This window comes from Lepisma saccharinum, chromosome 7 (assembly GCF_977018435.1).
Source record: "Lepisma saccharinum chromosome 7, izLepSacc3.1, whole genome shotgun sequence".
Lineage (NCBI taxonomy): Eukaryota > Metazoa > Arthropoda > Insecta > Zygentoma > Lepismatidae > Lepisma > Lepisma saccharinum.
Window position 1 is genome coordinate 29,517,549 of NC_139235.1, and position 72,089 is coordinate 29,589,637.

The 72,089-nt window shown below is 38.1% G+C and overlaps 1 protein-coding gene across 4 annotated transcripts; it reads right to left on the reverse strand.

The window, feature by feature from the left end:
- Positions 1-5,733: 5,733 nt before the first annotated feature.
- On the reverse strand, positions 5,734-55,244 carry LOC145989792 (splicing factor U2af 38 kDa subunit-like). 4 transcript variants are annotated; one of them, XM_083125128.1, is made up of 10 exons: positions 55,055-55,244; positions 46,599-46,686; positions 40,676-40,742; positions 35,931-36,013; positions 29,902-29,973; positions 27,770-27,903; positions 27,381-27,431; positions 15,640-15,738; positions 8,910-8,975; positions 5,734-7,109 (listed from the first exon to the last, which is right to left on the reverse strand). In XM_083125128.1, the coding sequence occupies exons 1-10, from the start codon at positions 55,096-55,098 to the stop codon at positions 6,902-6,904; spliced, it is 912 nt and encodes a 303-aa protein (XP_082981254.1). In that variant the 5' UTR covers positions 55,099-55,244; the 3' UTR covers positions 5,734-6,901. The 4 variants fall into 4 exon arrangements, with proteins under 4 accessions (XP_082981254.1, XP_082981256.1, XP_082981257.1 ...); XM_083125130.1 differs by lacking the exon at positions 27,381-27,431; XM_083125131.1 differs by lacking the exon at positions 8,910-8,975 and having other exon boundaries at positions 55,055-55,243.
- Between the last annotated feature and the right edge of the window lie 16,845 nt (positions 55,245-72,089).

A 72,089-nucleotide genomic window follows, 5' to 3' on the forward strand; every position in this document is an offset into this window, starting at 1 on the left:
GACTTTCGGAAAACAACTTCATTGTTTACGGAATTAGCTGCCTTGATCCTCTAATGAAACGCTGTGCGATTGAAATTACCACCTCAACTTTCTAAGAGGTATAAACTAATGAAACTCCATTTTTGGAAGAGTAAGTTCTGGTTGATTTGTTTTATTGTAAGTCATTTTTCTGCTAATTTTAATAATGACGACGTTATAAGCTTCAATGGTGATTAGATGGAAGTAACGAAGGGGCGATAACAAACACACGCTGACAGTCAAAATACAAACCGTCATAAATTATTACTTTGAAAGTGGTTCCAGGCGCCAGGGACTTGTTGCCCTGAAAGAATAAAGTTTCCAGGGTATGCTGCACAGGATGGAGGTTGACATTCTAGTGTGTTCGAAATGGTCACGCCATACAACCCAATGAAAAATAGATGAAGTATTACTTATACGATGATCAACTTCGATGAATTCCTTGTGTCCTAAATAATTTTGTTATCTAAAAAAATATGTTCATGTAACCATACGTGTATTGCTTCTCCCGCATTAGCAATATGACAGTTCTTCAGAAAACGAAGAGCAACTTAGCTAATAATCTCTTATATTCTGAACAGATTTCTCAGTCTTACTTGTCTATTACTTATGACGAGCGATATTTTGTCAAAATAACCTTTCACTAGCCTAGGGATACTTAATGGACAATGATCAAAGAATTGGTTTTCCGTGTGTGTTTTAAATCATTCCTAATAAGACGTTCATTTTAATCCAAACATTCAGTGGCGGCAATTAGGAGGAGCAGGAAGTGGGGGATGCAGTTCTCCAGCCACATTTTGCCACTTTTTGCCCCCGCACTATGGCCTCTTTATGCTAAGCCTTTTCTACCAAGAAAACGCATATCCAGGGGTGCACACAGGGGGGATTATAGAACAGGCTGCGCCATCGAGATTCTTTGGGGGATTTTTCCCTTCAAATAAGGTAAAATTGAACATTTATATATTTTTTTCCAAAATACAGGTAAAAATTTTACACCTTAAATTCACCATATTTAATCCATTAGATGAAGAAAATAAAGCGTTTAAGGTCATTATTGAAGGTGCGAGGGTGGGGGACAAATATCCAACTCTTATATATTAGGCCTTAATTGACGTGTGGGTTCTGGGGGGAATTCTGAATTAAACGTTGGCGGGGACAGTATTCAACTCTAAGTCTTAGATTATGGCGGGTATTTTAGTTAGAGGGGCATTGAACATTAAGGTATCCAATTCTTGTGTATTACTATTGTCTTAGAATGTTGCAGAAATTCTGGCGTGGAGACTGAGAATTAATTTTTTGGAGGAGGCAATATCCAGTCTTCAATATCAACAGTAAGTCTAAAATTGGCATGGACATTTTTGTGGTAGGATTGAGTATTAAATTTAAAGGGGGAGATAGGAAGCTCTTGATAAAGTGTTAAATCTTAGTTTGTCAAGGGGTTTCTGTAGTGAAGAGAGAGTTTGAACTTTAAATTTTGGAGACTGTATTTAGCGATATAGTATCCACACGTTTTCGACCCCGAACGTGCCAAAACAGAAGTTGGAAAATATTAAATATCCCGGGATCCTAAGAAAGTATCGACACCCCGTTAAATTAATATTCTTGAAATCCTGCAAAGAAATGGATGTAAAAATGTTCTTGCTTGCTTCGCTCGCAATAATGTGTTTGTTACAACAATGCGTGTTTGGCACTTTACTGAGGTGGATGTGAATTTTTATGCTATAGCTGCATTACAAGACATGAGCGATATTCTCCATATTCATGAGTAACATCACTTCTTAAAATATAATGCTTAGTGTTGGTATACTGCTTATTTTAAAGCAGGTGCATCATTTGTAACAAAAAGCTAAGAAAAAGTTACTTTCGGTGTAGGGATTACGATTTCAGGGCGCAAATGATGAGATTTGGGGGGGGGGGGGGCGGATGACATGGACATGTTTTTTGTAGGGATGCGCCATTGGCCTTGAGGGAGGGGGGCAGCCCTGCGTATATTGTCCTTGCCCCTCAAATATTGGCACCCAATTGCTGCTACTATAAACATTCAGATAGATTTGTCAGTTCAAATCTTGTAAGCTAAGAAAAGTAACCCCCAAGGAGTAAGAAAACTCTTTCAGTCAAAAACTTATAAGATGAAAATACTATGCTCAGGAACATGCATTTAAATTACGAGAAACTTAACGATTGTCTACCATCGCACTTTCTATCATTGTCGCCGAATACATAAAATCAAGTATGTTCCTTGTATTTGCAATACAAGCTTAAACCTAATTCACATTTATTTCACTGTATTAACATGCATGAAAGAATTGGATTAGAATGTATGGCTGCGCATGTGTAAACACTTCCTTGAAATAATTGTGTCCATCAGAGACAAAACGAAAGGAAATGGAAGAAGATGTGAGAATAGATTAGAAAAGAATAAAGAGGAAAACAAGGAAAGGGAAAAAGGAAAATCGGGAGTATAAGAGAGAGAGAGGGGGATACATACGTCTTACATACACATACATGGTCTTACATTTATACTGCACACCCTAATCTATCACTATGGAGCTTCCGCCCACCCGGTCGAAAATTTCTGGCGCCGCCCCTGCTTACAGGTCTGATAGAGGGTGTTAAGTCAATATAAAACAAACACTGATTTGCTCAAGTTAGATCTCTTTGTAATAAGAAGTTTTAGTATGCAGATTATAATAGTAATGCAGACAGATTGTGACTGAAAACAAACTACACATACAAGATTATCTTATATGCAATACAGTATCAAATAGAAATAACGACCTACGTTGACCAAAGTACTGGCAAGTGCATATGGTTCTGTGGTGTGGAAACTATTTGTGTGTGCCACATATTACAGACTATAATGTGAATTGACAATTTTGCTTTGCCAATAATATATGGACAAAGCTGCTTCCACAGCAAACTATTCACCGTTATTGGCAATACACTGAACTATGTACTTGTCAAATTGATTTCCTTGGATCACAACTGACTTATGTAGCTTGTAAATATCACTTTTGATACTAAACATTGCCTTATTTCCATAGGTTTCTTTCCAAAGTACAAGTGTAGCTTCAGTCAGAAAGGTCTCCTACAGACAGCATAAATAACGTGTGTCAATACTTTTTCCCATACCATGTGACCGACCACTTACATGTACAATATGCATCTGTGTGTGCATGAGGGAGGGACAGCTTACTTGCCAACTTGGACTTCCTTATGACATCTTGAAAACTGTGCAGACACGTGCACACACACAAAATATTTCTTTCAAGGTAAAGTTTATGTAAGCTGTTATGCAATGCTAGTTAGGACATTCATGTTCAATACTTTAAAAAAGTGATTAAAAGCACCCACTACACTATGTGAATTAATTCACACAATTCAGGGTTCAATCAGCAGTAAACACTACTTGGTAATCCAATAACGAAAACTAAAGGAAGAATAAAATTGAAATTTTACACAAAAATTCATATTCAGTGCACTTCCGTGGCCTGCACAATAAACCAAAGTGAATGATGGTAGATTCCTATAACCATGCAAAGTTGCAATGAAAACACACTGTTATTGTTGTGTGGGTGGGGGGGGGGGGATAATGTATAAGAAAAGAAGTGTTGCCAGCTTACAAAAAAAATAGAAAATTGCTTTCTGTGGATGTTGGATAAACCAAATTTGCAGGGAAACATTACAAAAACCACTTTGAGAAGATTTAATGCTTAACCCTGTTTTTCTTAATGGAAATTTTAGAAAACTAATTTTTGGGTAATTTGAAAAGTGGACGTTTCCTGCTTGACCTCCAATTGTCATACATCGTGAACAAGTTCTCGTGTTTTCATTATTACATGTAAAAATAAAATATAACAGCAAAAAGCTGATTAAAACTAATAACCCCATGTGTAAGTTATATCCCATAACGTTGGAACAGAAAAAATACACATTTTCAAATTGCATTTATTAAAATAGAAATAACTATCATGTTTTGTGATTCAAGTATGTCATAAAACTATCATGTTTTGTGATTCAAGCATGTCATACCCTCATTATGTATTCAAGTGAAAGACTGAACTGAAATACCAACCCGACGGGAATTATCGGCATTTGAGTGCAGGATGATAGTTGGTGCTAGACGAATGGGTCATGCGACACAACTTTTCTCGCCCCACAGTGTCAAGGGTGGACTGTGAGTACCGCATTGGAGGCATTACGACACATCAGGGACAAGGCAGTGGCTGCCCATGAGTGATGAATGACTGCGACCGGCGACGTCTGGGCAGACTCGTCCAGGCAACAGACAAGCAACGGTGCGTGATCTGACAGCAGGAATCAATGCAGGACGTCCCAGGAACGTGTCTCAGAGGTCAGTGCAACGCAATTTGATCTCCATGGGGTATCGCAGCCGAAGACCGACACGTGGGCCGCTACTAACCGATGTCCATCGACGACGGAGATGCACATTTGATCTGGAACAGGTACATTGGTCTTAGAGGACTGGCAACGTGTAGCGTGGTCAGATGAGTCGAGTTTCCAATTGGTACGTGTGGATGGTAGGGTCCGGGTGTGGCACAGACCCCATGGACCCTCAAGTTGTCAACATGGTGGCTCCGTCATGGTGTGGGGCCATGTTTACTTGGCATGGTTTGGGTCCTCTGGTCCTTGTGAACCAGACAATGAACGCTCATCACTATGTTCAGCTGCTTGGTGACAATCTCCAACTCTTTATGGACTTCATGTACCCTGCCAACAATGGGATTTTCAGGATGATAATGCACCATGTCACCGGGCCACAATGGTGTGCGACTGGTTTGAGGAACATTCTAGAAATTTCCAACACATGAATTGGCCTCCTAGATCGCCGGACATGAACCCTATTGAGCACATGTGGCATGTCATCGAACACACTATTCGTGCCCAGGATCCTCCACCTGCAACAATGACCGAATTGTGGACGGCAATCAAGACTGTATGGCTGCACATCCCTCCAGCGGAATACCAGCAACTTGTTGCATCCTTGCCATGTCGAATTGCTCCACTTTGCCGTTCTTCAGGGTTCCACTTGTTATTAGGTAGGTACCCATGACTTTTGGCACTTCAGTGTATATATATATCCTGCTCATTTGTAGCACAATACAATGGGGTGGGATAAAGGTTAATGTACAGGGTGGTCACAAAGTAGGCATACCCCCCCCCCCTTTGTTTCCGATACTACAGTGGTGGTTGTTGTTATGGCGATGTAAATCACGTACCTGATAGTTCACTTGTCCAGGACATTGGTATGGAGTCCATCATGATCGTAGCACAGCTGAATTCTACGCCTTGTCATGGCAGATGCTTTGTGGAGATATTCCGGCGTCATGTCCTATCAGCATCAGAGTGTTCATTAACGTGACAAGGACAGTATGACTTGCACTTTAAATCAAGTTTCATGTATTTCATCATGGTCAAACGATTGCAAATCAACAATTAAACATACTTTCCGACGAAAAACCACGGGTATGCCCACTTTGTGGCCACCTTGTACTTGGCCATAGATGCAGCTACTTCTAACAATTAAAAACAAATACTGCAGCTTCAATTATCACAAATGAACATAATTTTTGTTCCTTCCACTCAAGTATGCAGTGTAAGAAAAAAATAAAAAATATATACCAGTTAAATAACCTAGAATGACAAAGGGTAATTTTAAACATGAATATATTAACAATAGTTAAAGACATTCCATCTGAAAAAAAAATTATATTTATTGATGGATAATTCATTTTTACAGCTGTATGTATGATGATCATGTGTCTACACCATCACAACATATCTGATAATATTATCAGTGTTTACAAGTCAAAAAATATATAATGAAGAAATTATATAAACTTCTAACAATTACAAATTAATACTGTGCAGTCAATTATCTCAAGTGTTATTCTTTACATGCACAGTTAGCCATAAACATATGTGCCAAGAAAAGGTATGGATACGTGGATATTTGAAACACAAAGAATCTGTCACATTTATATTTGTTACCAATTCTATAGCACATCAAAATTAAGATTCTGACAAGATGTAGACATACACTACCATATTCAGTAGACACTTCAGCCCCAAAAAGTGATTTATCATGTCACTTAAAACATTATTGGTGTGGAAAAATGTCCAGAACATGCAACAGAAAGAAAAGGATGAACACGTGAGTCTTGACAGTTCATAACTTGCACACGTATTAACATAATTAAAACATTTTTACACATATTTAACTTGGCTCGATGCTACGAATATTACGTAGATATAAATTTTAAGTTCAAAGTTGTAAATACAATGTCAATACGGCATGTGAACAAAGAAAGCATCAGTTGGGTAACAAATAAAATTTTTGTGCATGAAACGCCATTGAATCTTTTGATATTTGAAAAGTACAGGAAAAAAAAACTAATTACAAAACAAAGTAAATGTAGCTGTCCACTGTGGTCGTTGTATACTTCGGACCACATGTCATCATTATCATTTTACATACGAGCCTACTTACAACAAACCATACTTCATGTTCCTGGAAATTAATATTTGTTATAGCCAATAGATTCTCACAAAGCATCAACTTCTGTCTAAAGACCTCAATACAATTAAAATGATGATTAATTGGTGTAACTATATGGCAGCTCACAAAAGTAAACAAAAGTGGAGAAGTTTGACAAGTTTCACAGAAATGTACAATCATACATAACATGAACAGCATTCACTGTGCACTGAAGAGTAAAAATGCAGTCCAAAATTATCTCTGATATGAAACTACCAGTCAAGTTATGTAAAATCTGAATCAGCAGACACCTTCTCAGGAATTTTGAGTGCACAGATTAGAATGCTTCTGAATTCCCGTTCCAAAAGATCCCAAAATCGTCTCCTAGTAACGGCCAGACCTTCCTTCACGTTCTCTGTCTTTGTCACGGGATCGTGATCGTTCCCTGCTGTTTCTCGCCTTGCGGCGCTCCCTCGAGCGAGACCTTGCATTACGCTGCTCTCTGGAACGAGATCTCCTCTCTCTTGATCTTGAGCGCCGTTCCTTTGAACGGGAGCGGAATCTGGTTCTGCTCTTACTGCGAGATCGTGACCTGTAAAGAAAATGGCAAATGATTGTGAAATCATGCAAACATAATGTTTGTGCGTGAGTGTGTGTGTGTACATATATGCACAAAACATTAGTTTTGACAGTCAGTCACATGGTTATTGCAAAAAAAAAAAAAACAAATCTTGCACATTCACAATTTCAGCCCTTTGTGGAGGCAATGTGATCAGCATGGATCCTCCAACCACCTTTGCCTCCTTCAAGTTTTGATCCCAGATACCCACGCATTCATTAGTGGCTGGGTGAACCCCAGAGCACCTTCAAATAAGGACACTGCCAGAAACATTAAGTGAGTGAACCCTTAAAATTGTCCAGAAGGAAGTGAATCAACCTTTGTAGATCTGTGCTGCTATAACCGATCACAGATATTTAGACAGCTTTAAAGGTTAACTACATGGAGATTCACTTGAATATTCTAGTAATTTTGAGCAGAACCAAGTCGTAGAATTTGGGATATCAAAGTGTTTTTTTATGAAACGAGACATTTTCAATAAAAGGCAAGGTGCCGAAGAACTAATGTCACTCATTACAAATCACCCACATGCAAATTCTTTAAACTCAGAACACTAACCCTTTCTGGGAGGGAGGAATGTGTCCAGTACTTTATATTTCTTGTATCTACAAAACATTTTTTTCTCATTCGTACATAGTATTATTGTAAGTCTATAATTTTGTTAGTTTCTCATTTACTTTTATATTTTTATTTTCAACTGTTCCTACACAACATAGTCTCAGAAATGCAAAATTTAGAGTCCAAAATATTGCATCAGAAAGTTGATTTTAACAAAAATATTTTGTAAATATAACTTTTTCTTTGTAATAATAAAAGTGCAAGAAATGCTCCCTAATATACAAAATGTAAAATGTTTTTTATAATTATCAATTAGATTTTAAATTCAAATTACAATTAAAAGAAATTATGCCTTACTGTAATTTTTTTATAAGCACTCATTTCCCATTTATTGGCACTCTGACCTTCCCAACCACGACTGACTGATTTTGTTTATTTAATGTCCCTTTTCTTCCACATGTGACTAATAGAGGTGATGGGAATGAATGAAATGACAAAAACAAACACAAATGGATTCTACACACAACAAACTACTACAGAGGATTACATTGGCTGTGAGTCCACGCACCAGAGCATTGTTAGTGTGGTGCCTGAACTGACAGCACTTACATCATTAACAAAACCCCACAGATGGCATAAGTAATATATTTACGACCCCCCCCCCCCCTCCCGACTAAATGCCATAAATTCAATGCCAAAAGTTGCAAATTTCCCTTAAATTCAGAAATTTGGGATCATACCGGGAGCGCTCATGTTAGTATTTATGACTAATGCAATTTTTTAAAAATAGATTTTAACTTTGTCAGACTTCTTGTCTTCATTTATCTTGCTGAATGAAATTTTACAAGTAGATGACCACTTTGTTCCGTTCAAATGTGACCAGCAGATATGGTGATACTGTTTCGAATACTCAAGTCCTGAGATACCTCTTGTAGAGGATTTAATTTTCTTTTTTATCATTAATCATTCCATCATTTGTTTTGGAACGTTAATACCATCGAAAATAAGCAGGCATCTACTGAAACTTCCAGACCAAAGTGACAAACGACAAGGGCAATGTTTGTCATGTCACGTCAGAACCAAAAAGTTTCAATTTACTTAGGGTCCAAAACTGTGGCCGAACATGTTCCGCTTGTAGCTTGTTACTTGGGTCTGCATGCTCTGAAAGGATTCCAGGATAAATGGGAAGTCTAGGAAAAGGCTGCAAGGACTTACCACTTACGAAAACCAGGAACGTCAGTTGAATGACCCTTATTTGCATACACAATACATGGAGTACTTCTTCATCGCCGGTTAAGATATTTGGGAAGAATTCATGCAAGAAACAAAGGAAGGATACTTGGGTGAGGGAACAAATAGGAAAAACATGGTTATGCAGGTGAATGAGGTTTACCATTACACACTCTACATATTACAAATATTTAACAATTACTTCAATCATCAGGGTGTCTACAATTTCACAAAAACAAGATTCCATGGCTTTTCCAAGTTTACCAAACCAAGACCCAAATTTTCCAGACCAAGTCATTAAGGCAATTCATGTATTTAAACATGCTTGTAAGAAGGTCACTACATTTTAGCTAAACACCAAACTTACAATTTAACTTAATTAAGTTAAAAGTAATAACAAGAAAGGAAACTGAACAGAAATTGACTGTCAGATGAAGGAATCAGTAGTGAGCTTTTTACGTAATACTTGTCACGTATTGGACAATGGTTCACAATTTTTTCATTTATATATAAAAAAAACTAGCTGATTACCTGGCATTGCCCAGGTATTTATTTATCCCAATCTTGTATTAGTCAGGAAAATAATGAATTCTAACTATAGTGTAAAATGTAACTAATTTTAAATGTGATCGTGAATGTCACCAATTAACTTAGCGACTCCGAAAACTATGGATTCGACACTAATCTAGGTCACTTGTGGCATTTTATTTTTCACTCCCTCTCACCCCCAATGCCGATAGGTGATGAACTTGGAGTTGAACCGCTTTGGGAGTGTCACGAAAACTATGGATTACATTCGCAACACAGCCTGAATGTTAGACAACTCTGTGCATATTGCATAGAGTCATGGATGTCTGTTTGTGCAGAATTTAATATCAGTGGTTCTGGATTATTTATACATGTCACCCCATTCCTCCCCAACCCTATGGGTGCCAGGGGTGTCTTACCCAAAAATATTATTTCCAGATTGCAAGTGATACGTGTACCAAGTTTGGTTGAAATTGCTCCAGGCATTCGAGAGTTATGCCGGAACAAACAAACACACACACATACATCCATTTTTATATACAGTAGTGGCATTAATTCTGGACACTTTTAGTAAAATGTTATTTTCTTAAAAATCTCTAATGTAAAAACTATATTCTGTATAGAAATATTAAACAAGTTTAAATTACATCGTTCAGTAACTTCAATAATTGCATCTGAGTGCAGCATTATACTGAACGATGTCATTTAAACTTGTTTAATATTTCTATACAGAATATAGTTTCTACATTCAAGATTTTTAAAAAAATAACATTTTACTAAGTGTCCAGAATTAATGCCACTACTGTATATAGATGATTTAGTAACACGTGTATTAATCCCTATATCAACAGACACAACCAAAAAATTGCAACAAGAAAGTGGTAAGTGTCAATAGGAACTTACTGTAGTAGTGGCTACTCTAAGAACATGATAAAATTCAAGTATAATTCCCGGTTTTCAAGGTAAACGTTGCAAAAATTGAAGAATTTCAACCTTACGTACTCTGCTCTCACCCCCCCCCCCCCCCCCCCACACACACACGATATATTAACAATATAAAGGGTCCTTGTGGTTCCAATATATTAAAAAATTCAAATTCAATTGAACGGTAAGATGTTGAGTTTATATTTGCAACTTCACATACTCAAACTAGAAATACATCTACAAATACAAATCACAAATGTTACGTGATATAGTACTCTACGAGAAATTGCTAATTGCATAAGAATTTCAAATTTACCTAACCAACTTCAAGATATCTTGCAATAATCTTCCTGTATGTCAGATAGATTGTTCTGCAAAGGACACTAACAAACCAAATGGATTGAGAAAATGCCGTTTTATTTTCCATGCAGCTATTTCTTTTTCCTTCCTCGATAAAAATGAAAGCTGAACTGTGGAAAGCTTGCATCAGGGCATTAATAAATATGTATTAATTCAATGGGATTTGGACGAATAAAAATTGTCATTTTTCACGTCTACAAAGAAAAATTCAAGCAGAATTCACACAATTCCCGGTAGGGGTCACCCTAAAATAGTTCAAAGCATGACCTCTTTTCCTAGAGTATTCAATGTACAATTTCTACCGAAACTACTGGTAATACTCAGTACTATATCAAACTTAAGTGTAGTTTGACCGTAACAAATTAAAAATGTATTGCTTGTTCTTTTCTTTTTTGTTCAAAAGCCTATTTTTAGTGCACTACTACAAAAATGTGGATTTTTCCAGATTTTTGCCATTTTCAGAAAAAATAAATTCCCCGAATTTTCCAGGTTTTCCAGACTGGTAGACACATTGATCATATATTTTTATTCACTAGTTATTATAACAGCATATTCTATATCGTTGCAAATAGTGTTTCTTTTTATCAACAGATTCAATAGAGTTCTAACGAGAAACACACACAAATTCACAGAAATTTCTAGTTTTAAATGTGAGAATACCAAAAAGAAGCAATAAATACACCCTCTCACCCTCCCTGAGGTAGCTAACGGTATTGAATTCCCAAATAACACTGTGTATAAAGTGTTGCTCATTTTCTGAATGCTACTCTAAATTTCATTATTCAATACCAATAGAAACAACAATTGCACAGAAGACGTTACAGTGTCATTGTATTAGGATAACATTCATAGATATGTAAAGTGGAACACTGATTTTGAGTTTTTGGGGAACTGTGCCCAAAGAACTTATAATGCAGGAAACATGCATAATTCAGAAAAAAATGAATAAGATTTTGCATCATTGACACTAAATAGTAAAACGTAAAAATCCACTGTAATTGTAAAAAGGTTGGTAGATCACACATGTACACAACATCATGATAAACAAAGATAAACCTTTAGTGGACGGCTGGGACTTCTCAGTAATTAACGTGCCATTTCTTCAAAACTACAGCTGATATTTTAGTTCTGTCCTTTTTGTTCATTTGTATACATATGAACAAATGACATACTTGAATCACAAAATAATATATCTGTTGCTACAATTACTAACAAACGGAGTTTGAAAATGTCTCTTTTCCCTCACAGTATTATGGGATAGATATTAATAAATGAGCTATAACTCCTTAACCACCACTTCTTGGCTGATATATTTCACTTTTATGTGTAATAACGAGAACAAAAGAACATGTAAATGTTCACAATGTGCAACAATTAGGGGTCCAGTAGACAAGTTCTATTTTCAAAATTGTTGCATAATTTCAGCTTGTTTGTTTTCTAATTTTGAGATGGGCATTACATGTCCTCAAAGGGTGGTATTTTGTCATGCTTCCCTGCAAATTTGGTGCATCCAGCATCCATAGGGCTGAAGCTAGAAGCAAATTTCCAGATTTTTATTTTTTTACCCCTAAGTTGCCAACACTGGCACACTTATATATGGTTATTACTTTTCCCCAAGAAATATCTGCTCATTTTCAATGAAACTTTGCGTAATTGTAGGAATGTACTACTGCTATATACTACATTTTTACCATTCACTTTGGAGCATTGTGTTCATTTTAGAGACATTCTGAATACTTATTTCTTTGTAAAAGTTCAATTTTCTTCTTCTTCTCCCTTGAACTTTCATTCTTGCAAGGTACAAGGACAATTTCACATTCACTAAAAGCCTTAACATGCCAGAAAAGAAATCATCTCTCTATTTCTTGAGTTACGATTTTTTTATTCATTTAATTTGCAGCACCTGGTCCACAAGGGGCTAACATGCAGGAGAGAGACTTATCCAGTATGCATTACAAGCAGGAGAGAGACTTATCCAGTAAGCGTTAAAGCAAAATTGGCATTCCTATGGTAAAGTTTCACTGGGAAGCTAACTAACTCTCTGGCCTTCTTAAACCCAAAGGTTTATGGTTGCAGCAATACAAGCATTCCATTTGTCTCTATCCTGAGCAAGATCTATCCACTCTTTTCCATCCCTACCAATTTCCTTTAAGTCAATCTCAACGTTCTCTCTCTCCATCTTAGTTTGGTCTCTTACTATCAGGTTTCCCAACAAGAATCACGTAAACTCTGCTTCCCTCTCCCATTCATGCCACATGGCCTGCCTTGATTTAATCACACTGGGAAGCTTATTTTTTTAAAATTTATATATATTCTGAACCACTTAGATTTGTTACAATTTTCAAGTATTGGTTTCAGTAAGCGTATTGGCCCTGCCTCAATTCTTACACATTAATAGAAAAGTATACACAAGCATTAAGATTAAAAAAAATTATAAAAATACAGATTAAGATTCATGTCCAGTAGAAACTGACTGATCAGCCATGTCTTCACCATATGACTTGTGTGAGATACATTTTAACTTTTTCAACAAGTTTTTAACCCATCTTTAACCTTTAGCTATCAGACATCTCCAGTGCCTGACTATCAAACAGAGCCAGTGCCATTTCAAGTGCGTGCTTTTTCAAACTTGCAGCAAAATACAAAAAAATTGTAACCCAAGAACTAACTGTCGTAGACAGATGAAATTGGTTTTGTTTTCTATCTTAAAGACAGAGCTTTTAAAAGGTAAAATTTACAAATTGTGCCTCCCAATTATTAGGTTAAAGGAAGAAGTGAATGAAAAATGTAGTATGTAGCGATGATGCATTCCTACAATTGTGCAAAGTTTCATTAAAATCATACTGATAATTCTTGAGTAAAAAATTACATTATATAAAGCAGCAGTGTTGCCAGGTTCGGGACAATGTCCAGAATTTCACTTTTAGGGTTGGTCCTATGAACACTGGATGGACCAAATTTGGAGGGAAGCATGACAAAAGACTACTCTATGAGGATATGTATGTAATGCACATGCGGCAACTTTGCGAAAAGGAAAAAATGAAAATTTGGGGTTCGGAAATTATATTTAGAATTTAAATTGTTCAAAAAGATGCAGTGGTTTAAGAGTTACAGCCTTTTATCTTACATGTATCCCTTAGAAACAAAACGGAAACAAAGAGCTTTTTCAAACTGCACTTGTTAATAATAGTAACAATGGATATATTTCATGATGGTTGCGGTAAACATGGTTTAAAATTACTTACGTGAAATTTAGTAGATTTCACACTTCCGCATTGCACAATTTAATAGTTCAATCCTATTAATTTCGAAGATCCACTGTCTTCATTCACAAAAGGGTACGGCGTTTGAAGCAGAGATGACGTCAGTGACACGGTACCATTTCTGCTTCAAACGCCGTACCCTTTTGTGAATGAAGACAGTGGATCTTCGAAATTAATAGGATTGAACTATTAAATTGTGCAATGCGGAAGTGTGAAATCTTCTAAATTTCACGTAAGTAATGGATATATTGTTTTGTAATATGACTAATTAATACCTTTAGACGTGAACTAATGAACAAAAAAGACAGAACTGAAATATAGTGTATAGTTTAAGAAATAGCATGCTAATTGCTGCTGTGTAGTAACATGTGGTTGGGGCAAATTTGGACAATCTGGCCTTTGCTCTTGCGTCCCCTCTGAATCCTTGTCAGATATTGCTGAAAATGTTGCTTTTTACTCATTCTTGCTTGTAGAATTTAAATTTTTCCAAAAGATGCAGTGGTTTAATAGTTATAGCCACTTTAGAAATCTCTCCCATAATATGGCGGTAATGAAGGCGAACAGTGGACTTTTTCAAACTTGGCTTGTTAATAGTACTAACAATGGATATATTGTTTTGTAATCTAGTATGTCATACCTTCATACGTATTCTAAAGATAAAGAAAAAAGAATGGAATATCATGTACAGTTTTCAACAAATGGCAAGTTAATTGAAATATCAACCATCCACCCTCAAAGGGTATACATGTGGCGGTCGAAATTTTGACCATCCGGACGTTCAAGGTTAAGTGTGAATAATGTTCTGTCCATGATAAAGGACCTAGCCAGGTCTGAAAATTTGGACATTATCAAGATTTAACACAGTGATTTAAGTAGATATTGGAGTGTGTGATGACACTAAACTTTGAAGCAAAACACAATCCTACATACAACAGCCGACTAGATCTAATTGTGTTAGATCAGATTGCACCCACAGAGAAAATGCTAGAAGTGAAAATGTTAATGGGAGGTCATGAACAGTAGTGTATATTTTTAATCTAAATACAATGGAATTTTCACATTTTTTAATATAAACGCTACACAATTTTTTTATGTTTATGTAGTTATAAATATCCTCAACTTTTTTTCTGGTAAAGAAGCAGAAAATGTGAGAGATCCATTAAACACGTTAAGTGTCAGGGTGGTTTAACCAATCTTGCCTCCTGCACCAAAGTGGTTATTGGACTTGTATTTCGCAAATTTGAAAATTTCACTTTGTGTAAAAAATAGAACAGCCAAAACACTTTTGATTTATACTCATCCCCATGCCTTGTTGGTCATACCTTATGCCCATTATTGTTATATATTGCCTGACGGTGCTCTAGGAACAACACAAGCCACATGTTTCAGTCATTATGACTGACATGGCAGAGCACTTGTTAATGCTTTACACAAAAACACAGCATTATTATGAACAATACAACCTCTTTTATTAAGATTTCAAAGAAAAGGAATTCAATTTTTGGAATCTGTTTAAAGACTGCATTATTGCCAATTTCAGTGTCAATTTGAATACACCAAATTCAGCCAATACACACACATTGAAAATAACACTTTGTCATGTCCCTAAATAAAAATATATATTATTACTCAATACTCACTTTCTTCCTCTGCGACGACGGCTGTACAAGTATCTTCTCAGCTCTCGCGATATGGGTTTCAAGTGCATGAAGTTACAGAAGCCACTACGTGTACATTCTCTGAAATAGGAACAATGAGTATCATGAATTACATTTCCTGTTTGAAACAACTAACGCTATAAATACTAAAAAAAGTTTTATTTTCTAATAAGAACATCCATTCAATTGACATATACTAATGATCCCACTTTTTGGGATCACGAACAGTTAGCAAATTCCAAATGATCATGTTTAAAAGAGGTTAACTCTCGATGTTAGAATTATTTATTCCAGAAATGCAGAAACATTCCCCATCCCAAAAATTTCCAGACTTAGAAAATTGTGAATTTTTCCCATCGCGATCCTATTCCGATCAAAAATTTTCCTGCACACTCCTTTGAATAGTGTTGCAACATTAAAAATAATTTATTCCATACAATGACATGCATGGAACAGTAAATGGACAGTTTTGTTTCAGTGACAAAACTAAAATTTGATGGACAGATAATTTCATATTTATGTCAGAGTTTTCTAGTATAAAATTCCTAAATTTTAAGGCTACTTTTTGTGATGCACAAAATTACTGTTAGTATAATTTCAGAAATAAGTTGCATATGCTACAATACCATATCAAACATAATGAAAATTATGTATGTGTTTAATGAGATAATATCTGTTGCATGTGATGCCCCTTCCTTGTTAGATGCATGTCTGGTTTGTTGTGGAACTAAAAATGTCTTGCAATGAAATATATTATTTTCTGTACAATATTTTTAACTGACTTTGTACGCAAACATGAAATAAACTGAACAAAATTCAGGTAGGATTTACGTTTAAATTCTGGTGTCAATAATTCCACACTTAATTCCAGGAATTTGATGGTCCTAGACACCCTGAAATATAAAACAGATGAATGGAAAATTTGTGCGTCTTTGTGTAAAAAGTTAATAAAACCAGATTTTTACTGCAGTCACGCAGAGGTAAGAATAAAAATTAAAACATAAATTACTGTCTTATAAGTATCTTTTCCAATAATGAATTCATCAGTATTTTCGTGAATGTAACATTTCAGTATGAAGGAAACAAACAAATGCTGCAGTGTTTGCACTTGTTTACAACAGATCAATTGCAGTAGAAACTATTTTAGCAATAAAACTACAACAAAAAATTCATATATGACACAAACCAAGTATGATTAATTGCACACCTTTAACATAATAACATCTTGCTTTAGAATATTCTATATTCATATTTACAAAAAAGACCACCATAATGTGAACATAACTTGACTTTTGATGACCACAAAATCACGACAGATGTTCAGGTTTGAAATTAACTGAAAATCTGGATATTTGCATAATAATCTGTATCACAGATTACCTGTAGATGTTCTTCCATGCTGTATATATTCTCAACAAACCAAACTGTCATTCATCTATGCAGATCATATTTGTGCTGTACATTTCTTATTGAATCTGCTCGTGAAAGGTTTTCAATGGAGGCCATTTTATTAGAGGTGCGCAAGGTGGAGTAAGAAAACTGTTAATGCATATAGATAACAATTACATCCACAACCATCTAGTATCTGGTGCAGGGGCTGCCTTTATGGCAGTGACCCTCTGTTGTCACAATTACTGAGGAAATTGGGGACAAACAATCAATTAGGCCTACAGCTTGGGCAAGAAGCAGCAACTTTAAAATCAGTCCTACCCGAAGCAGCCAGCAGAAAAACAGGATTCTGTCAAAATAACCATTCTGAGTTGTGAATGGACCACGGTTGGTATGGCGGACAGAGAATAGATCTGAGAAACAACATTGAGCCAATGTCTCTTCTGTCATGACGTCACCGCTCTGTCTAGATTTCTGATGGTTCTCTAAACTGAACTCTGTGTGGCACAACAGCCCTTTGAGAGTCAAGGCCTGCAAGTGACTTTCTGTTGCACAATGCAGTCAGCATATCAAGAACAATTGCTGCTGTTTTTCAGCTTTCAAGACTTGAGCCTGCTGTTTCTTTTCAAGTAGCTCACCGATTGACCTCATGATGATTTTATTGAGCCCAATGGGGAAAAAACCAATAGTACTATGTAGAATATGTGTTCCACAGATAAATGGTTAGGATGTGAACTTTTTGGAGAATCAATGGTAAAAATAAAGGCACCACGGATGAATGATATGCAGGAAATTTGTACTATGACGAAGTAGACAATCCCAATGTCAGATTTCATGAGATTCTGTAAAGGAGTAATACGACAACACAGAGTAATGTACAAAAATAATTCCGATGGACAAATGAAGACATCAGATAACAGGTGTATTGAGAATTCATACAGCAAAAATGTTTGGATGCAAGATATTGATTTGAATTATATGCACTTCATAAATTTGAATAAACGATTATTCAATACCCAGTTACACGTTTACCTGGACATTTTGGTACCCGGTCTACGCAGTAATTTTCTTGCATGGGTGCAAGAATATGTGATAATTGCAAGATGCAGCATTTTGCATTGCTTTAAATTACTGAAATTTTTGTAAAAATAAATAAATAACAATTGATCATGTGCTTGTGCGCAAACACTAAACAATTTTTACATGCAGGTAAGTTATGTTCCCAGTTTAAAAACATATGTTGTTCATTTCTTATGAAATCCAAGTGTCCAAAACTGGTACAGTTGGAATTAGAAACTCAAAACGTTTATGTTTGTCTACTTGTTGGCTACGTAGCATGAAATTAGAGGAGAAAAAGGAATTTGCGCACTCTTTGATATTGCAGCAACTGGCCGACATCAAAGAGGAGGGCTTGTAAACTTGGTACACATCCAGCCTTAAGTGATTTCCTACAAGGCGCATTGCATGTCAAAGTGCATAATGATAGACTGTTACAATGGTTGCCATGACACACACAAACACAGATCAAACATGTGCCATGGTAAAATTAATTTTTGCAGGCTGTGCGCGTAAAGCTTGCATGGAGCCTCTACTGGCGGAAAGTCTGTTGACTTTTTCCTTACATTCAGAGTACCACTTACCAATGCACACCTATTGGGTGGATATTCAGCAATATTTTTTGTTGTTGCACATGAATAACAGACTTGGGACAATGGGGAGAAGTACTTCCTTCTGAAGCAGACATTTTCCCAAATGTCACACCTAGCGACAAGTATTGCATGTATGCGATTCAGGGATAGGACAAAACGTTTTGAGTTCCTATTTCCATCCATACCTACTCTGGACACCTGGTTTCCATTCAACGTAACACACGTGTCTCAAATCAGGAACATGTTTAAATGTAACAGACTGTGCCGAAGAAAATTGTATCCCTATTATTCTCGGTTTTAAGAATTATGGAATAAAAACGAAATGGATATTTCAAAACTGCTCTATAAAAAAGATAATTTAAATTGTCTAGTAAACGTAATGAGAGTATTCCAAAGCAAGATAATAAATGGCATACAGGTTAACAAAAATATATACAAGCATCAATGGATTTTCCTTGTTTTCCTTTAATGAAACCTCTCTTAATGACTTCAGATTATATATTTTTCCCAATTCTTAAGCAAACACATTGGAGTTGCATACCCATCACAGGCTTCACAGGGACTAATCTAAACTGGAAAATAGACATTCCATTCGTTCCAAATTTTTTGAACAAACAGACAGACCTACTACCTTGTTAATTTACATTGCAATAAACTTGTATCTGATAATGTGACAGCACTGTGTGGACAAAGGCATGCCGAAGAAACACACCCTAAGTCACAAAAAACACATTTGACCAAATGCGCATTCTGAACATTTCTTCAATCTAAAAGTGGACTTATGGCATTTTAAAACTCTCAGTGATGATGGTCATTTTTTAACTTTGCATTTGAAAAAATGTGTCCTGCACAGTGCGGTCTAAGGCATCAGGCTTTGAGCTTGGGCTAGGGGATGCATGCTGGTTCAAGTCTCCTGGGGAAAGCGTAATAACTTTTCTCCCGATAATTCAGCCAGTGTATGGGACCGGTAGCCACGCACTATTGTGAGGAAATTTGGGGGTTACGAATGAGTAGTTTTGAACCATGGTGGTCTAGTCATTACGGTATTTGACTGCCATGCAGGAGACCTAGGTTCAATTCCCAGGGTGTTTCTAAAGTTGAAATTTTTCCAGCCTTATCCCTGCATAAAGTGACCCTCGGGCTCACCCAGCCTCAAATCAATGGGTACCTGGTAGCAACCCTGAGGTAGGGGGTAAAAGCAGCTGGAACACGGTGCTGATCACATCAGCTACAAAATTACCAAGATCGATTATGTGTGGGCCCCTACCCACCAACATCCCCTAAATGTACCTCCATGACACAGTGTATGGGGAACTTTACCTTTTATGAATGAGTAGCGTAACTCATGGAAACCTACAACAATGACAGGGGGTTCAATATATTGAGCACACGCGACTCTATAACTGGTTCGATGATCGATCGTCCACCTCTGCTGAGGCATGTGGGAGCAAGGCTGGCCGTGGATATGCAGGCCCTGGCCCTCGCAGGCGGTTGCTGCCGTGTATTATTTGGAACAATGTCCCTCTGTTACGAGCCCACTCAGTACAAAAATACGTACAGTTTCAGGGCAGGTAATTAACATTTTGGTAAAAATGCACATTGCAATTATAATTGTCACTGCATAATTTTTGTTCAATGTTTACTTCCCAGGACAAAGGGAGGGTGAAGGATAGATATCCACATGTCATAGTCTTCTTAGTTTCAAAACACAGCCCAAGTTGTACTACGTGGAGGAGAAGTTAACATTTGGGTGTTTTCCAAAAAGAACACCTCTCTCACCATATGAGAGAGCGAATAATGTCCATAATTCCAATCTGGAATGCACACTATGGTCCTTCAGCAAATGCAAGAAGATGAATGAGAGGAGATCTACATGGTCTGGCAGCTGGATTTTTTATGTTGTATAGAAACATGTAGTCTGAACTATGGTCGTGCAGTCTACGGTGCATGCTTTGGGCTCCGGCTACAGAATACACAGAGCTTAAATCTCCTGGAGGAGAAGTGTAACATATTTCTCCTGAGATTTTCTCTCGAGTGTAGGACCGGTGGTCACCCACCATCGTGAGGAAATTGGGGAGCTACGAATAAGTAGGTAACTGGTCATACGACCGCACGTCACCCCATAACTGGTTGGATGATCTTGATTCTCTGGTGGAGCGAGACTGGCAGTCGGTAGGCAGGCACTGGCCCTCACGTTACAGGTTATTATTATTATTATTACTATTATAGAAAAATGTTAATTAATAATTAATTAACAAGCAAGAGGAAATTCACAATGTAGATCCTGAGAATTTCATTTTTACAATATCTGCATGCATTTTCACAGAATTGATGTAAACGTGCACCCTGAGCAAAACTGTGACTCTTCACTTTAATGTTGAATATTAATATTCACTCTGCTGTCACAAAACATGTGCAATACTTATCCGCAACAGTCAACCCAATGCTTTACAATGGTGCTACGAAGCTACCTCCTCGTTCAGTGATGTTGCCCTACCTTGAAGATTGCATATGTATTTTCTCGATTGTACATTACTTTTCTGATTATTCAGGCTACATGAAAAGACAAAGATGAGTGATGATTAGATAGAATTGATGAATGCACACCCAGGTATCAGGCAAATACTGGTTTGTAAATGAATCTTGGAAGTAATTAACCTTTGAATATGCTATTTAAAATGACTACTGAAGTCACATGAATGCAAAGAAAACAGATTCAATAAGAAAACTTCTGATCAAAAATGTCAGTTTGAATGGCAACATTTTCTGCTTAAAATTACTGTTTTGTGCAAAATAATTAATTTAAAATCGGTCAGATATTTTGAGAAAAGGGTACAAGTTATTGATGTTCTGTAGTTCTGTATTTGCAGAAACATAACTACCTGATTGGGAACACAAGATAAAACATATACTAACTTGTCACATGACCAATGATGTTGCATCTTGGAACAATATTTTCAAATATTTCAATACATAATTTACTTAGAAATAAAAGGCCTTCTCACAATCACTGAAATATCAATCATCATTCAACTAGAGCAAGGTAACAATTTAGGTTTGTTTCGAGGTACATTTTGATCCATTCAGTATCACCATTGTTATTCAATGTAGTCACCTGTACTTAATATTGTGTAATACCTCAATGAGCCTGGATAACAGCTACAATTCGCTGTGGCATGGGATTGGAGAAAGTTGTGGATCAAAGAACTGCACAGGTTGGTCAGATTGCACCATGCTGTCCATGACGATTGATGCATTGTGCAAGATTTTCAATTGGCGATTTTTTTTTTTTTTTTTGCTCAGTTCAGATGTGTCACTGTTCCTGAATATTCATCACGCCAGTCACAGTTGCAGCCCGGTGAACGTGGCAACCGTCATCCTGGAAGACGAGGATGGCAATATTCCATTCCTCATTAAGATGAAAGGCAAACGGCAAAACCTGGTTCCTTGGCAGCATGATGTAGGCATGCTGGTTGAAATTGGCTGTCACCTCAACCAAAGGATCCATTTCCACGTAATTAAAACACCCCAGAGCCTCCCCCAGCTTGAAGGCTTCCTGAAGTCCACGACGAACATGACACAAGAGTATCTTGATTTTGCATCTTTGCATCCACAAGTGTGATCTTAGGATGTGCAATGATAAATATCAACTTACATTAGCCTTGAAAACAAGCCCTGACATTCCAATAACACAAAATGCCCAAATTATGAACATGATAGACAAGTGGTCCTTAACCTTTCATTTAACTTGGGACCCCCTTCAAATAGCATTTGTTCTTGGATACCACACCCTTAATGCTTAAACAAGAATGTTGAGTGCATCAAATACTTTATAAAGTTGCTCATCAAGGGTCTTCTCTTACAATACTCATATTTTTATTGCAACAATAATAATTTCAGCGAATACACTGCAGACCAAACAGACAACAGCGGTGGCACAGAGAGTTACAACGTCATGGGAGGAGGTGCTGTGTGCACCTCCTTCCACAGGCTACTGTGTTTCTTATCATGCTGGAGTGGTCACTTCGCCACTCCCCACTTCCTTTGCCAACATGTAGGCTGCCACCGTAAGGCTGGACAACAGCAATAAGAATACCTGAATGTACACATGTTTTATTTGGATTTTCTGTTAACATTATGTCTTTAACACTAGACGTTTCCATATTACTGTTCACATTTTTATAACTTTCTTGTCCTTAGCCAACCATTTTCGTATTTTATTCTTATGTTCATTTTCTTCTATTGATGCCATTTGATTGATTGATTGATTTGGAGTTTCAAGTCCACTTTATGCACAGAAAGGCCCATCAGGACTGGACCTACAGTTTGAAGTGGAATCTGAACCACTATGTGCCAAGACCGGGAATGGAACCTGGGACCCCTTGATTACAAGACGACGACACTACCTATGCGCCATCGATTACGCCATTTGATTACGAGTGTGGGTAAAAATGCTGTACTTAGGAATTTTCTGTGCACCACACTATAAATATGGCTTCAAATAAATAATAATGAACATTTCGTTAACCTGTGTGATGGGTATGAGAAATATATTAACCATGTCCCCATGCTACGTGCAGCGAGTTCGATGGATATATCCATTCTCGGCATTTTCTGGCTCATATCTCCTGCAAATGACAAGCTACAAACCAGCTTCTTTCACAATTCAGATAGTTTGCATTTCCACCACAAGATGGAGACACTGCTTCGACACTGGCACTCTGCCAGCTATGTTTATCTTGTATTTTACCATAATGGCTCAAAGCAGCAAAAGAAGGCACCTACTTTCATAAACATAGAAGAGAGACTTTTCGAGAGTGACAAGTACTTGCAATTTATTAACTTACCCTCTACGGAAGAAATTTGGCATGTGCAAATTACCAATTTAAGGGGTTAATGAGAATGGTGGTGCTATATTTAACTTACAAGTCTTGTAAATTGTGTTCTAATCAAGTTCTGATTTTACATTTACTGAATGGTTTCTATGCCCATGTTTAAGATAAAGGAGGGAATAAAATGATTTTTCATACATAATTGGGCAGGAGCAGACTCAGTGCGGATTTCCATTATGCAACCCCTATTATCGGAAATCAATCTTCATTCTGCCTATTGATCATATTCTGACTGACACTCAAGAGCATATTCTGCAGACAGCTTGAACTTGCTAATCCCCACTATAGTAGTTCAAGGTGGTGATGATGGATTCTTAAGGAAAGTGGAGAGACTTTCTGAATGTCGATGGTGCTTCGTTGGATACAAGACTGACAGTGAGAATCTAGTGGGTGTGAGTAAACTGTGGTAAGAGACGTGGTTGCTGAAAATGAATATCTCCCTGCCCAGGACAGCTCTGAAAGCATTGGAAGACTGTTGGCTACACAACCTGTGGGTGTTGCCAGATGAAAGGATCTTTCCACTCTCTGAAATGTCAATATTTTGTTAAGATCCTGTATGGGAAAAGAGCAGTTCACTGGACTGGCTATTATGGACATTCATGTTGATATAATTTCAAGTGCTGACACAAAAATGCAGAGGTTTTCAAAGGACAAGGGGAGATTAAGATGATGTTCTCTCTGTTTCTTGTCAAGGTCCTGAAATTTTATCTTTGACTTGTACATTTCTTTTTGTGAGACATAATATGTAATTTGTCTATTCTTGTTTTAAGGTAATTAAAAATATGACTTCACTTTGTTATTAACCACGGTAACCAAATTGGTTACAAAAAATAAAATATCTTTCAGACCTCAATTACTCCCGAAGAAATTCTGACCTGGGTTCACCCTGCATATATAACATTTCCATTAATTTAATAATGTACAGACTATAATTGCCCTAAACCTTTGTGACAAATATAAAAAGTTGTAATATTTCTTTTCAACCTTCACAGACACCTAGGGTCTATGGACAACAGGTGAAGAATTGTTTTCCTGAAACTATTCCAAATTTTATTGCAAGTTATACAAGGCATATGTTACAGCCTCTTCCAATGGGGGGTAAATATATCATTATCCAAGAAAAAAAATCCTACCTCACTCATATTCATCACAGTTTTTCTGAGGAAGCATGAAATTTAAATTTGTGATATAAGTTTACAGATTTTTTTTTTTACTTACTGTTGGAAAATAGGCAGACTGACTGTCATCTTCACTAACACAACGTTCTTTGTATTTTCCACAGCAGGTCATTTACACATTCTACAAGGAACTAATGGACCACACTGTTCCATTTCTGCTGACTCAGCGTCAAGAGGACAATAGGTATAAATAGCCCAGAAAGGCTAATCAGGACTGAACCTACCGTTTAAAGATTGATCCAAACCACTAAGTGCCTCCACCAGGTATTGAACCCGGTACCCCTTGATTACAAGGCCACGATGCTACCACTGCGCCATCAGGGAGGCCAAAGAGGACAATAGGGAAGCTACTGCTGCACTCGCCACAGGCTGGGGTCGAGTCTACTAGGGCTAAAAGTACCTATTGGAATTTATTTAACGATACCGGCTGCTGATAATTTTTTGGTATTTTGCAAGTTCGACAAACAATGTTTTCGTGGAGTCTAATTATGAAAATTATAAAAAATTCAAAGTTTTACTTTATTCTTGCAGCATTGCTGCATGAAAACTGCTTTTGTGATTACATATTCTGATGTAATTCTTGAATATTTTAAAGCTAAACACACAGTAAATTAATGCATATAATTGTGGTGCAATCAATATTTTTGGTAGGGATGGGCTGATACCAATAAAGTACCAATATAAAATTTACCAATAGCGATATTCTACCGATCCACTATAAAATTAGATATGGTCCTATAAGAACCTGAAAGCTTCATGTTTCGAGGTGACTACAGTGCAAAAGAAGTTACATATTTAGACATTTCATTTTTTATCTATAAAAATTACAACAAAATGGCAGAATTTTGCACTAAATTATCAGATATTTATCGATATATCAGATCGGTAAAATAAGCGGTAATTTTACCGATAACCCGATGCTCTGGCCAGCTTTACCTCCCAGGGCTGCTTTATGCATGGACAAGGTTGGTACATTTCTGATCTTAGATCATTCACACAGGACAATTTTCAGGCATCTCTATCAGTACCAGTGAGAATCTACAAGAAAGATATGGGCAGAGTTATCCAGAATTTTCCACCAAGGGGTAAAGTTCATATTTAGGGTGTGTACGAGTATATTTAGAGCCTTTGGGCCTTTCTGGAAAAAAATTAAGGTTGTGTGTGTGTGTGGATAAATTACTGGGTATGGGCATTGGTTCAAAGTGATATCAGCTCTTACCCTTAGCACGTTTGCACGTACACCGATAACATCGGGAGCCTAATTCCCTCGATATCGTCCGCACCAAAAAACCAAAAACCAATGGAAGTCAATGGGACAGTTGCACATATAGTCCTACACTACAAATTTCCTAGAAGGGTCACCGAAGGGTCGGTTTGCAGCCACATCTCCCCTCGACAAGTTGACAGTACGACATCACCCCTGCACCCCAGGAAATGAAAAAAGAGGACAGACCAAGCCATAAAAGTTAGTTCGAAGTTGTTTTGAAGCAGGGCAGTGATTCCAACCCTAGAATAATGATGCTAAACCTAACACAATTTGAGTTTCGTTGGCACCTAGCACAGTGTGTTTGCATAATGGTAAATTTAATATAATTTGTTTTTCTGGGAAGAAGAAATTCATTTCAAAGAACAATATCTTGAGTAATTAAAAATAAAATAAAATAAAATTATATTCAGATCTTATTTCCAGTTCAGGGACATGCTTTCCCAACCGCACCCTCTCCTCATCTTTTCTTTATTCTCCCCAGTTTACTTCACAAGAAATTGGTAGGAAGTTGTGGGCACAAATAGAAACTAATATTTTGCTTTGTAGTAGATGAATCATCTCAAACTATCTCTAGATCAATGTTGAACTCGTCTCAAAAAGTAAATGCATATGTTAAAATTACAATCTGAAAAATAATTATAATAATAAATTACTGTTATTAATTATCAATAATGGTAATAATTCATTGTGATTATTTTCAAGATCCTAGCACAATTTATCAGCATTTACTATAATTTCACAGATTAAACAGCACTTTCTCTAATCAGGAGGTTGGCAACGCAGGGCAGGAGCCATCTGTGCTTTCAGGCTTTGTCCATCACTTTGTGCGCCCCCTCCAAGGTTCTGGTTAAAAATCCCTGATTTTGTTGGTGTGTGTGCAAAACTTCCTGCCAGTGTAAGTGTTGTTGGAAAACTACCCGGCCCAACGCATGTGTGCTTAGTCAAGACTGGCAAAAAAAAACAGTTGCGACAAGGCTCAATGTGCTGGCATGGGTCACCTCATGAAAAGCAGGCCCTGCCACTCCAATGGCAATTGTGACAAGATTTGAAGTTTTCTTAGAAACCACCCAACTTTCGGATGGTGGCCATTAAAAGAGGTTCCAATGTATGTGTAGAAGTACAGGCTACTCAAGAAAGACTCAGCTGAAGTAACACTGCATTTTCAAAGAGGTCCATTATGAGTACATTTCTTAACGAAACAGGCTTTTGACATTTTTAGAGAAAGCTAAAAATATTTTGAGAAAAACCACAATGAACCTGAACTTGCATTGTCACTCCCAGAAAAAAAAATGAGGCCTTTCTCGTGTGCATAAACTCACGCGTTTATAATAAATCTATTGTAAATTACCTTGGTCTTGAAGTTGGCTTCCCTGAACCCCTCTCCATTTCTGCAAGAACACTGTAAAAACATTGTTTATTCTGCAAAATTCACATCAAGAGCACAAGATAATGATTTGACTCAATGAACTGACCACCAATTAACTAAACGACTTAGTCCCTAGGTTAAATGAAATCTAAACCTGCTTCTTTTTCTTCTTTTCACAGAAATGGTGAGAATCGTTAACATTCATGAAAGCCAAACTTCTATTCAATACCTTAATTTTTTCTTAATTGTTACAGTGGCCAGTTCCTGTAGGAAAAGCCATCGCACTGTTATGAAGCAAATATCCTTCACATACAAGAGCAAATCCTGGCAACTATTGTCAATGGTATCTAATTGTGTCATATATATCTTACCCCATTTCATATTGTCTGCAGCATGCTTCACGAAAGTCTGTAACTGGACTTAGCTCAGCATAGATTGGTCGTCCTCCGAACCAACGGTTGTTAAGATCAGCAACTGCTTTCTCTGCATCCTCCTCACGGCGAAACTATGCATAAACATAAAATTAATGAAATGATTTCTTAAAATTCAAGAATAATTCAAATTCACTTCTTACATAATCATACAATTATACAAAAGCATAACTGAATCTGGAACACTTAATAGCAAGATGAGTCAAAAACTCAACATGATAGATGACAGGGCTGAGGGTGTGAAACACATGTTCTGGGTATTTTATAAGGCTTTCACATACTAATTATCAATTGATCAAAATAGGGCATTCCACGAAAAGTGGAATAACAAAATGACTCAATCTGGAAATTATTGTTTAACCATATTAAGGTATACATTTTTGTGAATCCGTATATATCAGTTGCATATTTCACCAACAAAATTTATTAGCTTTTGTAGCCTGTATACCTCAGAGACAAATGAAGTCAAACTTTGCTACATTTTTAAAGCATCACACATGAATATGACTACACAGGCTAAATACAAGTATTTTTCAATTTGTTAGCAGACACCACAAAGCAGTTCATAATTCTATGAAATCAGTTCATTATGAATATTTTAATCCAATTGCTTGTTCAGAACCTTGTGTGAATGTCACACATGTAACGCTGGATTTGTTCATATGGTTTGTTTCTTTTTTATAAGTTAACTTCATGCACAGATGGGCTAATAGAGACTGGGGTTAAAAGGGGTAGCTCAACTGGGTATCGAACCTGGTAGCCCTTGATTATAAGGTAATGACGTTGTCAATGCACCATCAGGGAGGTCAAATTAACGTAGGATTGCATCCTTATGACATGCCAAAGTGAGAATCTAAAATTATGATACTAGTAAGCAGTGTGAGACAACATTTAAATTATCAAAGTTTATTCAACATTGGCGAAAGTAACTAAACAAATTTAAAATATAAAAATATTTTTACATTAAATATCTACAATAGAGAAGATTTTCCAGGAAAATGTGAATTTTTCTTTTGGTTTCTAATCCTGGCAAGCACAAAAATCATAAAATTTACTTTTTCTACATTTTTTTATTACTATTATTATTATTTTACTATGACCAGGTTACGCTACTCGTTCGTAGCTCCCAGTTTCCTCAGGAGAAAGGTTGTTATGCTTGTCCCGGGAAACTCGAACCTTCAGGCATCCCACAGTCAAAGACCAAAGCTTGCACATGAAGACAGTATGGCCATGGTACAGGCCATATTATGCAAAATACATAATGTTATTTAATTTGCCAGGCAAAAGAGAATTTGATAATTAAATTACAGTATTTAAATGTCTCAATTACATATAAAGCAATTTTTCAAAACAGAATTCTGGTAAACTGAAGTAGTAAAACGACAAATCAGTACTAGGACTGGGAAGAGTATCAGGTTCATATAGTACCAGCTAAGTCCTACTATAATTAATCTAATGTTCAATGGATAAACATTAGTAAGATTCAATGAAATTACAATAAAGAATAGCAAAAACTATTGGTTTTACTGGCAATACTTCATGTTTACTCAGAAATGTGTTATTGAACCAAAAAATGAAAAATATACACATCCTAAAAAGTTCGGTGAATGATCTGATTAATCAACAGCAACCTTAGCCAGGTGCCTGCGCACGGACATCCATGTCGAGAAGTGCCAGTACACGTGGCAGTCGAACGTAGTCGGTGTGAGAGGTAGTGTCACAGTGCAATGGAGTTAACAAGTGAACATCAAGTTCTGCTACAAATTGGGGAAAAATGTGACAGAAATGCATGAAATGCTGGTGCAAGTGCATGGGATGGAGGCCGTGACCAAAAATGTGTTTACGACTGGTTCAAACGCTTTTAAAGGAAACGTTTTGTGGATGTGGAGGCAATCCAAGAACGAGTCGCAGTTTCCAGAAGCTTTGTGACCATGGAATCAATGGCGATAATATTGAAGGCCAATAAAAGTAATTTGTATGTATCTTTGCTTTGTTTGTTTTCTGATACCATTCACAGGGTGTATGCTTATTCCTCTAGCTGACGTTAAAACACAAGCATCTTCTATACTTACCTTGATGTAAACATTCCCGACAAGATGGTCTCCCAGGTTGTCACACACGTTCATCTCCTCTATCTCACCGTACTACAAAGAGAAAATGTAAATTTTACAGACATTTCACAGGGGAAAAAAAACAAAAATATAAAAAAAACAGTGATTAAAGGTGGGGAGGAGGGGCTAGTATGGTGCATAATGAAGATGCAAAACAAGTGACCTTATTAACAGTAATTGATACAGAAATCTTCGCAGCAGTGCTGCATGGCACGAACATTATCAAATTTCAACTGAAAACTATATAGAAATTCAAGTCCAATTTAATTTCAATCATTTTACATTAAATAACAGTTTGTTGCTGTTGTGAATGGCACAATCTGAATTTACTTCCACTAGCGGAATCAAAGCATTATTTGATCTCCCCCCTTTCTCCTATGTTGTGCATATAATGCATATAAGTAAGACCCACCTTATATGGTTTCACTTGACATCCAAGTTGACTCTACAATTAATTACATCCTTGACAATCTCTCTTCATTCTGAAAAACTACACGGATATTCTTATAAATTATATCTCCTTAGGAGTTTTGTAGAGAACTTTGAAAAACTGGAATTCCTTTTGCTGTTGTGTAATAGTTAGAGGCATGCAAATTTAGTTTTTGATGAAAACATGAAATGTGAAGTAACACATTGTAATGTAAATTTTTCATGTTTCTAGAAGGTGTGAAGTGCATTTTCCTACCTTGTTTTGTCACAAAATGAACTGCCAAATTCGAAATAGACTCTTAAACATGAAATTTGGAGTTTATTTACCGACACGACACTTTATGAAGTTTGAATTATCCTGCGAGTTATGCAAATCACAAAAACAATTCTGCTGTAAATATTTGAAAAGCAAAAATCAACATCTTTATACGTACAGGAATAACCTTAATACGCTGGTAACTACATAAATGTGCTATTAGAAGGGTTATGTTTATTTTGTAATAAATAGTTTTTAAATCAAATTTAGGATTATATTCAAAAATTTTAAAACCAAAATGTCATTTTAATTACCACTTTTGATTCGATTTTTCACAGATATAACACCCAAGTTTTCTTTTATTTACTGCTTTTGAACTCGAAATTCACTCCGTTTTTGTACCGAAATTTTGCTTTTTTATTTACAAAAATATTTGCCTCTATAGAGGGTACCTGGGGGAAACCCTGGGGGGCAAAAGCGGTCAGGGGCGTGATGCTGATCACATCACTCCCACTCACGACCGGATCAAGAAAGTGTGGGGCGTTACCCCCACATCCCTTATATGCCTTCATCGCGTGGTGCTATGCACAGGGGAGCACTTTACCTTTTTTTTTTTTTACCTCTATTGAGCGACCCCAGACAGACAAAAGAACCTTCCGCTAAAATCCTCCGTGCACCTTCCCCTCGACCAGTTCAGCTCAGGCCATAAGGAAGCATGCTCCACTCTCCCTCTCCCCTCATGGGTCTGCCCAGGTTCCTTTGCTGGTGGTAGCATGAAGAATACGCCACTGCACTTCCTGTGAAGTCATATGAATGTTGTTGCCGATCTACTCATATTGTCTCCTACACCGTAGTAGTGTTTTGCACATTGCAAGAATTATTTTCATGGTGCTTTTTCTATGTGATCTTGAACATACAACACCATCTTCCTTGCATGTAAATGTAAAGCTCATTCATGCAGAAAAACTCAAAGCAGCACTACAACACAACAAACACAGCTATAGATCGACCACAAGGATAAAAACCTTGGGACGAAAAGTCCCCGCGCAGCTTTCCCTTCTTCCTCCACCTCCGGCCATAAAGAAGCATGGTCCCTCCCCTACTTGCGGGGGTAAGGTGCACAGCAGTCGCGGGTCTGCGCAGGTTGTTTTGCTAGTGTTCCACTTTACACACAAACCTTCAATGTCGCGTAAGTATTCTATCTTGAGCCACACAGTGGCAGTGAGGGGAGAAAGCCATTACATGTAGAGGCCATTAATTCTTTCAACGAAGGTGTGGCACGCTTTGGCAATGACAGTGGCTGGTGCGCTGACGTGGTTAATTAGCTTTTACTGACTAGTTCCCCAGTTGTCGTCTCCTCTATTGGCAGGAAGCCAGTAGAGTTATATCTTTTGCCCTATAGTCATTGTTACTTGCGGGTTCATGTTCCAAATTAAAATATTAGTCTTGTGTCTTACCCGCGGCACAGGTACAGAGGTTGTTTCCGATCTATGGTGACGAAATTGCACACCTTTTGCAGCACCACCAAGCATGAAGAGAACGAAGCTGCCAGTCGTGTGGGCACGTTAGACCGTTCACTGTGCGTGACAGGTGTGGTCATTGCGTATCGGGAAGAATGCCGCCGAAAATCAGTGCATATTGGGAGGGTTACATAACTGCACTTTCCGACGTAAACTACAGTTATAGTGCCATTATAAAACTGTGCAAGGAGCACGGATTCACTCTGTCCAGAAATGACATATCACAGGTGTTGGAAGGGGCATGTAAGATGAGGCGTGGGATGATTCCTGTGGGGCAGAAACAGGCCAACTCCCAGCCTGCCACTAGCCGCACACCAGCTACAATTCGGGATGTCAGGGTGCTGGTCACCAGGGAGAATCCAGCCACACAGAGAAGTATCGCAAACCGGCTACAAACATCACTGAAGAGTGCACACCATCATTGACCACGATTTGGGTTTGGAAAAGGGATGCAAGGGACGTGTTCATAAGCTCTTGCCAAAACACATCCAGGAACGTCGCACCAACTGTCGACAGCTTTATAAGCAGCACCTGTCAGGTGAAAAATGGAAGTTCCTTGTTACATTGGACGAGGCATATGTTTATCTTGATGACTGTCACAAGCCACGTGCAATTTTTTATCGATCGACAGGTTCGAGGGACTTTCAAAGATGGTTCACTGAATGTAAGGAAAGTTTTGGCACAGGTTTCATTGCTGAATACTTGTACAATGGCTAGCTGACCATACAATGTATTGTTGCCAAAAATACGAAGGTTAATTCCGATTATTATCAGGCTAACGTCCTGACACCAGTTTATCGCCATGACATTCCCCATCTCTACGGGAGGGATCAGAATCGTGTGTGGGTTCATGAAGACAAGGCGTCAAGTCACACATCTCGCTCAACCTGCCTCTTCCTCCAACAAATGGCAGAAGAAACTGGAATTCGTGTCATTCCTTTCACAGACATTCCAGTGAAGTCACCTGATGCCTCACCGATGGTCTTTTGCACCTTCGGCCTACTGAAACGAGCCTTGTCTCAGAGAAGACCCCGCACCAATGAAGGGCTATGGAAAGCTGGTCAGGAGGAGTGGTTGAGGCTGGACATGACTACACTTTGCGTCAGTCTCCTACAGTGGAAACTTCACTGTCGGGCAATTGCCAAGATGCAGGGCCACCAAATAGAGCACTCTCGATGGTGGTGACATGATTTCTCTTAAGGTAGGAGCAGTTTGAAATCATCACCATAGATCGGAAACAACCTCTGTGTAAGTTTTGTTTGTAACTACTGAAAATACAATAGCCTAATAATTTAAAACCAACTTACACAAACATTATTGCATACCAAAATATTTTCCCCCAAGACATGCTAGATTACATCATCTTAATGTGTCATGAATGACCAGGCAAGGACATGAACAGTAACAAGAAAAATTGCCATTTACTGAAAAACATTGAAATTTGTAATTTTATACTCCATCCTGAAAATGAAAAAACATTCCCCGAAATAAAATTTATATGTATGTATTAATATTATATACTAGGGCTAAGCCAATGCCACTTTCAATAAAACAGCTCAGCCTTATATTATTTTATACATTCTTAAAACAAATGAACAAGTAACAATAATTCATGTTTTGCAGTTCTCCAACATGTATACTCTGTCCCAGGAGTTTGTGGAGCAAGGGAAGGAAAAACAAGTCCTGTGGCCAAGTAGTGACATGAGAGGGTTCGAGCAATGAACTGAGGGATTGCATGGAGGGGGAAACATGACCGCAGCTACCAGCATGTACTGCTTTGCTCCATCCACTTGCTTTCTCCCCTTCTCAACCACTGTGTTTCTCTATAGACTCCTGAGATGCAGTATATTTTCACATTTTGAAGGCTTCTTCAGTTAAGATTTCACAAATTTCTGAAGTAGGCAACAGACAAACATTCAGACCTTACACACAAGTGAAATAAGTACAAATATAAAGGTCATTCAACGTTAACCAAGACACTTGAGGGAGTAAATGAAAAATGCCTTAAATAGTTGGTGAATGATAAACAGCTGGAGGATGTACCTTCATTGTTCGCGAGTATTGTGCATTCACACCGATGTAGTTGGTGCATGCACAGTAGCGTCAGCAGAAATGGCGGCAAGTAGAGGGTGGCCACTCTAGGACCTTCATAAAATTCAAGTATAATTCCCGGTTTTCAAGGTGAACCTTTAAAAAATTCAAGGCTACAAGCAGATGTTTTCTCTATTTCAACCTTACGTATCACCACCCACACACACGAATACATTAACAATATAAAGGGTTTGTGTGATCACAATGAATCCAAAAATTCTAATTCAATTCAATTAAACAGTATATATACATATATATATAAAAATATTTTCAATTTAAGGATTGCAGTTTACATTTGCAATTTCACATACTCGGAAAATTTCAAACTCAAATTTACCTAATCAACTTGCAATAATCTTCTGCCTGTCAGATAGATTGTTCTGCAAAGGTCACTAACAAAGTAAACGGATTGAGAGAATTCTGTTTTAATTTCCACGCAGATTTCTCTTCTTTTCCTTCCTCGATAAAAACAAAAGCTAAACTGTGAAAAACTGGACTCGGGGCATTTGTAAATATATGAACTTGTCTGTATTAATATAATTTGCAATTTTTGACGTCTACGGGGACAAAATTCACGCATAATTCCCGGTGAGTAGCCACCCTGAAGTAGTATGTCTGTATCTGTGGGACAGCAGTATCATCAAATTCCTTGTGAAGGAGGTTAAGCCAGCTGACATTTTGAGAAGATTGCAAGCACAGTATGGGGAAGAAATTACGACATGGACAAGAGTGTATGAATGATGTCAACAGTTTAGCAAAGCACAATAGTTGAAAAACAAATGAATTGCATGGACACTGTCATCCAACTGGGTCATGCAGCGTGTTATTTATGTGGATTTTTTGAAGAAAGGGTGCCAAACAAAATGAAATTTGCAAGAACAGACAGGAGATGTCACCATGACAATTCCGAGCACCACATGGGTCAATTTGACAGCGACAACTATCAGTGGGAGAGTTTGCTTCATGCACTTACACAGGGTGTTTACCAAAATAACAAACCTAAAATTCTTGCCTTTTTCTTAACATTTTATGCCCCCCCCCCCTAGTTATAGTTTGAAATTAAGAAAATAGATTTTTTATTAAATGAAAAACCCCTCCTATAGGGTCGGTTAAGATGAAAACTGAAGATTTATTTTAACACGAGATTTAGACTTGCGTTAATTGTTATTAATGCATCAGGCTGCATTCTGTATGGGGAATGGCCACATTAGTTTCACAACTCAATGCAATTTTAGATTTTCAAATATTAAATTTAACGAATACTAGTACATGTATATAACAATGTAAATTCACCATACTGTAAAAAAATGCAAACATTCTTAACAAGCATAATTTCTTGACATTCTTGACTGGTAGACACCCCATCCCCCCCTGTTACAGTCTGAACTTATCCCTTGGCAATTTCAGTTCCTTGAAGAGCATTTAAGAGGGAAGACATTGAAGGCAGATGAAGCACTGACAAACAACAGCAACCAACTTCCTTCTACGCCAAAGGAACAAGGGAACTGCCACAACGATGGCAGCAATGCCTACATGCTTAGAGAGAATACACGTGAAAAACTTATCTTGGTGCTTGAAGGACTTTCCACTTTCCCTTACAAATAGAAGTGTTGGTCAACCTTGAACGGCCCTTGTAATTTTTTTTAAAAAGACTAAAACATACAAAAATGTCAACAAACTGAAATTAATCTTACCTTATCCTCACACTCCACAAAAACATCTTCGAAGAAGTTGTCGTAGTGCTCCTGCATTTCCTCATCGGAGACATTTGCGACTACTAAAATTCAGAAACACTCAAAACAATAGAGATCTGAAGAATAGGTTGACACTGGGAAATTTGTGGTTTCTACTTTTCATACACATGCTAAATCTATAGTTTACTTTGTAGAAGCAATAAATAAATGCAAGAGTATACAATTACAATGTACAATAATGAGAAGAAAATAGCAAATATTTGTGAATTTTGTAATGAAGTTCAATTTACTTGCAAATACATAATCCTTGTTTCAATATCACGAAGTCTGCATGAAAATCAACTATTTTAAGGATACATCAATGAGATAGTTTTGCAGTATCAACAACCAATATTCTACCAATCTAGTATAAAACTATAAACATTCCATAAAGAAACAATGGTTAATTCGCCACCTTAATTAATATATACCAGGTGTGCAGGTTAATAATTCTTAATTTCGTCGCTGGATGGCGCTGGAAGCAAGGGTTGGTGCACAGTCTCAACTGTTATGTCAGTGTGTTGCCAGGACAGTACCTGTCAAAACACCATGGATGTGCAACCGAATTCGAGTGATTGTGATATTGGGTTTGTGTGGGAAACATGTTGACCTTCAAACCAAATAAGGAGCATGTGCGGCACGTCCTGCTTTTCTTGATCAATCAAAAGAAAAATGCGAGTGAAAGCTATCGTATCCTTGTGGAAACGTACGGTGACAATATCCTACCGCAAGACACGTTGGTTTCGATGATTCAAAGTGGTCATTTTGACTTGAAAGACAAAGACCGCCCGGGCCAGCCGAAATAATTCCAAGATGCCGAATTGTTGGACGAAGACGATATGCAAACGCAACAACAACTGGCAGAGAAGTTAAATGTTGGTCCCCAAACCATATCTGATCGTCTTCATGCCATGGGAAAGATCCAGAAGGCAGGAAAATGGGTCCCACATCATCTGAACGACAGACAAATGGAAAAGCGAAAAACGGTGTGTGAAGTGTTGCTTTCTCGGCATGAAAGAAAGTTTTTCTTGCATCGGATAGTGACTGGGGACGAAAAATGGATCTACTTCGAGAACCCAAAATGCAAAAAGTCATGGATTGACCAGTGGCGTCGCGTGCGGTTCGCATACGAGTGTTCACAATAATGTTTTTGTACTGAATGCAAATTTACTCCTATCCCTTGTAAATTCATATTCAATTGAAAAAGTGAGAATAACAGTTCAATTTATATTTTCAACAATTTCCCACCAAAATCACTATATTTGAAGTAATACATGAAGGACGTAGGGGAAATTGTTCCTCTCCCCATTAAAATCTGCCAGGTTTAGCGAATTGTCGCTACAGTTTGCAACTTGTAGCACAGAACTATTCGAATCCCCCTACACAGCATATGATGCACTCGGGTGCCAAATGTAAGAAGTATTGTCGCTTGCATCAGTGTTCGCACAGCGAAGTGAACATCTTCTGGGTATAGTGGCCAACAGCCCCTTCGCTGTCAGCTCTATGCAACACGCACAGCAATTGTGTTCAACACCCTCAGTGGAACACTGTAGGCGTCAGTGTTACCAACTATCTAAATATGTTATCAGACGTGAAAGAAGTCGTGTCAGAGTAAATTGTGTGTATATAATCATGGACATCCGCAGGATTTTTTCCAGGGAGGGGCAAGCAAGGTATTTTTTTCCAGGGGAGGCAAAGGACACATATTTTCCTCCAAAATAGTGATGCCCTCTTAAAAAACACCATTTCAGTCTGAAATTATCATTTTTCTTCAACAAATTTATAATAATTAACATAAATTACTGTGATTGAAATGAAACTATGTGTGAAATATATAATTTTTAAGAACACATTCATTTTCCAGGGGGGGCCGTGGCCCCCGCTTGCCCCCCCTTCCGGACGCCCATGTATATACTCGTACATCAAACATAGTATTTTTTCGAATAAATATACGTATGTGTGTGTGTGTGGGGGGGTGCATTTAATATGTACGTAATTTAAGACATACGTATGTCATATGAGTGTTCACGTGCTCATGCGAACATTATCAGGCGACCCGCCTGGGGTTGACCCAGGAAAACCTTCAACAACGACTGCAAAACCGAATCGCTTCGGAAGGAAGACAATGCTGTGTATTTGGTGGGATCAGAAGGGTGTGGTGTACCATGAGCTTCTGAAACCAGGTGAAACAGTGAATGCTGTTCGCTACTGTCAACAACTCATCAATTTGACCCATGCATTGATCGAAAAGTGCACAGATTGGGCGACAAGACACGGAAAAGTGATTTTGCAGCACGACAATGCTGCATCACACACAGCGAAAGGCGTCAGACACCATTTCTGCACTTGGCTGAGAATTCTTGCCCCACCTGCCATACTCACCAGACTTAGCCCCTTCGGACCACCACTTGTTTTAACCGATGTCTCACTCACTTTCCCAGCAACACTTCAACAATTACGAAGATGTCGACCAATGGCTTGCTGACTGGATCACCTCAAAATGTGAATGATTTTTTTGGAAGGGCATCCACAATTTGATGGACAGATGGGCACAATGTATAGCTAGTGATGGCGCATACTTTGAATAAAGCATTTGTTACCTTTCTCCCCAGATACATTTGTTTTCTTTCGGATCAATTAAGAATTATTAACCGGCACACCTGGAATAACCAAGTGACTGTAATGGGTTCTATCTTAGAGAAAGGAAAACCATAATAATAGACATTTTCTAAAACAAGCAATGCATATGAATTATACATAAAAAAAATTGCTGAACTTTACATTAATTTTAGGCAGGGATGGACCAATACATGTTTTTTTTTGCAAATACCAATAAACTACACATATAAAACTACTAATATTCTACTGAATGAATATAAAATCACAAATACTCCTTGGAAAAAAAATGAATGTTCATTAACCTGCTAAATAACCATAGTGATTGATTTGGCTAATTGCGGAGATGAGGACGAGTGATGAAAGGACACTCACAGGCCCTTAATCAACATATGTAAGTATGTGACTGTAATGAGTTTTGCCTTTGAAAAAATAAACTGTGCGCTTAGAAATTTACTTTATGATAGCCGGGCATATGAATTATATGTTTTTATTCATAAAAATAGTAGCGAAACACAATTTTTGTTTAAACTGTCCCATTCCTAATTTAAAGTTTTTCATAATTGGGAAAAGTGGAACTTGCTGTACTGTTGCTTGGAGTGCATCTTTTGTTTGTAGTTCTCTGGCTGCCGCTAGGTAGCCTGGGGTGGATGCTCTTCACCGTAGAACAAGAAAAACATGGTAAAATCAACTTCCTGGACATCACCATCAGCCGTGCACTTAACAAATTCACAACCACCGTATACAGAAAACCGGATGCAGGCAACCAGTACATACATGCTCTCTGTAGCCATCCCCCCAAGCAAAAAGTCAACATGTGGCTGAACTTTTATCTAAGAGCCTTCTCCTACTGTTGTAGAGAAGAGGATCTACGAGAGGAGATAGCCACCATCACTGAAATAGCCCTGAAACATGGCTACACTGAAGCACAACTTTCCACTTGGTGCAGTAAAGCGGAAATACAGGCCAGACACCCTAACCAAACACAATCAACCTCCAGTGGCCAATATAAATGGTTTGCCTTCCCCTACCATCCCACCACTTCCAACCGCATATCAAAAGCCCTTCTCCCATATGGCATCAAAGTAGCGCACAAACCCAATTCCAAAATAGCTGATAAACTGAACAAACACAAACAGTACATCATCTCCCCTTCATAACCCAGGTGTATACGATGCAGAGTGTGAATGCAAGGCACATTACATCGGCAGGTCAATCAGATCTGTCAATGAAAGATTTCAAAAGCACCTAGCAGATGTGAAAAAAGCCCAACCCACTACTGGTCTTGCTAAACATATCAAATACAATAGCCATAAAATTCAAAAGGCTCAAATCAAACATACTGCCCACACGCTCGTAGACACCAAAATCAAGGAAATGCACGAGCTAAACGTCGATAGTGGGTAAGCGCACCCTACTACAACATATATCGCCCAGAAATAGCAGACGACACAGTTAACAGCAGCGCACCTAGTGGCAGCCAGAGAACTACAAACAAAAGACGCACACCAAGCAACAGTACAGCAAGTTCCAACGAGGATGGTGGCAGTGGCCACTGAAATTGATTGAAAAAGAAAAAACAGCTTCGCAGATAAAAGTGAGTACTAGTTTCTCCGTATTTATTAAAGTTTTTCTTAGAATATCAAATGGGAAAATTTTGGAATTTTTAATTAGACCGATGTTCTTACATAAACTGATACAGATACAGCACCTACAATATTGCCAATCACAAATATTATGTGATGTCACATTTCGGTGCCAAAATATATTGTTTGTACAAATATCCACCATTATCATTTGGGCTGAGCCTACATAGCAATTGCCAGCCTGATCAATACTACCTACTGTTACCTTCCATGGTTTATGTTATCATGCAGGTTACGCAAAATTTTAAGGAGTTCAATTACTCTTGAGTTTTCTGAAGATATGGTATTTTCAAATTTCTTGCACATGAAAGACTTATTTAGCTTTCCTCCATTTGCTATGAGTACTTATATAGGAAAAACAACTGAACACTTTGCACTTCCCAGAGGGTTGATAAAGAAAGGTGCTCAAATTAAACCTCCTTACAACAATACCACCTTACTTACAATGGGATCCATCTGCAGACTTCGCCGAGTTCTGCGGATTGACGTACAAGTTCTGCAGGAGAACTGTCTGAAAGAGTAAAACAGAAAAATTGAAACTTTCAGTACGTGAATGTAATCAACCACAATGTTGTCGAGATGTGTTTATATGTGTAACAGGACTGAGCCCATATCACTTGAAACAAATACCCCGTACTGATACCGATGCTTGACAAATGTAAAATGTAAAAGTCGACCAAAATAACGATTAACATTAGTGGCCGAGAATTGCAATCCAATCATAAGCATCAATTTACCAGAGCTTTGCTTTAAAATACACTTCTTACAAGAAGTTCTGAATATTGTTACATTAGACAATGGGCTGGGAATGCAACAACACATGGTACCTGTCTGTCATACGTTTTTGTCTTTTTTGCTGACAATCAGTGGCGTAGCATGGACATTTCGGGTGGGAACGCCAAGTCCGAAGGAAGAGTCGGCCCTTTCTTGCTTAATAATTTACTTATGGTATTAGCCGCCACAGGTATTATTTGCCTGAAGTAAGCTGGGTTTTCAATAAAACATCATCATTGCATGTTTTAGCTAGAAAATTAGATGCCTCACTATGCCACAGATGTTTTGAACTCTGGTGTTCTATACCTTTTTTTATATCTTTCTGCATGACGCAAGTCATTAAAAATCTACCTGAATCACAAGCGCCTCTGCACAACAGTAGACGTCATTGTTGTGGGCGATCCAACTACTGATTGATTTGGTTTACTTTACTTCGCTTTTCTACCACTTTTGGTTAATTGCGAATATGAATATGAGTGATGATATTGATGAAGGGACACTGACAAAGCACACCCGTGCTCACGCCGGGATTCGAACCAGGGACCTCTGTCGTCTTGGCGCACTGTGAAAAGCAGAGTGGATGATTCAAATATCGTACACTCTACTGACGTAACAGTGCCGATTAGTAATTCAGACCACTGTTTATTACATCTTGAGAATGCTGATAAACATTTTAAAATAATTTTCTCCAGAGACCATTCGATGTTAAGAGTTTTCAAATGAACGCTAAACATTTCCATTCACACAATATTAAGTAGTTAGATAATAACGAAAAAATACAATAAAAAAATATTAGTTTTGCAGGTTAAGTGGTAGAGCAGCCACAGGCTGAATTTCTATCATGAGGACTTCACCAACTTATTTGACAAAAACTGTGTTGATCTTTTAGTTTCTAATACACATCGCTGTTCGTGCGATAAATTATACAATGCAGTGGCCATTAAGAAGCAGTATATTTGAGATTGGTAAAGTTACGTCAGTCAATATTGCGTATTGTAGCATCACATAGCACGAGTTGCATGAGAGCGAAGAACCGGGTAGGAATGCTACCGCTGTCGTCTGCTTCAGAAGGCAGGAAGGGTCACATGAACCAATCACGGTAGACCTCTTGTACGCCAGCGTAAGAGAGCCCATTTACGTGCGTGCTGTAGAAATGGAAGCTTTCCCTCCATAAAGGCAGCAAGGAATATAGGAGTCCTGTACGCCGAATGTGCTCGGCGTCCGGCCGGGAAAGGCATTGAAAAGAGATGCTAGAACGAGTGTTGAGAGTGGAGCGTTGCAAGCGGATCGCGAAAAATAGCCATTATAATGCCATGAAGGTCAAACATATATGAAATTAGTCACGTTTTACTTTATAATCACAGCATTTAAGCATTTTTGAAATTTTAAATCTGGGAACGCCGGGCGTACTATAACGCTACGCCACTGCTGACAATGCCACAGTGCCTATCACCTATTGTCTAATATAACAATATGTATTCCAAACTTTTTATGAGGAGTGTACTTTAAAAAGTACATCCGAATATTACAATACCTGTTATCTAATCACAAAACACAGTTTCTTCCACACAATATTGGTGCAAAATCAAGTGGTGCAATCAAAAGAATTTTACATAACGTCCATGATAATTAGACTCTGCAAAAGTGTCATGCAATATTTTGTGGACCGCACAAATGATTAAAACACCAGAAAAGAATAGGTAAGTAAAATGCAACATATACTTTCCAATGATGATACCAATGGTATCAGCCGATACCAATACATGAACATTGGTGCCGGCTCCGTGGTGGAGTGGTGAGCATGTATGTTTGTGAGTGGCCTGGGTATGTATGTTTGTGAGTGGCCTGGGCATGTATGTTTGTGAGTGTCCATTCATCAATTTCATCATATCATCACTCATCCCCATCTTCACAAATTAGCCAAAAGTGGCACAAAAAACGAACTAAAATAAAGCAAAACAAATTAAATTGGCATCGGTATCAACTCAGCCCTAATGTGTAGTGATTAGACCTTGGATTTTTAGGTTCTAAAAAGTGTGCTTTTAGGTTCCTAAAATAGGCTCTAAAAATCATAAAATAGGTTATAAAACCTTAAAATAGGTTCTAAAAATCCTAAAATAGGTCCTAAAAAGCTTAAGTTAGGCTCTAAATACTGAAGTAGATTAAAAAATATTAAAATAGTTCAAAAATCCTTCAAAACGATGATTGGGTATAGTCACCGGCAATGAAAATGGGACACCTATATCCTGAAATAAGCACTCTCTTGCATAACGTTGTGTGTGTTGCCTAACCCTACGGTGACTAAACAACAAATTTATCAAAAAAACTAACAAAATCACTCTATTCACTGCAAACCCAAATAACATTAAATATTCTCTCTGTAACATACAGGGTGTCATTTTAATGGCACCCACGGACCATGGAAACGTATAGAGGACATAAAAACAAACAACCTTTCTCAGTAACGTTTTTCTCGGGACTGTTGCTTCGGTGCTACAGTCTTTCAAAAAAGCCCATTTCGCCACTGAATGCTGGCAACCACCCACAACATTTGATTTCATTTGTGACGTCATATCCCGTCGTGAAGCTATGCATTCCAGGGTTGCCCGGAACACACATATTCTGTGAAAAATGACATAGCTACAATCAGCCACATTATGTACCGTAAAACAAAACGAGAAAACACGCTGTGTAACCTAACGGGAAGTAAACAAAAAAAATGTAGAAAGAAAATAGAATTCAAGTGGAAGTGGTCATATCGAATTTTGTCTCAGCTTACATGTCAAATATTTGCAAATCTAGTTGGATGGTTTGATTGATTTGGTATTTTAAGTCCAATTTGTGCACAGTAAGGCTAATCGGGACTGGACCTACAGTTTAAAGTGGGATCCGAACCACTATGTGCCTCCACCGGGTATCGAACCCGGGACCCGTTGATTACAAGGCGACGACGCTACCACTGCACCATCCGGGAGGCCCCTCTAGTTAGATGGCATCTACAATTTAGTCCAGGGCATGAAATTTCAAGTTTGAAGTCAGTCGCCAGACTAAAATCTTTGGTCGCCACTATTTTATATTGATAAATAATAAAAATATGAGCAATTATTAAAGAGTTAGGAATTATGTTTGTGTAGCGCTGTCGTTCTGCACTGAAGTACCACTTATCAATCGCAGCTGCTGGGTCAAACTCTGACAGGGAGGATGGGGGGAGGGGGGTCCGTTTACGAAAACTCTGAGCAAATCATCCAGTGTCTCAGTCTTCAGAGAGTTCCTGTAAGTAGTCTTGAGTCTGTTGTGATAGTTGAAACCTCCCTCACATGAGGCTGTGCTCATTGGTAGAACAGCACAAAATGTCAAAATCTTGAGCAAATTGGGGAATCTTGCTGAAGACTCCGCACTGTGGATCGGCACTGTGGATTTTCTCCAGCGTCTGATTCAAAGCTGGAGAAGAAAACAAAAGTTTGTATTATGTCCACTCTGCTGACAGAACATCCATTTTCTCATTATAAAGGCTCGGGTTCAAGTATATGTAGAGCTTCTTTATTTCTTCTATCCCAAACTGAAGAATATTTTCTTTGGGAGGCTAACCCAAGGTGTCGAAAACATGCAGAGATGCAATCACATCTGTTGACATAGACGGCAATGTTTCTGTGATGTACACCTTCGCATTGTTAATTAAGTTTCCTCTAACAGTCTGAAACTCTTGCACACCCCTGATCTTCCCTGAAATGGATACATGGTCCAAGAAATCTTGTTCGCTTGGTCCAACATTAGATTCCAGGTCAGCCACAACTGAAATACAGTGTTCAATTCTTATTTTCAGAGATGAAATCAAAAGATTCTTATTTTGTAGTGCCACGCTTAAAGGGTTCAATTGCCCGTAGAAATTCAAAAGGAAGTACAGAAGCTTAACAAATATAAATGGCTTCAAACTTTTCAGCAAATCCTTAGCTTTAACGCCATCATTGTCTCTTCTATGGGCCACCTGTCCCCGGCCGGTTCAAATCCGGGAACTTTTCTAACGGTGGAAGCGGCTCCGGCGCCTACCCAGCGTCGAATAACATGGGTACCTGGGGGAAACCCTGGGGGGTAAAGGCGGTCAGGGGCGTGATGCTGATCACATCACCCCCACTCACGACCGGATCAAGAAAGTGTGGGGCGTTACCCCCACACCCCCTATACGCCTTCAGGGCGTGGTGCTATGCACAGGGGAACACTTTACTTTTTACACTTTTTTTATGGGCCACCTGTTCAAGATGGGTCACAACAACTTTCCATGGTTGCAAGAGAGCTCTTATTGCACGTTCTTTGCTGGCTAACCACCTAATAGTGTGGATATCACTCAGTTTTAGAATTTCTTCTATAACTTCTGCCGTTTCTCTCAAGAGGTGAAGTCTTGAAGCGTGTTTGACACACATTTGAAACAACGAAATTTTAGTCGCCAGCCCAAAACTTTTGGTCGCCAATGGCGACCTGGCGACCGGAAATTTCGCGCCCTGATTTAGTCTATCCACTTCGTCCTTCTGATACTAGTTGTCTGTGACACACTGAACAGCTGACAAAATAGAAATGGAAGAACTCAAAATTCCAAAGGTAAGCAACAATAATACAATGTTTATTCAGGGCATCATGAGGCAAGTGACAAAAATGGTTGATAATACAGGGATATAAGTAGTAGTAATACAAGCTCCCAACGACTGTGTTTATCTATGCACCAGATACACATGGAATAGTTTGCAACTGTGAACAGGGCAGTATATTCGCTACTGATTCATCATTAGATTGTTAATCTGGTTGTACGTATTTTAGCCATAATGTAACAACGTGAACCTCGGATACTTACGTTATCAGCACAAAAGTACCACAAGGCATCTGGACACAAACCTGTAGATATCAACCTTTCAATGAAATTTGCAAATATTTGACATGTAACTGGGCGTAAACAGACACATGTAAGCTGTAAGTCTAATAACATTTATTGTTGTTGATATTTGACATGTAGGCTGAGACAAAATCCGATATTGACACTTCATTTTGAATACGTTTTTACCATTTCTCATATCGTTCGTTCACTTCCTCCAAGATGACTGCTGATCATCAGGCTGGTAGGCTATGATGTTCGGTCTACTGGACGCATTTCTCGTTTCGTTTTACAGCTAATAATGTGGTTGGTAGTTTGTCATTTTCACAAAATTTGTGTGTTCCTTGCACAGTTCCGTGCGCAGTTTCGCCGCAGGAAATGATGTCACAGATAAGATCAAATGTTGTGTTGGGTTGCCAGCATCCAAGCGGCAAAATTGTATTTTTTGAACGGGTGAGCATCAAATTGAGAAAAATGATACTGAGAAAAGTTGTTGGTTTTGATGTCCTCTATACGAATCTGTGGTCCGTGGGTGCCAAATAAAATGACACCCTGTATATGTATTTGTGTGCAGTGGGGTGGGGGTGGGCACGTAAAATATACAAAGTGTGACAGTTGACACAAAGAGAAATTTGAATTTTTAAAACTTATTAACACGAACTAATAATGTAAGTTCAATTCTACATTTGCCCATCAGTATGTGTGTACATAGAGGGTTGCAAGAATACTTACCTGACTGAATGTGGGTTTATTATGAATTCTTGAACAGCGGTCTCCATGTCGACATGCACCGATTTTGAAGTAGAATGAACAATTAACTCTATGAGAGAAAGAAAAAAGCACATTAAGGAAAAAATGCAATTTAAAGAACAGAACAGACATTTACCATGTAATCAAACAAGTAAATCTTGCTTACATGAACTACTCTCAACTTATCATGCAATAAAATTCACTATGACATCAGATTTCATTTTGGATCAATTCAAATTTTCACTGCTACTTTGACTTACATATAATGCTTCTTTAAGCAATATTTAAAAGCTTACTTATTCCACACACACGTATTAGTGTAACCGAGATTTAAAACTAAAAGCAGTTCTTTTGCAGTAATTTCAACCAATCTGGTAATGAACACCATAAAATACAATAGAAAGTTTTTGATCCATTGACTGATTTGTTGTTTTAAGTCCACTTTCTGCACACAAAGGCTAATCGGGACTGGACCTACAGTTTAAAGAGGGATCCAAACCACTGTGTCATGTGCCTCCACTGGGTATTCATGGTGGCCACTCACCGGGAATTCCTTGAATTTTTCTCCTTAGATGTGAAAACTTGCAACTTTTATTGATCCAAATCCCATTGGCCTAGATCATATCAATTCAGGCAGGGGGTCTCAGATGTTATTGAATTAAAGTTATGTTAAAATTCAGGACAAAGTAAGAAACCCGTATTTTTTTGTTATGTGAAAAACAAAAAAAATTGGCCCAAGATACAGGTCGCCAAAGATGGCACCTCGGGCATCACTTCTCACGTGCGATTTTCCACAAAATATTAAAATGCTCTATCTCTGGAATGGTTCAAGGTATTTCGTTGCTGTTTTTTGTAATTGAAAGAGAATATGTTTCTGATTAAAATGATAACCTCCGTTTGGAAATATGTATCCAAGTTCTTGCTGTAGTCTTCTGAAATTATTTTTGAAAAATAAAAAATAATATTTATTTCAAAATTGCCAATCCCAAAAATTTTGATTTTTTTACTGTTAATCAGTACCATACAGTACTACATTCTCTGAAAAGGAGAACTTTCACTTTTGAGTTCAACAGGTTTTATAAACAATTGAAAATTTTGCCATACATTAAACCAGTTTCCATTACCATATTCTCACGTATTGGTGTCATGAAATCAAAATGTAGTCTTATTTGACATGGCATTTTAATTCTTCATAAAGATAAGTAACAGACACAGCTTTCAAAACATATTACAGGTTCCAAAGCATACCACTTCTGTGCACTCCGCTTAGAACTGAAATTAGCAATTCAACGAACTAAAAATTTGTTCAACTGCATCAGTATCTTCCTTTGATATTGAGTGATGCCTTCCTGTTGAACCCATAGGACCTGGGGCACCCACAATCTTTAAAATGTCGCAAATTGGAAGTGATTTCTGATGTTGTCCCTAGTCACTTCAAAAATCGTTACCAACTGTTTGAATTGACTAAGTCGCTTGTGCCAATGGAGTGAGCATACAGTGATACTGGTCATGGGAAGGGGCCTTGCAATGGTGTAGGAGGGCTGCTGAAGCATCATGCTACAAAACATAATCTTTCCAGCCCAAGTACAGCTGCAATTCAGAATGCCGAGTATTTTACAAGAGTGGTGAAGTAATACACATTAACAGCCCTCATCCTGTTGCCCAAAAAGGAAGTTGAAGAAATCAACCAGTGTTTCCAACCATGCCTTCTTTTAAGAGATTTTTTTTTTAACTATGCTTACCTAACCTAACCTTTTCAGAAATGGTCCACGGTGCTATCATGAATGGTTTTTGGGGCTATCCGACAATGGTTTGTGATGACATAATGAACACAAAAGTAGGTATTACCCACTCCAAATTCACAAAATACAAGAACAACGCGAGATGATCCACAGCTGTGCGCGACATATTGTATGTTCCGCAATGGAAGAAAGGAACCAAAAGAGTTACTCGTAATGTGAAAAATCGATGTTATTTTCGTGTAAAAAGCATATGTTCTGCAATACACCATTCGGGTAAAATTTCAGTAACCACCAAACGTCTCTAATTGACTTATTTTTCACATTGATACTTACGTATTCTGCATTCCTAATGATTCTTGAAGGTGGCATTTAGTTTATTCCATGCAAATAATCTCAATTTTAGACATAGAGTATTTTTTTTTTTGTTCGCTTTCGCTTGCGTTACAAGCGATATGGCGGAGAAATCTTGACTGGTGTTGTCCATGATCAGTGGTTATGCAGTGTTGCAACCTTCTTCATAGAAAAATACCTACTTTCATGTTACTGATTTTGTATTTCTTTCCAGGTTCGAAAAACGCATGAACCATGCATGGATAGCCCCACGAACGATTGATAATAGCCCCACGAACCATGCACGGCAAGGTTAGGTTAGGTTCTGTTAGGTTAACCCATTAATGCATGGTGTCCGATTAATCGGACGTTGACATATTTGCATTTCTTTGTAACACTGTTTTACTTTAATTGGTTATATTTATCAAATCTAGTTCTTTGGTACCTCTGTGATGCATATGTCACCCCACAGGCTTGGCAACATTGTAAATTTCCCGCCAAATTGTAAGGGAGTGAAACATGGAGAGAGAGCTGTACTGCGTACCTGCGTAATGGGAAAGCTAATTTCAATTCATATATAGTAGTTGACATTTATCCGAGATGTGTTTTGACAAATATGCGTAAGAAACATTAGTAATCAAATATGTAACAATAATTTGTGCATTAGTTTCATCCCTGAACTGCTATTGCGAGAGAAAATATAGTGTCCGATATATCGGACACTATGCACATTGAGCACTTTATGCAGATTTTCCATTTCCTGTAAAATTTTCGATACCTTTGATGTTTAGACATTGTCAATGTATGTATGTGTGCATATATGCTTGTAATTGTGCGTGCCTATGTGTGTGTGCATTAGTGTATGTATGTGTGCGTGTGTATGCATGTATGTGTGCGTCTTTATGCAATAGTGTGTGAACGTGTGAGTGTTTATGCATTAGTGTTTGAATGTGTGCATGTTTATGCATTAGTGTGTGAATGTGTGCATGTTTATGCATTAGTGTGTGAATGTATGCGTGTTTATGCATTAGTGTAGTGTGTGTATGTGTGCATATGTGTATGTATCTGTGCGTGCGTGTGTGTATGTGATCAAATTTTGACTACTTTGGAGAATGAAGATGTGGAGGAGGAGGAGGAACAACTCATTTATGTTACACCACCAGTGGATGGCAAGGATACAGACGAAGACAGTGATAAATCTGATGATGAGCATGCGGCCAATCTAAACAATTTTTGGCAAAGTACGCTAATGAGCGTTTGTGAGGTGCAAACTAAGATACGAAGTTGTGTTGATTGTAAAGGTTCATCCAGTAATGTAGAGTCTACATCTACCACTACACATGACACTGGTGCTTCAAAAAAAAAAAAAGAATATGTCTTCAGACAAAATCAAGACCCTTGTGGAAGAAAAGTCTACCTTCATTCTAATTACAAACTGAGTGCTGCTGTATTGAACCATCTGAAGAAGCACGAAACTGTGAATCGCAATTAGACTTTTATAATTTATTTTTTGATGAGGACATGCTAAATGTATACCAAATGAATCCAAATTGTATGCTTCGCAAAAAATCTTGATTTGACGAAAGAAGAACTTCTTGTTGTTCTTGGTGGTCTCTTTTTGTCAGGTTATGCAAAATATTCAAACAAAGGTATGTTTTCGTCAAAAGAAAAAGATACTACTTCGATACTTTCTGAAAGCATTCGTTGTGGTCTGCATAATATTCATTTGAATGACAATATACAAATAGATGAGTCCGATAGTCTGTACAGGATACGGCCATATTTGGAGAAACTTTCCTCATCTTTCAAACAGCATGGGGGTGTGGACGAAATGCTTTCCATCGACAAGAGTACGATTCCTTACTACAGGAGGCACTACGCAAAACAGTTCATTAGAGGAAAGCTGATCCGTTTTAGGTTCAAGAACTGGGCAAAAAAGCTCTAGTAGTGGTTACATGATAGATTTCCAGTTCACAGATACAAACTGATAACGGACGACTTTGTTCTGTACTGTAATAATAATTTTGTGTATATTAGTTGATTTCTATTCCAAATGTTTCCTTTTGCATTGTTTCTTCGAATATGTAAACATACACATGACCAGAGGCGGCGATTAGGGGAGCAGTGCCTCCCAATTTTTCGTCACTTTTGCACCCGCACTATGATAGACCTTATCTACAAAGGGAAATATACTGTCTTTGCCCCCTACATTTGGAACCTTGCTCTCCCCCGATTTGGAACCCAATATCCGCCATTGCACATGACTGATCTTAAGCGTTTCATTTTCTTTTGGTTACATATTTTCCACAGCAATACTTTTTCCTTGGGACAGCTATTTATAGACAAAACATGAAAGTGGTCATTGTGCACAGTGTCCCGATTTATTGGACACACGGAAGTGATCGTAGTGCACAGTGTCCGATTTATCGGACGCACTGTATCTCTTACATACATTGTAAAAATAAAAATGTATCGTATATAGTGTCTTACTTGAATTGTACTGATACCAAAACCATGAAAAAAATTTCATGAAAGGGGTTTGTAAACTTTATGCATTAATGGGTTAAGCAAACATACTTAAAATTGTTTTTTAAAATTAGAAAAAAATTTTTTTTCAGGTTCAAAAACTCCACGAACCATGCACAGCAAGGTTAGGTTAGGCAAACATAGTTAAATTTGTTTTTTAAAATTAGAACAATATTTTTTTCGGGATCGAAAACTCCATGAACCATGCACGTGTAACCCCATGAACCATTCATGGATAGCCCCACGAACCATTCATAAATAGCCCCATGAACCATGCACGGATAGCCCCACGAACCATTCATAAATAGCCCCACGAACCATGCACGGCAAGGTTAGGTTAGGCAAACAGTTAAAAAAATATTTAAAATTTGAAGATAATTTATTTTTTGGGACATTCCAATTCCTTCACATCTTTCATGCATCGGAGTGAAATTAATGTCGAAAATTACATGATTTACCGGCAAAAAAAATTAAGTGAGGGGAAAAAACCCTTCCAAGACCTTCCTAAGTATAAATAAACTCATTTCCGTGAGTACTTTCTCCTGCAAAATTGAAGAAATACGTTTTTCGGAAACAAAAATTTTACCCACAATTCGTAACTATGAACCATGAGAAACACAAAATATCCGGGTAACACTTCGATCTAGTGAAAACAGATTTCTTCATTTTTACAGAAGAAACTACTTTTGGAAATCAGTTTCTATAGCATTATCGAAGTTCGCCAATGTATTTTCTTTCATTGTGTAATCTTGTTTTGCGCGAATTCATGTTGTTTTCTAGAAAAATGAATTTTTAACTATGTTTGCCTAACCTAACGGAACTTAACCTAACCTTACCGTGAATGGTTTTTGGGGCTATGCGTGAATGGTGTTTGGGGCTATGCGTGAATGGTGTTTGGGACTATGTGTTAATGGTGTTTGGGACTATGTGTGAATGGTGTTTGGAACTATGTGTGAATGGTATGTGGGGCTATCTGTGAATGGTTTGTGGGGCGATCCTCTATTACTTTCGTGAGAAAAGCATAATGTTCCATAATGCAGAATATGTAAGTAGGAATGTTAAAAAGGACGAAATAAATGAGTTACAGGTGTTTTCACGAGATCGAAGTAGTACCAATATTGGATTGTAATGTATCCATGGCGATGTAAACGGTATACCAATATCACATGACAATAGTAGTAATCTGCCTAGATTTAGATGGTATGAAGTTAAGCCAATGGATATTATTAAAGGAACACAAAAATTAAACAATTCAAAATCTGAGGATTTGTATGGTTTATCAAAAACTTTGTTATAAAAAAATTATTGATGTTATGCAGTACCCAATTACTACTCTTATTATTTGGATGTTTAACAGTGGGTGGTTTCCTACATGCCTCAAAATCTCAGTTGTTGTTCCAATACATAAAAAAGGAGATAAGTCCAACCCAATACGTATCACTTGTGCCTATTCTATCAAAAATTATAGAACACTGCATACAAATTCAGCTAGATAAGTATTTTTCAAATAATAATTTACTCACAAATGCTCAGTATGGTTTTAGAGCTCATTCATGTACCACAAAAGCAAAAGAAAGCATTGTTGCAACAGTACTGGATGCTTCTGAATCTAAATTTCCGTGAGTGCAACGCTTATTGATTTAAGTAAGGCTTTTGATTCAGTTTCACACCAAATGCTGATAAAAAAGGTACGCTCTTATGGTATCCTAGAAGCTGAACTCTCTCTCATAAAATCGTATCTAGCAAATAGACAGCAGAGGGTCAGTATAAACAGTAAACAATCAGATCTCCTAAATATTGAAAGCGGAGTTCCCTAAGGTTCTGTTCTTGGTCCTTTCCTTTTTAACATTTATGTAAATGATCTACCCAGCTTCATACTCCATAAAACTGTTTTGTATGCAGACGATACTACTTTCCTCACAATTGGCAATAATAAATGCATACTTGAAGAACTGGACAAAGAAGTAGAAGAGAAGTCCACTTTCTGGTTTGAAACTAATCAATTGACCACTAATCAAAACAAAACAGAGAAAATAATATTCACCCTAAATAACGACATTGAATGTACCTCAGTAAAGCTTCTTGGTCTATATCTAGATTCAAAATTATCATGGGATGTGGAAACAAACAAATTATGCTGCAAACTGGCCAGTCATCTTCTTATTAAATAAACTTAGATCCTGTGTAAGTGAAAATTTATTGGTACAATCTTATTATGCCTTTTTTCATAGCCATTTAACATATGGGGTTTTATTATGGGGTAACTCATCAAATGCTGGCAATGTATTCATTTGGCAGAAAAAAGCCGTAAGAAATATGGCTGGAATATTCAACCAATCTGTTTCGTGCACACCTCTTTTCAAGCAATATAAAATAATGACTGTTCCATGCCTATACATATTTAGCTGCCTAATGTTTATCAAAGAAAATATTCATAAATTCAAAATAAGATACTCTATACACAGACACAACACAAGATTCAGTTATAAGTTGGACACACCATCAACCAGGCTAAGCAAAGTACAAAATAATTACAAACGCATGGGAATAAAACTCTTCAACCAGCTGCCAGGGACAGCTCACTGTGCACCTCTTGAAAAATTTAGAAGGGTGCTACAAGATTGGCTAAGAGAAAAGGTTTTCTACTCAATAGATGAATTTATTCTGCACTCAAAAGATGATTTAAATTTCTAGAACTCGTAATACATGTAATACTGTCCTCTTCATACTCACCCTATATATTTATTTATGTAGGCTTGTTTAAGCTATTCTGGTAGAGAGTTTTAGATATATATATGCTATTCTTGTATCATGACATATTTCTATGTTTATACTATTCTTGTTTTATGTCTTATATTTGTATGTTTATATTATTCTTGTATTATGTCTTACATTTGTATGTTTATACTATTCTTGTATTCTGTTTGGTATGACTTGAGATGACCGGACCCCTCTCCGATTTTCTTCATATTTGACAGTCACTAATTGAGGCCTCCTAATCACGAATCTGAAGTTAAAATTTGTCGGAAACGTCTAGAAATTGCGAACCATTGATGCTAGCCCCACGAACCATTGGCACGTGGATAGGTTAGTTTCGGTTAGGTTAGGCAAATATAGTTAAAATTTTGTCGTGGTAGTATCAGGATCTAGAAATTGCAAATAATTGCGAAACATTGACACTAGCCCCACGAACCATTGGCATGTGGTTAGGTTAGGTTAGGCAAACATAGTTAAAATTTGGTGTCGTGGTAGTATCAGGAATATATATATTTGCTTGTGAAACAAAAAATTTCGCGAAAATCGACTGTTTCCATTCCGAAAACTAACGCCTTATTTTTGCTTATTTTGCAATTTCTAGACGTTTCCGACAAATTTTAACTTCAGATTCGTGATTAGGAGGCCTCAATTAGTGAGTATGCCAAATATGAAGAAAATCAGAGAGGGGTCCAGTCATCTCAAGTCGTTCCTTATTTTTTTTATATTTGTACCAATGACGACATCTATTGCATTATTGTAATGCTTAATGATGAATAAACATATTGATAGTGCCTCCGATATAACGAACTGTTACCCACAATTGGTAAGTACGAACCATGCGAAACACAAAATATCCGATTTTAATGTGTCTCCGATCTATGAAACTGGTACCGAAAATAGTAAATGTAATCACATAAAAATTATCTTTGGCGCATATGAATCTTACTTTATTATAAATAATATTTTATATTTGGTGGTAAAATTTACCCCCACGCGCCTACTTAAGGTGGTGAAAGATGTGCGCCTGGTTAATGGTTCAGCGCACACACACAAAACAAACTCTTTTTACATATATGTACTTACTTATCTTTTTCTGTGCCAAAGATTGAAGCTAAATATTCTGCCATTCTCTACGAAGTCTATTCAGAACAAGTCCATGCTCACATACGCAACATTTAAATAAACTCGTACCTACAAATATTGTAGGGGTTTAGAAGCTCACAAACAGGTTATTGCAAAATGGCGACGGTACCAATTATCGACAAAATAAGCTTGTTCTCTATTGGCTAATGTTTCGGAAGAGACAACTTGTCCTATGCCGTAGAAAGATGAACAAAACAAATATTCCCCTCAAAATCAACTTTAAAAGAATAAACATGTTTCTAGGACTGAATCTAAGCCACTAATTCCAGATCCGGGCGAACGTAAGCCAATAACATAAGTTAACAGAAAGTAATTTTTCATGTTTTGTGATATTCGTGCCACATTAAATTTCGTTCTACCTATGGTTCTACATTTGGTTGCCCTACTATACACGAAACTGGTTCCCCAGACGGATGAGAAACATAGATGGCAGTGCGATCAATGTCGGTGCTAATTTTCTTATAAAATTAATGCGGCTTTGTCAGTTTTTGGAATATCTTGTGTAGATTTGTTTGTCTTGAAAGGCGGTACGTGAATTGATGGAAACAGTTTTATTTGTGGAGTGATTTGCAGTCACGAAATGACATTAATTTGGAAAGAAAAGTAAAATAAAATTAATAAATAAATAGCATGCGTAACCCAAGAAGAAACATCGCAAAGTGATTCCGGACGTCAGGTGATGGATTGTGTACTAGAGTTTTATTTTTCTATGTTATTAGAATATAAATAGTATCCTGAGAGATATTTCATACCGAGGCGACAAACCACAAGTGTCGCTTGGAAGCGAGCAGTTCGTAATCAATGCAGCCTTTCGAACTGTAGGGACACAAGCTCTGACTGCACCGTTTCCTCAAGGAGATTTTACACCAAAGCGACACACGACAAACGATACGAGGATTTCACACCAAAGCGACGCGGGTCCTTCGGTCCAAGGCAACTTCACACCGAAGCGACACATGTTGCTTGGAAACGAGCCAATCAAGAGCAACATTTCACATCGTAGCGGCATGACGGGAAGCACAGGCCAGCGTTCGGTTGGTGAAATCCTCAAGAGATAAGTGTCGCGTGCCCCTTGTTGCTTTGGTGCGCAATCTCCCTAAATCAAGACACTCATTGCATCGCACATGCGCATCGCTCATTTCCTAGAAGTAGAAAATATAATTCAAATAAACAAAGACGTACATGCCTTACTGGTCTCGGAAACATGGTTGAAGGAGAGTCTTTCGGACGATCTGGTGCATCTTCCGGGATTTCGTTTATTTAGGAAAGACAGAATCGGAAAGAGGGGAGGGGGAGTGGCAATTTATTTGCGCGAGGACGTCCCTGCCAAAATTCTCTCAAAGTCGCCCGATGCCTATGAAGGTTCATCGGAATATATAATCCTCGAAATCAGTATCTGTCAACAAAAACTCCTCCTGGCGGTAGTCTATCGTCCACCTTGCACTCGCCTTGATAACTTCGAGAACGACGTTTCTTTCTACCAAAATATTCACACACGATCATTCTGGGAGATATGAATACCGACCTATGTAGCAAAAAAGAAAAGGTTATAGAATTCCGTGATACGTTCTCTGCTTTAAATCTTTCCATTTGCCATTTAAATCCAACCCACCACACGGCCACTTCCGACTCGTGGCTTGACGTCATCTTGGTTTCTGACGAAAATCGTGTAACGCGCCATGGCCAAATACCAGTGCCTGGAATTTCCTACCACGATTTAATTTACGTGTCCTATTATCTTCGCATTCCTAAATACAAAGCAAAACAAGTTTCATATAGAGACCTCAAAAACATTAACGAAGCCCGCCTAAATGAAGACGGTGCCCTTGTACCATGGCATTTAATCAGTACGTTACCTACAGTGGATGAGCAAGTCTTATTGTTAAATACCTTTATCCTCCAATTGTACAATAAACATGCTCCAGTCAGGAAGAAGCGTGTTTCGCGTCCCCCTGCTCCCTGGCTGACGGACGAGTTGCACCGGCTTATGGCGATGCGTGACAAAGCGTACACCAAATATAGGAAGGCGATCAAGGTCGGTGATTATAACACATCCATCTTTGAAAATTACAGAATTATGAGGAACCGTTGCACCCAGGAAGTGCGAAAATCAAGGCGTCGATTCGCGTCTGAACTACTAACATACGAAAGCAAACCTGACGTCCTCTGGAAAAAATTGAAAATACTGGGAGTTGGGAAACGGAGAAACCACGAATCCGTGAATAAATTTCCACCGGAAGTATTGAACGATCACTTTTGTGATCTTCCGATCGTCGATGATAATGTGAAACACGAAACGATTCGTAACATTGAAACACGCTCCACAACTGCTCCAAAATTTTGTTTTTCTTATTTTTCGCCGGAACAGGTCAGAAAATCGTTACAGAAGATAAAGTCATCGGCCGTAGGAGTAGATGAAATTTCTATCCTCATGATTAAAAAAATTCTCTACCACGTACTTGCTCCTATCACTCATATTTTTAATTTTTCTTTACTTACCGGCGCATTTCCCTCGTCTTGGAAACTCGCCCTGGTACGCCCTATACCTAAAACAAACAACATAATAAACATCAACGATTACCGACCAATCAGCATCCTCCCAGCCTTGTCTAAAGCCCTAGAGCATCTCGTTAGCGATCAAACCCGGGACTTTCTAACGCGGAATAATTTAATAGATCCTCTTCAGTCTGGCTTTCGAAGTAACCACAGCACTTGCACGGCTCTTGTCAACGTAACCGATGACATGAGGCTAGCCATGGACAATAAACAACTTACGATTCTGGTACTTCTAGACTTTACAAAAGCTTTTCAGACAATTGATCATGAAATTCTACTCGCTAAATTATCATCGATTTTCAATTTTTCCGACTCCGCGGTTAATTGGTTCTGCTCCTATCTACAAGAACGTCGACAATGTGTCGTTGACCTATATGGAAAATCGTCGTGGAAAAACATTCCATGTGGTGTCCCTCAAGGCACTGTACTCGGCCCCCTCTTATTTGCTCTGTATATAAACGACCTCCCGACGGTGCTTAACGGCTGTAAATACCATATCTATGCCGACGATTTTCAGTTATATTTCTCTTTCCCCCCGCAAGAAATACTGCATGCAATAGAAATTGTGAACAATGACCTTAAACAAATAAGTACTTGGTCTGCACACCATGGCTTACATCTAAACCCGACTAAAACCCAGTGTATTCTTGTAGGTTCCCCTAGAATTTTGAGCAAAATAGATAAATCTAGCCTCCCTAGACTCAACATAAATGACATTCATCTGCCCTTCTCCACTACTGTTAAGAATCTGGGTGTGATACTCAACCAACATCTCACCTGGGCAGAGCAAGTTAACTCTGTATCTAGAAGAGCTTTCTGTGCATTGCATTCACTCTATCGGCTCAAAAACTTCCTCCCTGAACGCATAAAAATTAAACTGGTCCAGTCTCTTGTATTTCCCATTCTTGACTATTGCGACATTGCTTTCTTGGATGTCAATCACGAGCAAGCTAAACGACTGCAGCGAATTCAAAATGCCTGCATTCGTTTCGTTTTCGACCTAAAATATTCAGACCATTTGACATCGTACTTTGCGAAGGTCGAGTGGCTTAAATTAAGCGATAAACGTAATTTTCATAAGTTAATTTTACTGTACAAAATCCTTCAAATAAAAGACCCGCAATATCTCTATAACCGATTTCAACATCTTTCCGACTTTCACAGCCACAACACCAGATCGCGCGAAAGGTCTCTGCTGTCCATTCCACTCCACAAATCCAACTTTTATGCAAATTCTTTTACTGTTACCTCAGCAGGCCTTTGGAACAAGTTGCCACCTGAAATTCATGTCTCTTCCTCAATTGTGACGTTCAAAAAATTGTTAAAGTTACACATATTATACAATGAAAATTAAATGTTTGATTTCTCTATTAATATGGCGGGTGCAGAGAATGATAGAAGGACGTAAGGCACTAAAATGAATTAGAGTAATATGATGAATTATCATCAAAGTATACCGTATTGGACTGTGTTTTAAGTAGGTGTAATATTGGACTGTGCTTAAGTAAGTGTAGTGTTATGTATTTGCTTGTACGTGTGTAAGGGCAAAGATATGTATGTGTGTGTGTGAGTGTGTGTGTCCGTATCTATAGGTTAGATTACCTTTCTTATATGTAATTTCTCTTTGTATTTTTTATTTCTCTGTAATTTTTTATATATTTTTTTTCTTCCTTTTTTTTCAAAATTTTAATTATTTCATATTCAATTTTTTTGTAAACATGGTCAAGTGGAAGAAAAGGCTCCACAGCCTTAACTTCGCCATGTAAAAGAAGACGAAATAAATAAATAAATAAATAACAAACAACATGTTGCAAGCTATTGAGGAAATGGTCCAGTTTGAGCGACGCACAAGCGACAAAGCGGCACGTGTGACTTATCGTGGCGCCTAAAGTAAGAATCACGAACCTTCCGACCTTCTGTAAACAACCGTCTCACTTCGAGTAACGTATCACTCCGCGCCAGCTGTTCGTGAATGGTGCGGTCATCATATGCTGCTCACTCGCAACCTTTAATTTTACGTAACATGGAAAAACGTATTCTTATTTTAACTGATAATCTACACATTGGAGTATAATAAATTTTCTACAAGTGATTAAATACGTGTTCTTGTTCAAGAATGAACATGTTTTTCTACGCCAAAAGTCCCATTTATCTGACACTGGGTTAACAGATCCCCCTTCCCTCCTCCTCTCTCAGTATGACAGCGCCAAAGTTATACAAGAGAGAGAGAGAGAGAGAGAGAGAGAGATAGAGATAGAGATTCAAGCCTTTTGGTTTTATTTCCACCAAATTATTGCACAACATTGTTGACATGTAGAGTTTTGTTTTCTCCTTTGTGCAACAAATATACCGCCAGTTTTAGCAGAAGCTAAACAAAGAAGAGCCGGGGAATAAAGAGAGATTGTTTATCTTTCTCTCGGTTTCTCGTGCACTAGAAAACAAGAAGACGATAATAAGCACATTCTTTACGCGCGTTTCATGCAAGTAATGTATTCTCTTACCTTGATTCAGTACTTCCTTTTTGAACTTGAGGCATTTTCGGCGCTAGACATCATGTCAGAGTACGGTCTGTCAAATTTGCTTGCAAAAAAGGAACTCGACGTGGCACAAGAGGCGATTTAACGTCGACTGCTAAAATTGGGGAGATCGTTATCAATCATCACTATCAACATCTTCTCTACAGTGGACAGGACGGTTCTTTGATTGAAAGAATACGAAAGCACCTCGCATTGTATTGCGCTTATCTCAAAATCGGTGACCGGTCGTTTTCCTTTGTTTCACCACACCGAAAACACAAAGACGCAGACACACTATTACACCTGGACACCAACTTCACTGCTTGCTCAGGATAGCACCGACACAACGTCGCATAAACATTAAGAACAACCTGCTTCTTGCCACTTTTCAAACGGCTGTATTTCCGAAAGACAACTCTGAAAACACGGGAGACCTTCCTGCACTCATGGAAGTCGCCATGTTCGAAACTGGCGCTATTTTCTTGCTGTTCACGTGATCGATTGTAATTTATACAATAATCACGTATTATTATTATAAATAGAAACCTTTAATGAAAATATATTTTAAAATGTATAATCCAATGTAATTTACACGTTTGTCTTCCATTAGCGTACTTTCATAGAACGGACTACATGATGCGGAAGAAATCCGTTATTAGGCTGTTGCCAACCACAATACTTCTCACTAAGTCAAGTACAGAAACGGAAGTGGTATATCGATTCTCGGCATATGATAGTGTGATTTCACATTGTCAGTGACGATCCTCCGAGGATGGGAAGGGGGTGGGACGCAGGAGTCGATCTATAATACAGAGGTGTTCACCATCCGGATGGTGACATCCTCACACTCCGGAATACTTTTGCGGGTGAAGGAGGGCAGGCGGTAGGGTGAGGGAGGTTGATTTAAAATGAACACCTCACAACAAGAGAGAAGAAAAATGTGACAATATTTAAAAATTCACCCCCAAATATGCATTTTATTTTATATGTAGCGTACAATAAAATGTGACTGCCTCAAAATATTGCTGTATTCTATAGTCTTCTTTCCCCACTTTTATGCTTTTCTAAGTTGCCGTTTTAGTTTCCCTTTGTGTCTTTGCTGCAGAATTATTAATTTAGTCAATCAAATCATATGTATTAGCTTACTTTCATTATCTATAATAATAAATCATAACACTTTTTATCTCATGTGTCACATTCTTCTAGCAAGGTTTTTTATTAAAATATCAGAGAAAATTAATCCTTTGGTACGGAACCGTCTTACTTCTGGGGGATAAGATGTACATTTTGTATTTGATTTTTTAATTTAGCGTTGCTTTTCTTCCACTTTTGGCTAATCCCGACGATGAAAATAAGTGATCGTCAGATGAAATTGATGAAGGGACACTCACAAATAACACCCATGGAGGGATTCGAGCCAGGGAACTTCGGTGATAAGTCTGAAAATCAGCCACCAGGCAAGATGTACATTTTTAAACTTTTTTTTTAACATACATTCAATAACTTTCAACAGATCATCACTCAGTGATACACTGCTTATTCCGCATCTGTTGACAAATGGAATGTTTTTACACCTTGTAGGCTATGTGGATTATTTTTTCCATAAGTTTGCAACACTGTTAGGGTACACGTGCTTTTGTTTACAGAAGGTCTTAAGTTCTATGATTCTTACTTTTTTTTTTAGATCTGTTGTTGTAATGTGCGGTTTTTCGTGTCGCCTATCTGTTGTTCGCACAATTAGCAGCGAACGCTTGCCAATAGACTGAAGGCACCATGTCACTTGTCACTTAGTTGGGAACTCCCCCTGTAGCGCGTCACTTCGGTCTGAGCACCCTTCCTTTAAGGAGCTTTCCGACCGAAGTAACAAGTAGCACGCGAATACGCCATATGAACGTGTCGTTTGCTGTTTGGACCCTCATGTGCAATGAATGATATTTTACAGTCTGGAAGTGTGTGTCACTAGTGTGACAGTGTGAACATCCCGTGTCGCTTGTCCCATTGGTTTGAAAGTTTCCTTACACTCATGTCGATGGCACTAAGAAAGTTTTGTGGGGTTCCCCTTGTCGTTTCATGGAATCATCATTATCATCATCGCCGCGATTAGTTTAAAGCGGAAGAAAAGAGACAGTAAATATCCAAAATACAAATGCTTCAGTGTGTATATCTTTAAAAGAAATGATGATGATAATAATAATGAACCTAATTCAAACACAAAAATTTAGTTGCCAAGAGCATTCCGCGCGTATTTTTTCACCCGTATTATTAACGAAAGTACTGTATGACGATAACAGGACGTGGTCGACTGTCTAGAATGTTCGTTAATATCTTCGCGACCACTGTACCAAATGTCATAGCAATTATCACATTCATAGAAATGCTTCATGTAAAAGAATCAGACGATGCAGCGAAAACTCCATTTACTTCCATTATAGACCGTGTTAAAAATGTAAACATAAACATTGGTAGGTCTTGCCCGGTCCCCCCGGAACTTCCGGTTTAGGCGAGTCCCCGTTGTTTCCAGTGCAGATTCACCGGCATACGAAGTAAGAAATGGGCGATTGTTTACATCACTTCTGCGACGATAGTCAAGAAAGGTATTTGTTAAAGTTCTACTATGAAGGAGTTGGCGTCTAGAATCCGTCGGATGATCAACTGCAGAGCAGATTATTAAAATATGATCGTGTCTTTGTGGCCGCCAGTTGTATAGCTAAGTATCTCATGTACACGCATGACGAACTCAAAACGTACGAAAGTTTAGATATATTTTGTAAATGGAAAAGTGAGGGAAATATAATTCTATAAAACTAGTGTTATTATTATATTATAAAGTATGCTTAAGTGAATCTTTGCCAACATATCTGCAGAAGTAATGAAATGACACATAACAAATGCTAGCTAGTAAATACAGTGCGCCCATTTCGATCTTCAGCCGCGAGATCGGGAGAAGCGTGGCGGGAGGCGCTGACGGAGATGCCGACATTTGCGCCCTGTAATGCCCGCTTATTTTTATGAACATATCCAGACATTTATATAAATATTGCAAAACGAGGACTAACATGTATTAAAATTCATCATCTGTAATTCATCTAAGTTTTGCCCTTATATACACAAGAAATACGCTTTAGAAACGATGTTAAGAGCAAGAAATAAACATTTTAATCATAGTTTTGACCAGTAACGTCCTGCTTAAGTTAATATCCTTGAAAGAGTTTTGTGTTGATGGGGATCGTTTGGAGGTTTCGAATGTGCAACACTGTATCAAGATTACGCTGCAGACGAAACCGTTAAAAGTCAATGGTTTTCATGAGGTTCCTTGCAATCCGAAATCTCCGGCTCGAGTTTTTTGTTCCTTCGCGATTAGACGAAGACAGAGCTGTGAATATAGTGGCGAGCAGATGTAAACCAAGAGCGTGTTAATTTCGTACTGTGCGCAAGAGTGTTATTCTTGGTTACTTGCTGTTACTTGTTTGTGTTATTGCAGTGTGTATGCAGTGACGTGCGGTGACGTCGATACTTGGGGTAGCAATCAGTGGCGTGCTCAAGTGGGGGTTGGTGTGGCTCATAATTACCCCCATTTAGGGCCCAGTATTCCTAAAAATAGAACGTCAATAACAGGAAAAGATTGCAAAATGATGAATGAGTACTAAAAAAAGTACACGTAACCCCCACCCCATTTGAAAATAAGAAAGATTTGATTTGACTACTAAACGAGAGATCCTGGGTTCGAATCTCGGCTTGGCCATGGGCATTCTTTGAGTGTGTCCCTTCATCAATTATGTTGTATCATCTTCGCGATTAGCCAAAAGTGGCGGAAAAGCGAAGTAAAATAAACCAAATCAAGCAATCAATCAATGATTTGATTTGATTTTTGTTACTTAGCGTCGCTTTTTTCTCACATTTGGTTAATTACGAAGATGATACGATAAATTAATGAAGGGACAAACACAAAGAACACCCATGCCCAGGTCGGAGTTCGAACCCGGAACTCCTGGTGTCCTAGCGCGCTGTGATAACCACTCCCCCACGGTTGGGTGATTTGGTGTTTTAAGTACACTTTATGCACAGAATTAAAACAGGTAACAAAACACACTTTTTGTAGTTTCTTCAATAATATTCATTTGCCTTCTTGAGTTCTGAGATACATTTTTCATTTCAAATTATTTCATTATTCACTGCAGAGTACAACACAGGAACAAGAATGCACGCTCATCACGGGTTCGAATCCCGGCCTGGATTGTTCGAGGTTCCTTCATTAATTTCATCACATCATCCTCATTTTCGCAATAACCAAATGTTGCAGAAAAGCGAAGTAAAATAAACCAAACCAACAACAATATGAATGTGCGTTCTCTTGCCCAAATAAATACATCCGTTGGAGGCCAAGAGATTAGTATATGTATTAAAAAAAAAAAAAAACTAAAACGAGAGCAAGAGAGAGCCTGAGCAAATATTTGTAATTTAATCATTATATATTCCATATTAAAAAAAAAAGAAAAAAAGCATAACATTATTGTCTGCACATAACACGTTCCCATTTCATAAATAATAAAGCTACATCCCATATTATACATACATATTGTACAACGTGTAAAATGTTGTGTAAATACAGAGATCATAAGTACTGCAGAAAATTTTCCCTTTAGTTCTTTAGATGATTTACAAGGGAATCGAATGGAAACCAATCCCCTATCTGTCCTATAGGAGATAGACTGGGGGACCTGAAAGCACGGGCTTTCAACCATTGCAGCGGGGGCGATGAGACAAGGGAGGTAGAGGCAGAAATCTTCTCTTTTCCTTCGGAAACCCGTTTCTACCTGGAACTGCTAAGGTGGAAGAAGAGCGAGCTAGGCCACTTTTGCTTGCGGATCCCACCGAGGGACGAGACGCGCGTGATAAAGAAACTGTGACTTTAACAGGACAATAAATATTGTGATTTGAAAATAATTAGAGATGTGAGATTGATTAATCTATCTCTGCTAGACTAAAGTGAGAATCATATAACTTAAGACCTTCTGTAAACAAAAGCACGTGTACCCTAACAGTGTTGCAAACTTATGAAAAAAAATAATCCACATAGCCTACAAGGTGTAAAAACATTCCATTTGTCAACAGATGCGGAATAAGCAGTGTATTACTGATGGCCTGTTGAAATTTATTGAATGTATGTAAAAAAGTAAAGTTAAAAATGCACATCTTGCCTGGTGGCCGACTTTCAGACTCATCACTGAAGTTCCGTGGCTCGAATCCCGGCATGGGTGTTATTTGTGAGTGTCCCTTCATCAATTTTGTCTGACGATCACTCATTCTCATCGTCGGGATTAGCCAAAAGTGTACGAAAAGCAACGCTAAATTTTAAAAAAAATCAAATACAAAATTTACATCTTATCCCCCAGGAGTAAAACGGTTCCGTACCAAAGGATTAATTTTCTCTCATATTTTACTAAAAGAAACCTTGCTAGAAGAATGTGACACATTGAGATAAATTACGTTTTGAAACCGGGGTCTCTTCATTAAATTTATTTGATGTTTGAAAGTGTTATGATTTATTATTAATTAGATAAAAATAATGGAAATAACTCATTTGGTTTGATTCATTTGCTTTATTTTACTTCCCCTCTTGTGCCACTTATGGCTGATTTGCGAAGATGGGGATGAATGATGATGATATGATGAAATCGATGAATGGAAATTCACAAACATCCATGCCGAGGCCATGATTCGATCCCGGGATCCCTGGCGTCGTAGCGCGATGTGCTAACCACTCCGTCACGGGCGCGGCTAACTAATTTGGAATTCAAATATCACCTATCCCTCATCGTCTCGTAACTAATGACAAATGTGCGTGTCACAACGTGGTCGATCTACACCTCAATGTCACACATTCCAGTATCCTCCAGAGTGTACTTCAACATCTCTAAAGTTACTTCATCCAAAACACACTCGTATGTCCTTTAAATCCCGTTCAAAAATGCTGGATTATGCAGCAAAGACACCAAGGGAAACTAAAACGGAAACTTAGAGAAGCATAAAAGTGGGGAAAGAAGACTGTAGAATACAGAAATATTTTAAGGCAGTCATATTTTATTGTACGCTACATATAAAATAAAATGCATATTTGGGGGTGAATTTTTAAATATTGTCACATTTTTCTTCTCTCTTGTTGTGAGGTGTTCATTTTAAATCAACCTCTCTCACCCTACGGCCTATCCTCCTTCACCCGCAAAAGTATTCCGGAGTGTGAGGATGTCACCATCCGGATGCATGTACGTCCGCAGGATTTTTTCAAGGGACGGGCAAGGAAGGTATTTTTTTCCAGGGGGGGCCACCATGGCATATTTTCCCCAATAATAGTGTTCATCCCTCAGAAAACATTGCTTAGATTTGAATTTATCATGTTCGTGCAATAATTAACACACATTATTGTGGCTAAAATTAAATTATATGTGTGAAATATGTAATTTTTGGTTGACTTTCGTTTTCCAGGGGGGACACGGCCCCCCTTGCCCTCCCCCTTCCGGACACCCATGTCCGGATGGTGAACAGCTCTGGATTATAGATCGACTCCATGCGTCCCACCCCCTCCCCCATCCGCGGAGGATCGTCACTGACAATGTGAAATCACACTATCATATGCCGACGTTCGACATACCACTTCCGTTTCTGTACTTGACTTAGTGAGAAGTATTGAGGTTGGCAACAGCCTAATAACGGATTTCTTCCGCATCATGTAGTCCGTTCTATGAAAGTACGCTAATGGAAGAAAAACGTAAATTACGTTGGATTATACATTTTAAAATATATTTTCATTAAAGGTTTCTGTTTATAATAATAGTACGTGATTATTCGATCGATCACGTGAACAGCAAGAAAATAGCGCCAGTTTCGAACATGGCGACTTCCATGCGTACAGGAAGGTCTCCCGTGTTTTCAGAGTAGTCTTTCGGAAATACAGCCGTTTGAAAAGTGGCAAGAAGCAGGTTGTTCTTAACGTTTATGTGACGTTGTGTCGGTGCTATCCTGAGCAAGCAGTGAAGTTGGTGTCCAAGTGTAATTGTGTGTCTGCGTCTTTGTGTTTTCGGTGTGGTGAAAGAAAGGAAAACGACCGGTCAAGTTGTGAGTCCCGCGAAAAAAAACACGTTGTTGCTCGTATAAACAAGCACACCAATTTTGAGATACAACGCGAGGTGCTTTCGTATTCTTTCAATCAAAGAGCCGTCCTGTCCATTGTGGGGAAGATGTTGATAGTGATGATTGATGACGATCTCCCCAATTTTAGCAGTCGACGTTAAATCGCCTCTTGTGCCACGTTGAGTTCCTTTTTGGGAAGCAAATTTGACAGACTGTACTCTGACAGGATGATGTCTAGCGCCGAAAATGCCTCAAGTTCAAAAAGGAACTGCTGAATCAAGGTAAGAAAATACATTACTTGCATGAGACTTGCGTAAATTATGTTGTTATTATCATCTTCCTGTTTTCTAGTGCACGAGAAACCGAGAGAAAGATAAACAATTTATTTTTATTCCCCGGCTTATCTTTGTTTAGCTTCTGCTAAAACTGGTGGTATATTTGTTGCACAAAGGAGGAAACAATACTCTACATGTCAACAATGTTGGGCAATAATTTGGTGGAAGAGGAAGCAAAAAAACCAAGAGGCTTGAATTTACTGAAACGAATCTCTCACTCTCTTGTATAACTTTGGCGCTGTCATACTGAGAGAGGAGGGGGGAAGGGGATCTGTTAACCCAGTGTCAGATAAATGGTACTTTTGGCGTAGAAAAATATGTTCATTCTTGAACAAGAACACGTGTTTAATCACTTGTAGAAAATTTATTATACTTCAATGTGTAGATTATCAGTTAAAATAAGAATACATTTTTCCATGTTACGTAAAATTATAGGTTGCGAGTGAGCAGCATATGATGGCCGCACCATTCACGAACAGCTGGCGCGGAGTGATACGTTACTCGAAGTGAGACGGTTGTTTACAGAGGGTCGGAAGGTTCGTGATTCTTACTGTAGCTACTCCTCAGTGCACGTCACTGTGTGTATGCGTGTTTTGTCAGTGAGACGATTGGAATGCCAGCTGCAAGGTTGACGTTACGAAAGGGGGGGGGGGGGGCTGATAAGTTCTCGGCCCGACCCAGAAGGACTTTAGCTACAGGCACGAAAGTTTCAGGCTATTCAACGTATTCTCCCCGAAGGTCTACACACTTGGCACTTTGTTGCTCCAACTTCTCTAACCCCTCCAAAAAAACACAAAAAAACCGACTTCTCCTGGTCTGCAAAAAACTGTTCGGCAGCTGCTATAACCTCGTTATCACTTCTAAATAGTGATACTAATCATAGAGCGCAAGGTCTGGTGAGTAACGTGGGTGGTCAATTCACTGAAACCCTAGGTCCTTCAGAAAATTCATTGTTCTTCCAGAGCCTTATGAACTGGAGCATTGTCCTGTAGAAACAACACACTACTTCTCAATTTTCCCGGGCGCTTTTCTTTAATAGCATCCTTTAACTTAGCCACAAGACTGCAGTAATCCTCTGATGTTATTGTTTGTCCCTTTGGAAGGTAGTCTGATAACAAAACACCATCCTTTTTCCAGAATATTGAAGCAAGCAGACCTGCGGACCTCTGTGCTTTGAATTTCTTTGGCCTGGGAGATCCTGAGTGGCGCCACTCGCACGATTGCTGTTTGGTCTTAGGATCAAAGTAGTGGAACCAACTTTCATTCTGGGTAACAAGCCGATTCAAAAAATCATCCTTAGAGTTCGCAAAATACCGCAAAATCACCTGAGAAGATGCCACACGTTTGCGTTTCTCATCGGCGTTCAAACGTTTAAGCACCCATTTCGCGGAAAGCTTGTGCATGTCCAAGTGATGATACGCACCCACTTATTGTATAATTTTAGGTGTTTAAAATGTTAATTGTCTATTATGACGTAATTTGTTTTGTTCAATTGGGTAGTCTTTTATGGTTATGGACTAACCTGAAAACATTGGATTGTGAGTGGAGAGGTGAGAGATATTATGGATGTTTCTGGAATAATGGAAGTGATTTTGGAAATGTGAATGTTTTAATTTGTGTAGTGAAGAAGTATTATGATCTAAATACACTTTTGTTTGTAATAAGAAGTTTAATTGTGAGTTCTAGTGTAATATATTAACATTAACTGACTTCTAAATATATTTTTGTGTGCGAGAGTTAGTAAAGTTTGCGTAAGCATATCCTTATCTGATTTCCCACAACCTGAGGGCTTCATAGTAGGCTGATAAGTCTCAAGCTCGCCGTTGAGGAATAAACGTAAGTTGATCCTTTGAGTATATTCCGGGGAACGTAGCAGGTGTAAACTTTTTGGCGCCGCAACGCGGGACTCGATAAATGTGTTTGAGTAGGGTATGCAGAAGCGTAATTTAAGAAGTGATCGTCGTAAGTTAAAAATGGATACTTTAAGTTGCTGTTCCGATAAAGTGAAAGCTGATGATGAAGAGGTCGAGTGCAACGATTGTAAAAGAAGCTTCCACTTACGTTGTGCTGGTTATCCTTTGACAAAATCGCAGTATAAGGAGGAAGAATTGAAATGTCTAATTTGTAAAGAGAAGGGTAATAAAGGAAGTCCTTGTTTGGAACAGTTGTTTCAAACCCTGATGGAGAAAATGGAAATGGGAAGAAAAGAAGATAAAGTGGAACAGGAAAGGATAAGAAAAGAAGATAAAGAGGAACAGGAAAGGATAAGAAATGAACAAGATAGAAAAAGAAAATAAGATAAAGAGGAACAGGAAAGGATAAGAAAAGAAGATAAAGAGGAACAGGAAAGGATAAGAAAAGAAGATAAAGAGGAACAGGAAAGGATAAGAAATGAACAAGATAGAAAAAGAAATGAAGATAAAGAGGAACAGGAAAGAATCAGAAGAGAAGATAAAGAGGAACAGGAAAGGATAAGAAATGAACAAGAAAGAATCAGAAGAGAAGATAAAGAGGAACAGGAAAGGATAAGAAATGAACAAGAAAGAATCAGAAGAGAAGATAAAGAGGAACAGGAAAGGATAAGAAATGAACAAGAGAGAAAAAGGAATGAAGAAAGAGGAGAATTGATGAAGCTGCTCAGTCAAGATAAGGAAGAATTATTATTTAGAATAGAAGAGGGGCGAAAGGAATGTAGAGCAATTAAGGAGACTCTGAGGAAGGAAATTGCGTGCGAGAGGCAGCAAGTAGCTGAATTAATTCTAAAGCTGGAAGAAAAACAAAAGGAGGATTATGACAAGTGGAACTTAGACTTGACACAGGAGAAAACATCTAGAGAAGCTAAAGAAAAGGAAATGGAAAATGAAATTGAGAAATTGAGGGGACGAATAGAGATTGTTGAAATAATTGCAAGGCCAGAAGCAACACAAGGTTCCTCAGAATTACTTGATAATTTAGAGCTAAATCAGAGAAGGCAAGAAAAGAAACTTGAAGAAGTTACGGAGAAAGTCGCATCTGTAGATAGGCAGGTCGATCAACTACAGATGTTAATTGCAGGCTGTCGGGTTCTAGAACCTTCTCAAAATGGTGAAGTTGTATTTCAATCGGGAATGAACGGTTCAACAACGAGAGGTGATTCCAAGGAGAAGATGAGGAAAATAAATCGTTACTCATCAAGTTCTTGCTCTGCAGTTTCCTCTAGTTCTGAGGAAACTGAAACTAGGAAAATTACAAAGCCCAGGAAGAGACATAATAATGGAAAGTCTGAGAGATGGGGACAGGACGAGATATCTCGTGACAATGCTTATAAGAATAGTTCCTACAAATCTTTTCGCATGTCTGATGTTAACGCTCTTTCAAAGTTTGCTGGAGAGATTAATACTGTCTCTGCTGAGAGGTATTTAAAAGAGATAATAACATACCTGGATCTAATGAATGTTCCTATGATTTTTAGATTGAAGTTATTGCCCTCTCTTATGGTAGGAAAAGCTAAGGCGTGGTTTGTTGCAAATGAGAAGAAGTGGAAGACTTTTGAACATTTTTGTGCTGCCTTTAGAAAACAATATGCCTCTGCTGATGCCAAGCAAAGGGAAATGCAGACGCTGAGAAACAAACGGTATTCGAGGAGCTGTAACCTCTCACTTGAAGAATATTGCTGGGACACATATGGCTCTTATTGTAATCTTGTGGATAGTGTTGACCAAAGCGAAGCGCTGAACTTGGTTATTAGTCAACTTCCGCTGCGAGTGCGTCAGTTGGTACTTACTCGCGATCCACGCAACATGGACCAACTTACCAGCTTCTTGGGAAGATATGAAGCCTCGGAGCAACTTGAGGGATGGAGGAGAGAAAATCCGAGATTCGAGGACAGAAGAGCCAACCAAGCTAGAGTTAGGCAATTGACGTTCTCCAGTAATCAACCAAATTCAGCAAAGATGCCTGCAGGTAACGGAAGATCTGATAATGAGAACTTCAGTGGTAGCGCTCGACAAAGTAACAATCCTTCAGGAGAAGAAAATAGAAGCGGGTTCTACATAAGAAGGAACTGCGAGGGATCACAGCGATCTTCTGGAGAAGAAAGAAGAACGCCATTCCGAAGAAGAAGTTCGTATGGTAATAATCATTTCTCCCCACATCGCTATAACCGGTATAGAGGTAACTACAATTGGAGGAGGAAAGAAAGTGCTACACAGACGGAAGATTTCGATAGTGGAGAAACTAGTGTTAAACAATTAGATGTTACCACTTGGAATACGTCTGCCCCGTCCTACACTCGAAAAAACTGAGAAGCAGTTGTTGAGTTGAGTGGATGGCCCTAGAGTTTTGAAAAAGAAAATTTACTCCATTTTCATTTTGTTAATTTTCTTTTTGTTTGTGGGAGGATGCCATGATACGCATCCACTTATTGTATAATTTTAGGTGTTTAAAATGTTAATTGTCTAT

Excerpts from the sequence above, each read along its gene's own strand:
- LOC145989792 (XM_083125128.1), bottom strand. The coding sequence starts at position 55,098 with ATGGCAGAATATTTAGCTTCAATCTTTGGCACAGAAAAAGATAA. Across the intron at positions 27,432-27,769 it reads TGCAGACAATATGAAATGGG|TGTTCTTGCAGAAATGGAGA; the intron begins GTAAGATATATA and ends ATGTTTTTACAG. Across the intron at positions 8,976-15,639 it reads CGTCGTCGCAGAGGAAGAAA|AAGTACTCCATGTATTGTGT; the intron begins GTGAGTATTGAG and ends CCGGCGATGAAG.